The sequence below is a fragment of the Bos javanicus genome, chromosome 9 (genome assembly GCF_032452875.1).
Source record: "Bos javanicus breed banteng chromosome 9, ARS-OSU_banteng_1.0, whole genome shotgun sequence".
Taxonomy (NCBI): Eukaryota; Metazoa; Chordata; class Mammalia; order Artiodactyla; family Bovidae; genus Bos; species Bos javanicus.
Genome location: NC_083876.1, coordinates 22,214,767 through 22,286,855, shown reverse-complemented (window position 1 = coordinate 22,286,855; position 72,089 = coordinate 22,214,767). Strand labels below are relative to the sequence as shown.

At 39.5% G+C, this 72,089-nt stretch overlaps 1 protein-coding gene and 1 long non-coding RNA gene across 6 annotated transcripts; one reads left to right on the top strand and one right to left on the bottom strand.

Annotated features, from left to right (window-relative positions):
• Nucleotides 1-37,582: 37,582 nt before the first annotated feature.
• TPBG (trophoblast glycoprotein) lies at nucleotides 37,583-40,758 on the bottom strand. Of its 5 annotated transcripts, none has more exons than XM_061427294.1 (3): nucleotides 40,621-40,758; nucleotides 40,244-40,364; nucleotides 37,583-39,889 (listed from the first exon to the last, which is right to left on the bottom strand). In XM_061427294.1, the coding sequence occupies exon 3, from the start codon at nucleotides 39,538-39,540 to the stop codon at nucleotides 38,278-38,280; it is 1,263 nt and encodes a 420-aa protein (XP_061283278.1). In that variant the 5' UTR covers nucleotides 39,541-39,889; nucleotides 40,244-40,364; nucleotides 40,621-40,758; the 3' UTR covers nucleotides 37,583-38,277. The 5 variants fall into 5 exon arrangements, with proteins under 5 accessions (XP_061283278.1, XP_061283277.1, XP_061283279.1 ...); XM_061427293.1 differs by having other exon boundaries at nucleotides 40,260-40,364; XM_061427295.1 differs by having other exon boundaries at nucleotides 40,292-40,364.
• Nucleotides 40,759-40,830: 72 nt separating this feature from the next.
• Nucleotides 40,831-66,972, top strand: LOC133253726 (uncharacterized). Its single transcript, XR_009738400.1, has 3 exons — nucleotides 40,831-40,915; nucleotides 63,861-64,007; nucleotides 66,365-66,972. It is a non-coding gene; the product is annotated as an uncharacterized LOC133253726 (long non-coding RNA).
• The last annotated feature ends 5,117 nt before the right edge of the window (nucleotides 66,973-72,089 follow it).

Genomic DNA, 72,089 nt, shown 5'->3' with positions numbered 1-72,089 from the left:
CCTTACATCCAAAATTAATTAGCTGCCATACCTTGCTAGAAGCCTTGGCTATTACTGAGATCCCTGGACATGTCAAGCTTGACTCCCTAGAGACAAAAAGGAAACCACTGTGCTGATATTTATGCCCCAAATGCTGCTTTCAAAGGAATAACCAGATCTCTGTTGTGGTCCCAAAGGACACTGGTTTGATTAAAAAAAAAAAAAAAATATGCAATTGGCTTCTGACTCCTTTGACCCACCGTTGATAAGAGAAGATATACTTCAATATTGCACAGGCCTAACTGCTTGTGTTAAGAATAACTCTGATTCAGTAGAGTAATCTTTTCATACTGTGCTCTCAGGAAATGAAGACCTTAAGCATCACACCTTGCAGGTCGGATTTTCCATTTATTGGAAAAGACAGGCTCCAGGAGGGCTCTCTTCAACCTCACTGGAAAGACCACTATCACGTACTGCTAACCAACCTTCTGGATTCTTACCTGAACTCATATTCTCTGACTTTGCAACCTATAAGCTATAACACAAGAAAACATTTAGTTCCAAACAGTTTAAGATAACAATATCGTTTAATTACTTCACACTTATTCCTGCAATGCCTCGTCCCCAAAAATGTTTTTCATTCCTTCATTTCTTAGTGTGTTCTTATTATATTCACTATTCTAAGATACAGACTTTTATTTATTTTATTAAAGTATTGTTGATTTACAATTTTGTGTTAATTTCTGCTGTACAGCAAAGTGACTCGTTACACATATATACATTCTTTTTATGTTTTTTTATTATGGCTTATCACAGGATATTGAATAAAGTATCTTATGCTATATTGTTCTTCCATTTTATATATAATAAGTTTGCATCTGCTAATCCAAAACTCCCAATTAACCCCTCCCCCACCCCCCTCCTCCTTGGTGGCCATAAGTTTACTGTGTGTGAATCTGTTTCTGTTTCGTAGGTAAGTTCATCTGTGTCATATTTTAGATTGCACATGAAATGATGTCATATGGTATCTGTCTTTCCCTTTCTGACTTCACTAAGTATGATCATCTGTAGGTCCATCCATGTTGCTGCAAATGGCATTATTTCATTCTTTTTATGACTGAGTAATATTCCATTGTATCTGTGTACTACATCTTCCTTATCTATTCATCCATGGATGGACATTTAGGTTGCTTCCTTGTCTCGGCTATTGTAAACAGTGCTGCAGCGAATATTGGGGTCCATGTATCCTTTCAAATTAAAGTTTTATCTGGATATATACCCAGGAGTGGAATTACAGGATCTGGGCTTCCCTGGTGGTTCAGACATAAAGAAGGTGCCTGCAGTGTAGGAGACCCAGATTTGAATCAGTCTCCACACACTCTCCAGCATCTGTTAGTTGTACACTTCTTGATGGTAGCCATTCTGACCAATGTGAGGTGATGCCTCATTCTAGTTTTGGATTTCCCTAATACTTGGCGGCTTTGAGCATCTTTTCATGTGCCTTTTGGCCTCCATATATGTTCTTTGGAGAAATGTCTATTTATGTCTTTTGCCATTTTTCAATTGGGTTGTTCTTTTTGTTGTTGTTACTGAGCTGCATGAGCTGTTTGTATATTTTGGAAATTAAACCCTGTCAGTCACATCATTTGCAAATATTTTTTCCCAATCAATAGGGTGCATTTTTATTTACAATATCCTTTGCTGTACAAAAGCTTTAAGTTTGATTAGGTCCCGTTTGTTTATTTTTGCCTTTATTTCTATGCCTTGGGAGACTGACCTAAGAAAATATTGGTACAATTTATGTTAGAGAATGTTTTGCCTGTATTCTCTTCTAAGAGTTTTATGGTTCCATATAAATTTTAGGATTATTCTAGTTCTGTAAAAAACTGGCATGGGTAGTTTGATAGAGATTGCATTAAATCTGTAGATTGCTTTGGGAAGTATGGCCATTTTAATAGTACTCTTCAATCTAAGTGTACGAGATGTTTCATTTCTTTGAATTGTCTTCAGTTTCCTTTATTGAAGTTTTATAGTTCTCAGCGTGTAAGTCTTTCACCTCCTTGGTCAGATTTATTCTCAAGTATATTTTGATATGACTTTAAAAGGGATTTTTTTTTTTTACATTTCATTTCTAATATTTGTTAGTGTAAAGAAACTCAGTCAATTCTGTTTGTTAATCTTGTAGTTTGCTACCTTGCTGAATTCATTTGTTAGCTTGAGTAATTTTTGTGTAGAGTATTTAGGGTTTTCTATATGTAGTATATCATCTGCATGTAATGACAATTTTACCTCATCCCTTCCAATTTGGATACCTTTTATTTCTTGTCTGATTACTATGGCTAGAACTTCCAATACTATGTTAAGTAATAGTGGTGAGAGTGGTCATTCTTGTCTTGTTTCAGATTTTAGTGGGAAGGCTTTGAGCATTTCATCATTGAGTATTATGTTGGCTGTGGGTTTGTCATAAATAGCTTTGATATATATTACCCTTCTACCCACTTTGGTAAGAGGCTTTATCTTGAATAGATGTTGAATTTTATCAAATGCTTTTTCTTCATCTATTGAGATGACCATGTAGTTTTTGTCTTCCCTTTTATGGATGTGGTCTATCACACTGATTTTGCATATGCTGAACCATCCTTGTGACTGTGGGATGAATAAGATACAGACTTGAGATGAAAGATGTCTAAGACAATTCCCTTCTACCCTTCCTTATTACTCACCCACAGTAGGTTTCCAGTCTGTACACTTTCTCTTTGATGAGGGACATGACATTCAGGAAAGATCCTTCCTGGCACTGAGAGATTAAAAAGCCACTGAATGCTAGTTAAAACAGACTCTTGATCAGTAATGCCTTCAGAGAAAGGTCTTGAAAAGGACAAATGTGAAAATTAATCAAGGCAAATCTCACTAAAACAGAAATGAGAGATCAGAAGGGGGAGCTCTCATGCATATACTACACAGCACCACTACAGATCCTAGAGGTGTGCTTTACATCTCTGGCAGGAGGTGACACTACTTTATTATCACTGGGTGGAGGAAGGAAACTTTTTTTGTCCTTGGCTGGCAACAGCTCAGCCAATGAAAAAAACCACTATACTTTAAACTCACAGTTTCCTTCAGTGGACTTTTTGTTTATAACTTTCCCTTCTCTTCTATAGAAGAGTTTCCTGTCTTGTCTTTGCTGGATTTGCATGTGGTTTGCCATAGTTATGTATCCCAAATTATAATTGTTTGCTGCTCCTGAATAAATCTGTTTTTCTGGTAAAAATAACCTGCTGTATAATTGTTTTAGTTTGTTTCTTACTCTCACACAAATTATATTCAATAAACTAAAATTTGTCTTAGGTTCAGCATACATATGTTAAAATTTCACTCACTCATCAACAGTGTAAGTGATTATCTTGCTGAGTCCGATAATTTTCTAATATTGGACGATTCTTTCCTCAGCCTTTTGTGCTATTCGCAGTGTAAGAACTGCAAACAACAACATGCTTTTAGTTTAATTTGCATTATTATAAACATTATCCTAATCACTGTTTTAAGTCTAAATAAGAGGTGGGCCAATTTCTATCAGGGACCAGAGAATAAATATTTTACACTTTGTAGGCTTCACCGTCTCTTTCCAAATGGTTCATCTCTTCCATTGTAGTGTGAAAGTAGCCATAGACAATACATAAGTGAATGGACAATGCTGTATTCCAATAAAGCTTTATTTATAAAGACACATGATAAGCAGGCCCTAGTTTTCCTACCTCTGGTCTGGACAGTCAAGAAAACAAGAAATCATTAGCCCTGCTGCTTGCCAGTTTCCCTTGTGTTAATATTCTCACTATTGGCTACTTCAGGTTACCAACATGCAGGTACTGAAAGTAAAATCAGAGTTACATAGAAGCATGCTATTTATAGCATCCCGAGCATAGAGACTAGGCAGACATAAACAACCTCAACAGCACAGATAATAATGGAATATAATACAATAATTAGAAGTGGTGAATTTTGAGTACTTAATACCTATGTGTTTAATATCATTAATTTTAATTAAATTTTTGTGAATGAATCTAATTAAAAACTGGCTCACAAAACACCTAAAAATTGAACAACCGGATCTCACAAACCAGTGTCAGCCAGCTGATTCCAGACTCCAGTCTTCTGCCAGTCCCCTCCAAGAAGTAATAACCAATCCATTTCCTGCTCCTTGTACCCTTTCGAGCTTTAAGAAAATGTTCTTTTCTGAAAGAAGTCAGAAACCTGGTCTCTGGGTGTGTATCCTACTCCCCCACAAGCTAGCTTCTATAAAAGCACCTCCTCTTCCAGTTATTATTTATACATCTGCCCCTCAGGTAATTACATTTCTGACCAGACTCGCACTGCCTTAGATCTTACAGAACCAAACCATTTCTCATGTGTTTATATTGTGAGTCACATCTGGTCAGAAAGAATTCCCGTACTCTTCAGAAGTTTCTAAAATTACAGCTTTGCCCAGTCCGGAAACCAGTAACTTAGGGTAGAAAGTGAGAAGGATGTAAGATAGATATGCAAGCAGAATCAGTTGATCCGTATTTTCACTCAGCGCCAGCCTTCACAATGGAATCTTGAACAACTACCGATTTCACTTCAGTCTCTGTTTTCTCCTTTTTACAAACCAAGGGCGGTAATAATGCTTCGTACGCTTAAAGTCTATGAGGGCAGATATTGCTAACGTGATTTGAGAACACTGGCTAAGGGTGTGTCGGAAATGTAGGTCATCATTTATCATCTGGACATGAATGTGAGGCATTGAAGACTGCAATTCCATGAGCATGAATAAACACCTTAAGCTCTGAAAAATGTGCTTAGGTTGTTAGGGCAAATGGAAACCACCAGCTTTGAAATTTGCTTTTTTCATTTTTATTTTCATTTCCTTCAGCGTGCTTTCCCCTTCTCCCTATGTCCTAAGTAGCTGAGAGGTAATGGTTTAATATATTCAGACATTTACCTTTATGTACACTTTGGACCTGGAACAGAAAGTTTATGGAACCAAAATCACCATGTCCATGTCTCTCCTTTCTCTATTCTTCGTTTCCTACTCTATACATCCCATCCTTTTATCCCCTTTCTTCCTTCTTTCACATTTTCTTCTTACTTGCCAGAGTACATGTAAACTCAAACATTCCAACCTATTACCCTTAAATCTGTTTGAGGCATTAACTTACATAATGATGTATGTGCTTCTCCTTTAAATAAGAGGCCATTGAATCCATATTTATTAAGCCATTATATTACATCATCCTTTTTCTGTTTTCCAAGTTACTTCCAGGTTCTGCTTTTCACTTTGCTGTGTGTACATATACCAAAACACAACCATCTAACAAAACAAGCTGAAACACAGGATTTAGGTACTAGAGTTCATTCTAGTAAAGCACGACCTTTGCATGATAACTCTTCACAATACATTACATGTATTTCGTCAAGCCCAGTTGGGTTCGTGCTTTGGTCTCATGAGAATGCCAACTGACCCATGGGCTTTCCAGAGTCCAACCTGTCTCCCTGTTATGAAGACCAGTATGAAAATCTGTACACTTAATGTCTTTGATTGAATCCTTCTTTCCTGGTATTCTATATAAAAGTAAATTTTCAAAACCACATCAAGTTGGGAAATATATTTCTCTTTTTCAGTGGAACATCAGATTTATACTGGGCTTCCCAGGTGGCTCAGATGGTAAAGAATTGCCTGCAATACAGGAGACGCAAGAGATGCATGTTTGGAGTAGGAAGTGGCAACCTGCCCCAGTGTTCTTGGCTGGAAAATCCCATGGACAGAGGAGCCTGGCAGGCTACAGTTCATGTGTTTGCAAAAGAGTTGGACATGACTTTGCAATTAAACAACAACATTCTGCTGAGGAGGGTAGTTGTGAAAGGGCTATCTAGCCCTAGGTTTTCTTTGCCCCTTGTATGTGTACGGATGGGAAAGAGAAAATGTTTGCTTTATATCAGCTATGATTAGCTACAAGTAATTGTAGTGAGCTTTGCTGAAATTCCTCATCCTAATGATGCAAACAGAAATCACGAAGCACAGAGCTTCAGGTTTCCGAGGTGACTCACAGAGTCTAGCAATCCATCTTGAAAGTCTTTGCAGGTCTATTTTGGGCTGTTCTCCACACATGGCAAGGCTGAAGAATCCCAGGTGTTCAGGCTGAGAGCAAAGTGAGAGCGTGAGGATTGCCCTGCGAAGCAAGAACATGCTCATTAAAGCAGGTTTCTGGTGGGAGGTGGGTCACCTGGCAGTTCTACATTTCTTCTTGAGTTGACCCCTTTCCTTGTTAGAGAGGGGGTCTGAGGTCCAAATGCATCTAGGTTTAATGAGTTGCAGTTCACTGGGGACCCAGAGAGGGCAAAGAAGTGCCTCCTTGGTGAACCAAGAAGAGTATACTGTTTATTTCGTGGATACTTTACTGCTTAAATAATGTAAAATTTTTTCTTTTGTGAGATCTTTCTACTTGGAAGTCTGAAATGGCATATGTGAATATAGAAGACCTACAGCTAACAGGCTTATCCAGTTAGTTGGATTAATGATTCTCCATGATAAAACACTAAACTCTTTAAAATGATAAAATCAGAAGGCATTCATCTCTGTATCTCAAATGAGGATAGAATAAACTTAGAGAAATTCTTCTCTGCAGATGTTGGTTGGTTAATTAGGAGAAAAGACCTTTGAATAACAGATTAGGAAATCAGGCCACACCATATTGATTGTTTTAATCTGACAAATACTTGTTAACAGCAAGAATACTTTGTCCTGCAGGACATATTTTAATGAAACAGTGAATAAATGTGCATCATGGTGAAATCAAAAGTGAGAAGCTGTATGTAATAAAATTGAATAGCAAAATGGCAATTTATATATGGCCAAGGCTAGGATTTTATATAAAATATAAAGGATGTGATGTCTGTATAAGACTATGCATGGTGACTACAGCAGTGTCAAAGCCCTCAATAAACATCAAATGTGTATCAGAAGCTAAGCTGAGTGTTAACTTGGCATTAAATACCATGAAAAAAAAAGACTTTTTTTTCCTTTGCCATATTTTGAAAGACTTCCATTATTCAAAAGTACGGGTTCTTTTCTGTCTGTATTTTAGGAATAGATATGAATGCAATTAAAGTGTATGAAAACCTTTTCTACTATTAGCATGAAAATTCAACTGCAAAGGAAAACTCTGTGCTTTCTGAATCAATATGCTAACTATCTTTATGGAATCAATTAGGTTGCTGCTGCTGTTGTTCAGTTGCTAAGTCGTATCCAACTCTGTGACCCCATGGACTGAAGCATGCCAGGCTTCCCTGTCCTTCACCATCTCCCGGAGTTCGCTCAAATTCATGACCATTGAGTCAGTGATGCTATGCTATCTAACCATCTTGTCCTCAGCAGCTTCCTTCTCCTCCTGTCTTCAGTCTTGAATGTGAGTCGGCTCTTCACATCAGGCAGCTAGAGTATTGGAGCTTCAGCTCAGCTTCAGTCCTTCCAATGAATAACCAGGATTGATTTCCTTTAGGATTGACTGGTTTGATCTCCTTGCAGTCCAAGGGACTCTCAAGAGTCTTCTCTAACACCATGATTTGAAAGCATCAATTCTTTGGTGCTCAGCCTTCTTTATAGTCCAACTCTGACATCTGTACATGACTAATGGAAAACCATAGCTTTGACTATACAGACATTTGTTGGCAAATTGATGTCCCTGCTTTTTAATATGCTGTCTAGGTATGTCATAGTTTTCCTTCCAAGGAGCAAGTGTCTTTTAATTTCATGGCTGCAGTCACCTATCCACAGTGATTTTGGAGCCCAGGAAAATAAAATCTGTCAATGTCTCCACTTTTGTATTTGCCATGAAGTGATGGAACTGGATGCCGTAATCTTACTATTTTGAATATTGAGTTTCAAGGCAGTTTTTTCACTCTCTTCTTCTACTTTCATCAAGAGGCTCTTCAGTTCTTCTTCACTTTCTACCATTAAGTGGTATCATCTGCATATATGAAGTTGTTGACCTTTCTCCAGGCACGCTTCATTCCAGCTTGTGATTCATCCAGTCCAGCATTTCACATGATACACTCTGCATATAGGTTATACAATGTAAAATTACACAACTTATTATATAAATTTGCTTTATCCTATTTGAATAAAAGTTCTAAATCTTTGGAATTTTAATATAAATACTTCCTATTTTTTTTATGGATTCTGCTACTCTAATCAATTCACTCAATTTTCTTTGCTTTGACTTCCCCACTGAAAAATGTGGATTGTGAGATAATTCTACCTCCTTATCATACTATGTAAGAATCGGGTTAAACTGAGCACAAGTAAAATTATTATATGATGTAATAAATGTATTACATAAAGGTATTAATAGTCTTAAAATTTTCAATTATCACAGCTGAAATTGCATAATTTTCTAACTAGATGAAATATATGATCCAAATCATCATTGGGCATATCTGGTTGGCTGGGGAGGAAACTGATTCAACAACAAATACCATTTATTGTCTACTGTGTGCCAAGAATTTTGTATGAACTATTTCATTTGAATGTGTTGACACTTTGAGGTAAATACCACTATAAAGGTTTACTTGATAAATGAGAAAATCAGGACTCATGAAAGTCACTTGCTTTCAATAGGAGGTGAGAGAGACCAGGATTTGAACCCTGTCCTCTTTGATTCCATAGTCTAAGTTCTTCCCCATACTTTGTGACTGCCTCTCCAAATTAGGTTCCCTGATCCCAACCTCTGCAATACCGCATAAAGCTCGACATCAGTACACATGGATGCTGCAGTAGTTTGTCAGTACAACACTTCTGAGATCTTCTTTCTTTCCAAAATTCAAATCGAAATGCATGCCCTTTGTCATCTAAATGAAAATAAGCATAGGAGAATCTGTCCCCCGTGAGCTAGTAGGCGGGAGATAGGAAACATTAGGTCTTCTGCTTTGTTAACTGTGTGGGTTTGATAAGAAGAAGATGCATTTTCTTTAGAGACGATCAAATATTTCTCATCTATTCATGAAAGCTTCAAATAGAACAGTTAAGCCAGTATTCATTTGCCACTGCCAGGAAAAAAAATGTAACCATGCATTATTTGGAAGTTTCTTTTTCATCTTTGGAATTGTAATAAATATCTTTTCACCACTTCCAAACAGGAAAATGTTATGATGGTCCAGGAAAATGACAGTAGATGCATAAGTATTATGAATAATCAGTGTGGAATTAAGTAACATAAATAAGTTAGCCACTGACTTCATGTACTCACTTAGTATGCATTTTATCTGAACAAGTATTTAAATTTTGGCAATTTTCCAAAACAATTATTTTAAAAGGTAATATGTAAATTAGTTTAAATTTTAGAAAAAGGGAAACAAATATACTCTAAATATTGGGGGAAATGATATACAATTGTTATTTTTTAATAGTGATTTCTTGAGGATGTACGTCTGCTTATTAAACAGAAAAAATTTTTAAACATTTATGTAGTGTAAATTGCTATGGCTTTCAGCTCAGAAAAGAAAGTTTTCCAAAAACATATTTAATTGTTTGGACGTCCTAGAACAGGCCAGGCTTCCCAGGTAGCACTAGTGATAAAGATCCCAGCTGCCAACACGGAAGACTTAAGAAATAAGGATTCAATCCCTGGGTCAGGAAGATAGCTTCAAGGAGGGTACAGCAACCCACTCTTGTATTCTTGCCTGGAGAATCCCATGGACAGAGGAGCCTGGCGGGCTGCAGCCCATGGGGTTGCAAAGAGTTGGACATGACTGAAGTGACTTAGCATGGGACAGCATAGCACATAACAAGTTAGCTTAGTTTTGCTTTTCTGAATATGCATGTTTTTCTTAATGATATATATTATAAACAATAAGTATCATAGTGAGTTCAGTTCACTTTTTAAAGTGTTAGGAGGGTCCAAAATGAAGAACAACTAAACACCAGGGAGGAATCCAATTATTCAGAAACAACTACCTATGTAAAAGCTTCATCCAAATGAGGATTTTTGTACAATGTCAATGAGCCCCTTTTACTAAACATAGACATTTACCATTGCTAATAACACTTTATCCCCAGGCGGTACAATTTTCCCAATGCTAAGTAGCAACACAAAAATGCACAACAATTATTCCTCCTAGGGAAAAAATCCTGCTGCGTTCAATTTATATTATCAGTTTCCAAAAACACTGGAATATAAAAAATACACCACATAAACATTCACTCTACATAAAACTAATCCTCAGAACTGTTTTCCAACCTGCCAGATGTTTTCCTCCTTTATTATAAATTAACAGTAGTGATATATCAAGGATACAGAGGAATTGACAAATGTTTTAACACTCTTGCTGCCTCGTGTGTAGGCATCTTATTCATTTGCAATAAATACATATCTTTACACAGACATAAATATATATACACACACATTAAAATTTACACTTGGTATCTTCTAACTGAAAAGCTGCTCTAAAAGATACAGAAGTTGTATTTCCATTAAGCTAATTTGTGTTATTCTATTTCACCTCATCCTGTTAACTGACAGGCAAAGAAGATGAAAAGATTCTCAGTTTGCTTTCATGAGAAAATGCCACTGTGAATGTGTTAATGTTACAATAATCCTATCATACTCCAGTTCTTTTTAAGTGACTCCGGAGAAGTAATCCAAGATCAAGAGAAGAGTTGACAGAGTCTAGAAGCACAAGCTGGAACTATCCAGGCAGGAAATGTCACTGCACCAGTGCTGCCCGGTGGTTCAGAGCAGGAGAGTCAGAGGGAAACGTGCTCACACGCACAGACGTCACTGCACACGCATACACAGAATACACCATCAAGCAGAGGCTCCCAGTGTTGTCTGCAACTTCCTTATCAGAGAGCATGCTGTTCACATCAAATAGTGGCTGAATCAGATCTGCTCAGAAAAGCAGAAAGAAATGTCTTTCCAGGAACAGCTCCAGTGTCTGAAGCCTGTTGCAGTTCTGGTATCAGATCAGAGAAGTTTCTCTTTCCACTTCTACCAAGAGCATGGGATCCTTAAACCTTTGCAGCCTATTATTTCTCCCCAAAACCAGGCTAATAGTAGTCCCAGGCCATCACTTTTACACAGCATCTCCAAATGCTTTAGAGTCACCGGGGTGATAACTGGACTGTGGGCTATTATTAGCAGTATTAAAAGCTCACTCAGTGTAGAGAGGACAGGTCAGTATCATACTCAATACAGTCTTGATCTTTTGATCAACAACATAAATCAGTTCAGTCGCTCAATTGTGTCCAACTCTTTGCGATCCCATGAACCGCAGCACACCAGGCCTCCCTGTCCATCACCAACTCCCAGAGTCCACCCAAACCCATGTCCATCAAGTCGGTGAAGCCATCCAACCATCTCATCCTCTGTCGTCCTCTTCTCCTCCTGCCCTCAATCTTTCCCAGCACCAGGGTCTTTTCCAATGAGTCAGCTCTTCATATCAGGTGGCCAAAGTAATGCAGTTTCAGCTTTAGCATCAGTCCTTCCAATGAACACCCAGGACTGATCTCCTTTAGGATGGACTAGTTGGATCTCCTTGTTGTCCAAGGGACTCTCAAGAGTCTTCTCCAACACCATAGTTCAAAAGCATCAATTCTTCGGTGCTCAGCTTTCTTTATAGTCCAACTCTCATATCCATACATGACCACTGAAAAAAAAGGAAAGATATAAGCATCTGAATGCAGACTTCCAAAGAATGGCAAGATGAGAGAAGAAAGCCTTCCTCAGCGATCAATGCAAAGAAATAGAGGAAAACAACAGAATGGGAAAGACTAGAGATCTCTTCAAGAAAATTAGAGATACCAAGGGAACGTTTCATGCAAAGATGGGCACAATAAAGGACAGAAATGGTATGGACCTAACAGAAGCAGAAGATATTAAGAAGACGTGGCAAGAATACACAGAACTGTACAAAAAGATCTTCATGACCAAGATAATCATGATGGTGTGATCACTGACCTAGAGCCAGACATCCTGGAATGTGAAGTCAAATGGGCCTTAGACAGCATCAGTACTAACAAAGCTAGTGGAGGTGATGGAATTCCAGTTGAGCTTTTTCAAATCCTGGAAGATGATGCTATGAAAGTGCTGCACTCAATATGCCAGCAAATTTGGAAAACTCAGCAGTAGCCACAGGACTGGAGAAGGTCAGTTTTCATTCCAATCCCAAAGAAAGGCAATGCCAAAGAATGCTCAAACTACCGCACAATTGCACTCATCTCACATGTTTGTAAAGTAATGCTCAAAATTCTCCAAGCCAGGCTTCTGCAATACGTGAACCGTAAACTTCCAGATGTTCAAGCTGGTTTTAGAAAAGGTAGAGGAATCAGAGATCAAAGTGCCAACATCCAGTGGATCATCAAAAAAGCAAGAGCGTTCCAGAAAAACATCTATTTCTGCTTTATTGACTATGCCAAGGCCTTTGACTGTGTGGATCACAATAAACTGTGGAAAATTCTAAAAGAGATGGGAATACCAGAGCACCTGACCTGCCTCTTGAGAAACCTATATGCAGGTCAGGAAGCAACAGTTAGAACTGGACATGGAACAACAGACTGGTTCCAAATAGGAAAAGGAGTACGTCAAGGCTATATATTGTCACCCTGCTTATTTAACTTCTATGCAGAGTATATCATGAGAAACACTGGGCTGGAAGAAGCACAAGCTGGAATCAAGATTGCCAAGAGAAATATCAATAACCTCAGATATGCAGATGACACCACCCTTATGGCAGAAAGTGAAGAGGAACTCAAAAGCCTCTTGATGAAAGTGAAAGAGGAGAGTGAAAAAGTTGGCTTAAAGTTCAACATTCAGAAAATGAAGATCATGGCAGCTGGTCCCATCACTTCATGGGAAATAGATGGGGAAACAGTGGAAACAGTGTCAGACTTTATTTTTGGGGGCTCTAAAATCACTGCAGATGGTGACTTCAGCCATGAAATTAAAAGACGCTTACTCCTTGGAAGGAAAGTCATTACTTTGACAACAAAGGTCCATCTAGTCAAGGCTATGGTTTTTCCAGTAGTCATGTATGGATGTGAGAGTTGGACTGTGAAGAAGGCTGAGCACCGAAGAATTGATGCTTTTGAACTGTGGTGTTGGAGAAGACTCTTGAGAGTCCCTTGGACTGCAAGGAGATCCAACCAGTCTATTCTGAAGGAGATCAGTCCTGGGATTTCTTTGGAAGGAATGATGCTGAAGCTGAAACTCCAGTACTTTGGCCACCTCATGCGAAGAGTTGACTCACTGGAAAAGACTCTGATGCTGGGAGGGATTGGGGGCAGGAGGAGAAGGGGACGACAGAGGATGAGATGGCTGGATGGCATCACCGACTCGATGGACGTGAGTGTGAGTGAACTCCAGGAGTTGGTGATGGACAGGGAGGCCTGACCTGCTGAAATTCAGGGGTCGCAAAGAGTCAGACACGACTGAGCAACTGAACTGAACTGAACTGACTAGATGGACCTTTGTTGGCAAAGTAATGTCTCTCTTTTGAATATGCTGTCTAGGTTGGTCATAACTTTCCTTCCAAGGAGTAAGCATCTTTTAATTTCATTGCTGCAATCACCATCTGCAGTGATTTTGGAGCCCAGAAAAATAGAGTCTGCCACTGTTTCCACTGTTTCCCCATCTATTTGCCATGAAGTGATGGGACTGGATGCTATGATCTTAGTTTTCTGAATGTTGAGCTTTAAGCCAACTTTTTCACTCTCCTCTTTCACTGAAAGATAAATTGATGTAAAATTAAATCTAGGGCAAAACTGCTTATCTTCTCAATGAGAGAAGTGAAAACTTGTGACAATAATCACAATTTCAACAACACTAATTGCCTTCTGTTTACTCTGCTTCCTCTAGGAGGTTTCGACGCTACCTTAATCATCACTGTAGTTTTATGTGTATTAATTAATGGTTTAAGTTTTGTGCTTTTATCCTGAGGCAGTTTTATAAAGGGAAATATTGTTAACAAACCAAAATGTTACCCTATAATTCTTCATCTTAGCCAGCTGCACAGGTGTAATGGAGCACTTGGCTTGTTTACCATTCCCCCTCTGGCAGGGTGAGAATACTCGTTATGAAGCCTAGTCAGGACCATCAGAGCATCTTAATGGATGTCAGTGATGAAGTTCTCTGGCTAAGACCATCCCTTCATGTTTGGATAACACTGGTCACCAAAAGCTTGCTTGGGACTTCCCGTGATAGAAAGCTATAGACCCTGAAGGGAACAGGGAGGTGCAGGACTCTGTTCTAGAGCAAAGGCCACAATGAAAGGTTAGCTTAGGTGAGATGATATTTTGGAAAATGTCTGCTAGAAAGTAGACACTTATTGAATGCTCAGCTTAGGTTTACCTTAGGTTAAATCACTGTGATGTGGGGAGAAGGGGAAGAGGATGGGAGGGAGAGAGCTTGGGTTCAAAATGCTGTGCACTAGAAAACAAACTTACGTTTACCAAAGGGGAAAGGAGGGGGATGAGTTAGTAGCTTGGGATTAATAGATATACACTGCTATATACAAAATCAACAATAAGGTCCTACTGAACAGCACAGGAAACTATATTTAGTATCCAAATAACCTATAATAGAAAAGAATCTGAAAAAGAACATATATATATACATGTGTGTGTGTGTGTGTGTGTGTGTGTGTGTGTATATGACTGAATCATTTTGCTGTACACCAAAAACCCAGCATTGTAAAGCAACTACAGTTTGATAAAAAGTGATATCCCATGAGTCTATCAATCAAAGACCATCACTGACAGTATTTTAGATATTTTTCTGTGCCTTTTTGTTTATAGTTATCAATTATACAAAATTTACATAGTTTCATATCATGGCATCCAGTCCCACTTCATGGGACTTGCCCACTTCATGGCAAATAGATGGGGTCACAATGGAAACGGTGACAGACTTTATTTTCTTGGGCTCCAAAATCACTGCAGATGGTTACTGCAGCCATGAAATTAAAAAGCTATGACCAACCCAGACAGCATGTTAAAAAGCAGAGACATTACTTTGCCAATAATGGTCCATATAGTCAAAGCTATGGTTTTTTCAGTGGTCATGTATGCACGTGAGAGTTGGATCATAAGGGTAGCTGAGAGCCAAAGAACTGATGCATTTGAACTGTGGTGTTGGAGAAGACTCGTAAGAGTCCCTTGGACTGCAAGGAGATCAAACCAGTCCATCCTAAAGGAAATCAATCCTGAATACTCTTTGGAAAGACTGATGCTGAAGCTCTAATACTTTGGCCACCTGATGAGTAGAGCTAAATATTTAGAAAAGACCCTGATGCTGGAAAGATTGAATACAGGAGAAGAAGGGGACAACAGAGGACAAGATGGTTGGACGGCATCACTGACTCAATGGACATGAGTTTGAGCAAACTCTGGAAGATGGTGAAGGACAGGGATGCCTGCAGTGCTGCAGTCCATGGGGTCACAAAGAGGTGGAGCGATGACTGAGCGATGGAATGACAAAATCCTGGTTTTTGCTGACTTCCCAGGAGACTAAGTGGTAAAGAATCTACTTGCCAATACAGGAGACGCAGGTTTGATCCCTGGATCAGGAAGATCCCCTGGAGGAGGAAATAGCAACCTACTCTAGTATTCTTGCCTGGAGAATCCCATGGACAGAGGAGACTGGTGGGCTATAGTGCGTGGGGTCGCAGAGAGTCAGACACAACTGAATGCACACATATACATCCTGATTTTCCCTCTACTTTAATGTAAAAAAATTTCAAATGCTGTGACTAGAGTATTACTAAATGTTCTGTTATTTAATGAGCAGGCAGTTGTGTATCAGATACCATACATCTTGGGTCACAATATATCTTAAGCCGAGAGGATTATTGTATAATGGCATTTCCACTCTTTTTTTTCTTGGATGTTTCCTTCTTATTCTCATTTTTATTTAGGGAAGTTTTCCTTCCATAGAAACTGAGATCTTCACACTAGTGAGGGAAACAATAACAACTTGGAAATTTCAAGGGAAATGAAAATCTCCTTTAGCTCAGTAACTGACTTATCAGAGTCTGGCATTCTTGTAGCTGATAATAAAGGCATCACTTCCAGTTAAGATTTGTGGTGTTCATTGCTGACCTCAGACTTGATCTTTGAAAAACATGAAATATGACAAATGAACTTTGACAGAAATATATTTACTGATTAGTTTGCTGACATACACAGGGAAGAGAGAGAAAACTGCCGGTTTTCACACACACACACACAAGCTCATTTTCATCCGGCTGTCCATCCTCACTGAGAGCTGTCTGTAGGCCTTAGTTCTGAGCAGCAGCAGGAGTCCTACGGGCTGCACCCAGCATCCACGCCTGTGGACCAGGCACCATCTATCTGGAGCCAACACTACGGGCCAGAAGAGTCTGCACCTTCCTCGTTAAAATGCTCTGTTTGCAGACAGTGAGATAAATATTTACTTCCCGTAACCTTTACTTGTGTAAGATGATTTTACTCAAGGGATGGGGAAAAAAATCAGCTTTCCAGAAATGGAAGGTCTTTCTATAAAATGTCCTGAGTTAAATATATTAAAAAAAAAAAAAACCCTCTATATAATTATATCTCATCTGTTATTAGTTACAGGATTCTGTTTAGTCGGTAAGTCATGTCCGACTCTGAGACCCCATGGACTATAGACCACCAGGCTCCTCTGTCCATGGGATTTCCCAGGCAAGAATTCTAGAGTGAGTTGCCATTTCCTTCTCCAGGGGATCTTCCCAACCCTGGGATTGAACCAGAGTCTTCTAAATTGGCAGAGGGATTCTTTGCTGCTGAGCCACCACAGAAGCCCATAGTTACAGTCTTAGCTCTGCCTAAATTCCTTCCTTTCGTGCTTCGTGAGTGTTTATGAAAAACCATTTAACAAGCCTGAATACCTGCAAAATGGTATCAAACACAAATCCAGCCTCCGAAAGACAGGAGCTGGCATGTAGCTCCAAACAGAGCCTTAATTATTTGCTAAGAGTAATTAATGAAAATGACTGCACTTAAATATATTCAAAAATTTGGAAACCACTCATTCCAAGTGTCCTTCCACACACAAATCCAAAATATGAATTGTATTTGATGTCTGAGGTCTACAGCCTAGACCAGTTTTAACCCATTGTGGAAGAATGCCAGGGCCATTGAGTGATTAAGGGCACAAAAGAAAAAATATTTCAGCAAATGTAACGGAGTTAAAATTTCATGCATTTTTGCAGTTGCAAGTAGTTGAGTATTAAATGATGGCCTTCTTGATCAGAGCATTTCATGACCAATTTACATGTGATTAAACTGATCTGTCAGATGGTTTGCAGAACACATTTTTCTGGTTTGATAACAGGAGCGATTCTTCTTTCTGTTCCTCTAAAACCAAGATATTCAAAATGTAGCTGGTGGACCAGCAGCCTTGACATTGAGCTGGTGAGAAATGCAGGATCTCAGCTGCACTCCAGATCTTCTGAACCAGCCGCTCTCTACGTAACTTACTCACTGTGGTTTGAGAAGCACTGATCTAAAACAAGTCTGCACATCTTACGAAGGAGAGATGGGCTCTTTCATTTTCAGAACTAATTATTAAAATTAAGTCAAAAAATTTTTTTTAATTCTAAATTTTAAACTTTTACATATTTAAGTCAACTCAATGAGTAAAACATTAGCATGGCTTTAATTTTTTTTCTAGAAATTCTCTCATACAATTGGTGATTTGTTAAAATGTTCCCAATGTGTAAGTAAATTATGTTATAGAATAAGAGGATAATTCTTGATTCAAGAAAAAAAAATTATCAATGACAGATCTAACAGCTAGTTTTGTCTACTGTAATATTTTTTAATGGACCAAGTTTATTATTTTGCCCTTATTTATCAAATAATTTGTGCCTTGTATGCAACATTTTCAGAATTTATGAAAACAGAATTACGCTGTAAATTATACAGAAAAAATCTAAAAAGCTTTGTTCAGAGCAAGACTAACCTCTACTGGATTGTGGTTGTCTTTCTAGAAATCCAAAAAAGTTGAGGTTTGCTCAGTCTTTACTAAGGAAGAGCAATTGCTCTGTTTACTCTTGACATAATCTGCCTTCACTTTCTGAAATAAACTGAAACTCCTAATGAATAATATGCATGTTTCCTGAAGAACATATTATCTAAATAATAATTTAGAGCTATAACATTTTACTGCCAAATCATGAGGTCAGATTTAATTGGTTCACTTACATAAGCCAATTACATATTTTCTCCTTAAGTTTAAATATTATAATACATCATCTTCAATCCTTTAAAAATAAATTCATTTCAGGAAAAAAAAAAACTTAAAGGGCAAATAGTGTGGTATAAGGGTAAAGTAACTTAGCTTGATTAAATTCCTTCAACTCTTCGTGAGATGTGCATTGAAACAGAATGAGCATCTCTGATAAGAGTTCTTCTCATCTGCAAACTGTCCATAAAAATCACATCTTTTCATTTTATAGATGCTTAAATGAGCATCAGTTAATTAAAGGGAAACTACCTTATGCAATTAAAATTGTTAATCAGTTATGCAAAATTAACCAACAGTGGTATAAAAATGCATAAAAGTCTGTCCCTCTTTTTAACTCTGTAAGTGATATGTTCTTGAAGATAGGATGGAGAAAATGCAAAAGGAGAAAAGGGTAACCATGAGAAAGTGTGTGTGTGTGTGTGTGTGTGTGTGTGTGTGTATGAGACTTTCTTCCCCAAAAAGCACAGTTTTGATTACAGTTCTTTCCACTCAAAAACTTTCAACTGCTCACTGTCTAAGTTCTCAACTCTAATGGCTAAAATTCTTCCATGATTTTGTCCCAAACTATGTTACCAGTTGAAGGTGAAAGTGTCAGTCGCTCAGTCAGACTCTTTGCGACCCCATAGACTGTAGCCCCCCAGGCTCCTCTGTCCATGGGATTCTCCAGGCAAGAATACTGGAGTGGGTTGCCATTCCCTTCTCCAGGGGATCTTCCCGACCCAGGGACTGAACCCATTTCACACACTGAAGGCAGATCCTTTACCATCTGAGTTACCTCCCACTAATCTCCATCTTTCCTTCTTGCTCCAGTCAAACCAAACCACTTGTTGTTTGCCTTATATAACCTGATTTTTTCCTTTCCACGCTTTTGTTCACTGTTTTTATTGACTAGACTATTCTCTCTCTAACACCATTTCACTGTACCCTCCCCACTATCATAACCCCAAACTGGGAAAATCCTACTCTTTGTTAAGATGCTTAGAGCTTCCTACAACAGAGTACTCAACTAACTGCTTTAAACAATACAGATATTTACTATATACATACCAAGAAATTCTGAGATAGAAAAGAGCCATGTGCTTGCTTTCAGTCTACTTTGCTATCTTTTAGCATGTTGGCCACTGTCTTGAGGCTTGTTTCCTTATAGTCACAAGAGAGTTGCCACTGCTCCAGGCATCCCTTTCTATGTCAATAGAGAGGAATTGAGAAATTCCTCTGTACTTAGCAAACTTCTGCTAAGGTGCTAATTGAAATGAATCATCCGTGCTCATTCTCTAGCTTCAAAGACAGCAAGAAATATAGGCATCTACAGTAGTACTTTCAACCTCAAAAATGGGCGATGGGCTGTACTATCCAGGAGGAGGATGGGACAGATGGGACTGGTGAACAACAATTGCCTCTAGTCCTCCAAAGTCCAGATCTAATAACTCTGACACCATGAAGCCCTCTCCGAGTCATCCACTAAGTTACCTCTCCTTTGGTTTTGCACAACACTGTGTAGCTTTTATATTCACATTTTACCTTGTATTATCTGTATGCTTGCCTCATTTCCACTGTGAGAATGCATCAATCCTATCTTGTTCATCTTTTATTCCCATATCCTCTGGCATAGTCCTTGACCCTTAGAAAGTGTTAAATAAATACTTCCTGAAAACCTCACTGATTTGAACCACAGTTAGATGATTTACTTTAGCTACAGGGGGAAATAAAAATGACCTATCATAACCTCTTCCAGGAAAAAAAAAAAAAAACCACCACTTAGAGCTTTCACCACATTTGTAATTAATAGAAATGTTGCTTTTCAATAAGCCAAGTACCGAAGTAACAGAAATAAAATTAAAAATAGAGAGAGGCTGACCTTATTCTCTCTACCAACAAAATAAAAGCAAGGCTTGGGGCTAGTGCACTGGGACGACCCAGAAGGATGGTATGGAGAGGGAGGAGGGAGGAGGGTTCAGGATGGGGAACACATGTATACCTGTGGCAGATTCATTTTGATATTTGGCAAAACTAATACAATTATGTAAAGTTTAAAAAAGAAAACCAACAAACATCCTGTGCTGTTTTCTCAAGACTGGCCCACTAGCTTCTGGATAAAGGAGACTCCCAAGGGTTCATCCTATAGGGATCCCAGACTCAACCAATTTAGACCAAGAGGATCAGGGCTGCCTACCGGGGACAGAGGAGCAATGAGCTAGGAGTATCCTGAGGGTTTCATAGAGCAAGGCTGGACTATCACTGCTGGACTTGAAATCTAAGAACTTGTAAGAGAGAGAAATTTACTTCTGAGTTTTCTGCCACTCACAACTAAACCCAATCCAAATGAAAGCACCCACTCTACCCTAGAGACTATGGTACTGCGAGAGCCTTTGGAGCTGGTCAGGACATCTAGAAGTCATTGCCAGTAGGAAAGTCCTCTTGAGTTAAGCCTCAATCCAGCTTGGAACTCAGCTCAACTTGAAGACGAACCAACACTAGTTCCATCCAGTCAAGTACCATCAACTCTCTGCACTCAGTTCTCTTGGCAAAATGTTGGTTGCCTATTGAGTTTCTCAAGCAAAACAAAGGACACTAACTAGGATTGTCATCCTAAGGATCAAAATTGCTGATTGTGTTTATTTAAATGCCATTTCTTCTACCACAGAGTCATAGAACTGAATCAGACCTTCCCAGTGGAAAAGCAGCTTACCTCCATCCAAGCAGTAGATGAGACACATGGAAAAACCTGACTTAGTGGTTCCTTGCTTTTTATTTATATTGCTGTATCTTTTACTAAAAATGATCAAACTAACACTGTGGCAACTCGCACAAGCAAAAGAGTCAACAGAACAGGAAGAAAAGTCAGTCTAAAAGTGCATTTTGTATTTTATTCTAAAGATCAGTTTAACTGAAAAGGTGTTTCTTTGGACCGATAGAGTCAGTTAAAACAAGCAGCAGCTGGTTTGTACATGAAGATGCAGGTAGCTTGAAAAATACCCTTTCACAGCACATGTCAGAGTTTATGTAAGCAGCAGAGGAATCTCTGAAGCTGGGCCTTGCTGAGGACAGTGGGATTAATACCCTGGCAGACACACAAGAAGGGCAGGAATGCTTGTTCTCAGTTTCTCCACCCAGAGGGCAACTGTCCAGCCAAGATTAAGCTGAAAAGACATGACAGATTATTCTAAATTCTAACAGGGAGTGTTTCACAACCTATCTGATTCAAATGATAAACGTAGACCTCAGATCATATAATTAAGGTCAAAACATTCAAGAGAAGGCTCGAATTGTCTGATTTATCTAACTGGTCTTATTATACTGTGGTGGTATGTTAGTCACTCAGTCGTGTCCAATTCTTTGTGACTCTATGGACTGTAGCACACGAGGTTCCTCTATCCATAGGATTCTCCAGGCGAGAATACTAGAGTGGTTTGTGATGCCCTATTATACTGATATTCAAAACCAAGTTTCACTTGGTGGAAAACAGTTCCCCAAAATGGGTGCAGCCATTCGCATAAAACTGATCATTAAAAGCCACAAAGGAAATCTATGAACCCATTTGATACTGAAAGTAAAATATTAATACTACCTTTCTTAAAGAAACTACTGGTTTTTTGTGTGTGTGTTTTTTTAACTATTGTGATTCTCTTTCCATTTGAGATTTGCAAATTGAATTCTCATGTTACTGTCTTCTATATACAATATCTTATTCAGGGCCTTATATTTACCATTTCTTCACATACATTAAATACTACTGAAATGTAGTGATTGTGTATTTATACTTTAGAAAATGAAAACCTAAGGACTTTGAACCTGAAATTATTTTGGTGGCTTATATACATAATCCTATATACCATACTTATTAAAGAGAAACCTGTTTTATATGGTGTTAATTTCTCTAAGAATGTATAGCACTGTGGTTATCACGGTATGTGTGGGAAGCAATACAGCACATTGGTTAAGAAGTGGACGCTGGCTGAGTAGTATTCCGTTGTACGTGCACCACATCTTCTTCACCGTGCCTCTGTCAACGGACGTTTAGGTTGTTTCCATGTTTTGCCTACTGTGAACAGTGCTGCTATGAGCGTGTATCTTGTTGAATTATAGTTTTCTCCGAGTATGTTTCCAGGAGTGGGATTGCTGGATCATGATGCAAACTATTACATTTAGAATGGACGAGGTCCAAGATTTAGGATAAACGAGGTTCTAATGTATTGCACAGGGAACTATATTCAGTATCCTGTGATAAGCCATAAGGGAAAAGAATATAAAAAAGAATCATACACGTGTATAACTCAGTCACTGAGTGTACAGCAGAGACTGGCACAACATTGTAAATCAACTAGACTTCAGTAAAAAAGAAATAAATAAAATTTGTAAAAAGTGGACTTTGAATCCAGATTCAAATTCTAGGATCCTGGCTTCAAATCCTAACTCTACAACTTACTAGCTATGTGAACAATGAGCAGGGTATTTTACTTCCAATGTACCTTGGTTTCCTCATCAATTAAATAGTCCCTACCACACCATCCCACTGGGCTTCCCTGGTGGCTCAGCAGTAAAGAATCCACCTGCCAATGCAAGAGACATGGGTTTGACCCCTGGGTTGAGAAGATCCTCTGGAGGAGGAAGTGACAACCCACTTAAGTATTTCTGCCCGAGAAATCCCATGGGCAAAGGAACCTGGTGGGCTACAGCCAATGGGGTTGCCAGAGGAATTGGACATGACTTAGCAACTAAACAACAACAACAACAACACTATCCCATTAAGAGGTCAAGATAATTTATTGTTAATACAGCACTTGGGATGGTGCCAAAGCACTTCCTTATATAATACAAAATATCTCTGTAGTTGTCAGTAAAAAGCTAATTTAAAACTCTATATGCAACCAACTTCCTCTAAGGACTATTAGAACATAATACCACCCAACATTTAACTTGATTAGCCAGAGTTAAATTATTAAGACTGCAGATTTGTTCAAGCAGTCTCTCTGGTGAATTCCTTTCTCATTGATCACAAATCAAAGGATAGAAAAGAAGAAGAAAGGATGGAGTATGAAGTGAGTCAGTCTCCTCCATTCATTCATTCAAAGGTCGAAACCAGCTGGCCCCATGAACTGACCCACTAAGAGTGGCACTGTCTTAAGAATTGACCAGGGAAACTTTTTCTTTTCAATTTGTAAGTTGAAAACCCATATAAAGTACCATCTTAATTACTGAAATAGCCCTGTGTCTCCCATCTCTCCCTACATTATTGCTAGATAAGTCTTCCTAAAGCAAAGAGGTAAGAGTCTGACTCCATTTCTGCTGTTTCATCTCTGAGACTTTCAAGCCCCAATCCCCCCTCTTCCTTTGATGCCTCACATCTGGGAAAACTAGTAAGAAGTGTGTAATGTATATAAATATCAATCTGCTACTAATATAATATTGCATGTCAACTATACCTCTGTTAAAAAAAGCTTAAGGGCCAAAGATGCCATTTCTCCTTTGGATAACTGCAAAATGGACCAACCAGGACTATAGGTTCTATTGAGTGCACAGATTTACCAACATGCCAAAGAGTTATTTCAAAACTGCCTTAAGCCCAGTGTCTCTTCACCCAATAAAGCAACAGTTAACCATGCTGCTACTGCTACTGCTGCTAAATCGCTTCAGTCGTGTCCGACTCTGTGCAACCCCATAGACGGAAGCCCACCAGGCTCCCCTGTCCCTGGGATTCTCCAGGCAAGAACACTGGAGTGGGTTGCCATTTCCTTCTCCAATGCGTGAAAGTGAAAAGTGAAAGGGAAGTCACTCAGTCGTGTCCGACTCTTGGTGACCCCATGGACTGCAGCCCACCAGGCTCCTCCATCCATGGGATTTTCCAGGCAAGAGTACTGGAGTGGGGTGCCATTGCCTTCTCCGACAGTTAACCATGGAAGCCTCTAAACCTGAGTCTGTACTCTCTATAGGAAGAAACATATAAATATGACCAAAGTAAAGAGAACCCTTCAAAGTATATCCAGTAACCACCAAGTAGAGGTGTCGGGGACTTTGTTATGGGGGAAGAATCAGAAATTAAACAGAGTTCTGCAATTTGATCCAACCATAAATCCAAAATATACTAAAATAATTCATAGAACAGAGCACTGATTGTCTTTTGTGCCTCTCCAACATTGCTTCTAAATTAATGTTAACATCAGCTGAGATGTACCCATTGGCCTTTAAAGACTCAGTACTGGTGCCCAAGTTACAATTATAGCTGTAATACATTTAAACAAGGTACTCCCCTAGGAATAAATCTATCTAAGGAGGCAAAAATTTGTTCTTTGAAAATTGTAAGATTTTGATGAAAGAAACTGACAATGATACAGATAGAAAGATGTACCATGTTCTTGGACTGGAAGAATCAATATTGTTAAAATGACCATACTACCCAAGGCAGTTATAATAATAATATAATTGCTAAGTCATGTCTGACTCTTGGAACCCCATGGACTGCAGCCTGCCAGGCTACTCTGTTCATGGGATTCTCCAGGAAAGAATACTGGAGTGGGTTGCCATTCCCTCCTCCAGGGGATCTTCCCAACCCAGGTATCGAACCCAGGTCTCCCACACTGGAAGCAGATTCTTTACCAGCTGAAAGCCACCAGGGAAGGCAGTCTATAGATTCAATGCAAACCCTATCAAATTATCAATGGCATTTTTCACAGAACTGAAACAATTTTTTTTTATTTGTATGAAACACAAAAGACCCTATTCCTTTGAATAGCCCGAGGAATCGCGAGAAAAAAGAACAGAGCCAGAGGAATCACACTCCGTAACTGCAGATTATACTACAAAGCTACATTCATCAAAACAATATGGTACCTGCACAATGAATAGATACCTAGATTAACAGAAAAGGATAGAAAGCCCAGAAATAAACACACATGGTCAATTAATCTACTGCAAAGCAAGAATATACAACAGATAAAAGATAGTCTTTGGGGGACTTCCCTGGTGAGCCAGTGGTTAAGACTTAACCTTCCAGTGCAGGAAGTGTGTGTTTGATTCCTAGTTGCGGAGCTAAGACCCCATATGCCTCGTGGCCAGAAAAACAAAACATAAAACAGAAGCAATATTGTAACAGGTTCAATAAAGACTTTAAAAATGATCCAATCCAAAAAGATGTGTGTGTGTGTTAGCTGCTCAGTCGTGTCTGACTCTTTGCAAACCCACAGACAGTAGCCCGTCAGGCACTTCTGTCCATGGAATTCTTCGGGTAAGAATACTGGAGTGGGTGGCTGTTCCCTTTTCTAGGGGATTTTTCTGACCCAAGGATCAAACCTGGATCTCCCACATTTCAGGCAGATTCTTTACCATCTAAGCCACCAGGGAAGCCCCTCCAAAATGACAGTCTCATCAATAAGGGGGACTGGGAACACTGGACAACTACATGAAAAGGAATGATTTAGAACATTCTCTTACACCGTACACAAAAATAAATTCAAAATGGATTAAAGAACTAACTGTAAGACCAGATTCCATAAAACTTCTAGAGGAAAAAATGGGCAGGACACTCTTGAGACATAAATCGCACCAACATTTTTTTAGATCCATCTCACAGAGTAATGGAAACAAAAACAAATGGTATCTAGTTAAGCTTAAAAGCTTTTTCACAGCAAAGGAAACCATAAACAAAAAGACAACCTACAGAATGGGAGAAGATATTTGCAAATGATGTGACTGACAAGGGATTAATTTCCAAAATATACAAATAGTTCAAAATATTAATAGCGCAATATTAAAAAAACAAACAACCCAATTGAAAAATGGGCATAAGACCTAAATAGCAATTTCTCCAAAGAAGACATATAGATGGCCAACAGCATATGAAAAGATGCTCAGCATCACTAATTATTAGAGAAATGAAAATCAAAACCAAAAAGATAACACCTCACACCAGGTGAGATATCCCACACCTGTCAGAATGGTCATCATCAAAAAATCTACAAATAATAAATTCTGGAGAGGGTGTGGAGAAAAAGGACCTTCCTGCACTGTTCATGGGAATGTAAACTGACTCAGCTACTATGGAGAATGGGATGGAGGGCTTAGAAAACAAAAATGGAGCTACCATATGATTCTGCAATCCCATTCCTGGGCATGTATCTGGAGAAAACTTTTAATTTGAACGGATACATGCATTCCAATGTTCAATGCAGCACTATTTACAAGAGCCAAGACATGAATGTAACCTAAATGTCTGTCGACTGGTAAATGGATAAAGAAATGTGGTACATATATACAATGGAATATTCACCATTAAAAAGAAGGAAATAATGCCATTTGCAGCAACACAGATGGACCTGGAAATCATCATATAAGTGAAGAAGTCAGACAAAGACAAATACTATTTGATATCACTTATATGTGGAATCTAAAAAAAAAAACTGATACAAATGAAATTATTTACAAAACAGAAATGGACTCACAGACAGAAAACAAACCTATGGTTACCAAATTGCAGAGTGGGGAGATCCACTGGCCACCTGGACAGAGAGAGACAGTGTATGTGTGTGTGTGTGTGTGTGTGATCACTCAGGATGAACTGGGAAAAAGGAATTCACTTATTTATCCATGATAAGGTCACCATAAAACCTGATGGAGCCTTCTAGCAAGCTGCTGCTATCCACTCCCTAACCAAGTCAACCTATACCAAGGATGAGACTCAAGGATTAACGGAACTGGCCAAACTACATGCAGTGATGAAAAATCCTTGATCAATAATTGGTTCTGTGTGCATGTTTTTTTTTTTTTTTAACAAAATCTTGAGGCATTACCAATTATCTGTCCATTTAGTCTGACCAGTGGCAACAACTCCTTATCCAGGGTCACCTCCTTTGGGCTAAAGCACTATGGGATTGACTGCCCTGTAGATACCTAAGATAAAAATCAAGGCTTGATTTTTATTAATTTATTTGCCCATATTAGGTCTGTCCATACTAAAGTCAAAATTAAAGGCCTCCTCAAAACATTCCTTATCCCTTTCAGAGTTCCAGACATTATCGATGATGACCATGGCATGCATTTCACTTCTCAAAACACATACCAGAAACTCTAGAATGAGACATTCAGTGAAACGTCCACCTCACCAATGGCCACATGCTCTAAACTTTAGAAAGCCATAACAGCTTTCTTAAACAAGTCCAACATCAATTAAATGAGACACAGCACATCATCAGTCAAACATTAGTGGTGACTTATAATTGAGTCTGACTTCACCTGTGATGTCTGAGTACTGACAGCTTTCAAGCCCATCCCCTCCTCCACTTTCTGCCCCACAGTGGGGCAAACCCATAAGGTGGCCCATGAGCTTCATCCTTTGGCACCTGGTGGGCAGTTAAAATCATGAAAACCCCAACTCACTCTGGTCCTACTGTCTAGTCACAATGAAAAACACAGCCAAGCCTTGCCCTCCCAGAAAATCCTGTATGAGAGTAATAAACCTTTTTTGTTCCTTCCTGATGCACCTGTGGTGTCAGCAGGCTTGATCACCCAAACTTATTTGGGGAGGCAGTGTGGATCACATCCCCGAGGGAACAATCACATCTATGCACATCACTCCCTTGCTCAAAGACCTCTGATACCTCCCCACTGACAACTGAATTAAATGGAAACTATTGACCATAATCGCTTCCCAAGTGGCACTAGTGGTAAAGAACCCGCCTGCCAATGCAGGAGACCTAAGAGATGCAGGTTTGATCCCTGGGTCAGAAAGATCCCCTGGAGGCAGGCATGGCAACCCACTCCAGTATTCTTGCCTGGAAAATCCCATGGACAGAGGAGCCTGGTGGGCTACACTCCATAGGGTCACAGAGAGTCAGATACAACTGAAGCAGGTTAGCATGCATGCACACATGCACTGATAGATCTTTGTAGTGTCACTTTCCACTTTTCTCCTGGATAAACATCATGCTTCAAATGCTATTGCTCCTAGAACATGCTTGGTCCTTAGTCGCCTTCATTCTCTTTGCTTATGCTCTGTCCCGAGTTTTCTCTTCTACCCACTGTCTCCACTGGTCCTTCTTCAAGTTCATCTTAAAAGCCAATCCTCCATGAACACTTCTCTGAATCTTCCAATTATATAAGCTGTCTCCCTGCTTTGAACTTCATATCACATGGTTTGAATCTCTGGCAGTGTTTTATCATATTCTGCCCTATAACAGTCATTCACATCTTATTGCTCCTAAAGGTTAGGCACTGACAGCACATGTCCTGGAAACAGACCAAAAAAATAAAAATCCCACATCTGATTCTTGCTACCTAGTTGTCCTTGGGCAAGTCACCTAGCATGTCCAAGCCTGTTTTCTCTTCCAATGAGAGGAGTAAGATCTTATATGTGAAGGGTTTGCCTAGTATCTGATTCATACTAAGCACCCAATAAAATGTTAGCAATTATCATTATTTATCCTCTCCACTAGATCAGAAACAATTTTGTTTCAGAAATTCATTTTTTACTCTAATGCAACAATGTTTGGTATATGGAAAGCACTGAATAAACATCTATTGAGTGAACTGAATAAATGGTTCATAGAACTTCAATGAAATTTTAAAGCAATTTAACCATAAGATTAGCATAATTAAATCACATGCACAAATCTAAGAAAACACAAATCACCAAAAAAGAGAGAATTCAGGAAAACAGGTTTGTCTTCCAAAAACTGCTTGCTAACTTATAACTAATTTTCCAGACGTTCCTCCACACCCCATACCACCTCTCCCAACCCTGCAACATGCACACACACAAACACATATAAATGAGTTATTTAGTTAGCTATCTTCTAATTCTGATATTTTAACAGAGCAGACATTTTTGGACTAATAACAGTGACAAATTAAATAACAGTTTAAACTTTCTAGCTGTTCAAAATCTTGTCCACAGATCATTCAGCACTCTATAAGAAATCTGATATGAGACTATAAAAATATACAATGAACAATGCTATTCTACATTTAATATTCTCAAATAGACATCAAAAATATTTTTAGAGTTTAAAAAAAAATATTTCCATCTTTTGCAGTCAATCCCATTCAAGGATCTACTTTAAGAGAAAAATGGGAGATGTATCATAATAGAAACACAGGTGAAAATACAGGGAGATGTATTATAATAGAAACACAGGTGGGTTCAACAGTGCTTATTAGAACATTAGCAAGGAACATCCTCTTTGTGTAAAATACCTGATTGTCTGCAGTACTTTAAACTATTAAAATAGTATTTAATGATAGTGAGGAATGCTCATAACATTGTAAATGAAAAGACAAGGTATAACATAATACAAACAGAAGGTGGTTTCATCGATATTAAGGTGCTTTTTCCTTAGTAATAGGACTATTCATGGTGTTTGTCCCCCTGTATTTTTAAATAATCTGCAAGAAACATGGGTTAATTTAAAAATGTCCTTTATATGTTTAATAGCTATGTGTTTGCCATGATCTATAACTACAGAGGGACTTTGCTGGTGGTCCAGTGGTTAAGACTGTACTTCCATTGCAAGGGGCGCGAGTTTAATCCCTACTTGGAGAACTAAGATTCCCTGTGCCACGTGGCGCAGCCAAAAAATAAATAAAAATAACTACAGAATGTGTCTAACTGAAAGAGTGAAGTCGTCCTTGAATACATTTAACTAGCTGTATTGTCATAAACTCAGAAAAGCTGCATTGCACATAGAAAGGTACATCTGTAAACTGAGCGACCTAGTCTTTCAGTCAGTCCAGTTCTCTACTGTGCCAAGTCGTCACCTTGAAATGTTATGTATCGTGGTTCTCTTTGAGGAAAGAAAACATCGTTGTACAAAAATTACTACAGGGGTTCAGGGTTGGGGAGAACTGTAAACTTCCACTTTAAAAAAGCCTCTCTTGGTAACATCTTCAAGCCCTGGGAAACATATTCTCAAATATTTGCTTTTTCACAAAAAGTATTATAGTTGGTCATATATTAAGCTCTGGCTTCCTTAAAAGCAAATGTATCCTTATATTCACCACCTTCAAAAGGGAACCAGCAGTAAATCCTATTATCAGAAAATGTCAGCTAAACATAAATTGCATTTCTGTTTTTATCAACATTTCCATACAGGTTTGTGAGATGGTAATCATGATCTCAAATCTTACACTGTATATTCATTTTCAGTAGTCAAGCAAACCTAATGAACTTCCATGTAACACATTAAAAGGCACCAACAATAAATTTTTCTCAAAATTCGCATAGATGAGGAAGTTTCTGTGATCTGTGACATGCATACTTCTAGGCGCGGATGTAGAGGTTGTCATGAGGTCAGTCCTATATATATAAAGACAATGAACTTGGCCTATCAGCAGCAGGGCTGGCAGGATCTGGCCCGTCAGTCCGCTGGTTTTCCAGGGTGATGATGGATTTGCACTGATTTGGATTCCCTGTTTGGTCTCGGTCCTCAGAGAAAGGGAGACAGCCTGCACCTGGAGCTGGTGTGGGCCTGGAGAGCCGAGCATGCAAAGCTGTCTCACCTGGTGATTGAGTGACTTCACGGCCATGAACTTGGTCGTATTTGTTTGTTGTTCTCACCAGCTGAGCTAACTCATCTTTTAAGATAGAATTACAGAGGCTAGTACAGCTTTCCAGCATTTTCTTTTTCACTTCCCAAGAAATACCACCATTAAATTTCTGAAATACTTCCTATATTATGATGGACTCATGAGCTCAGAGGAGCTTTACAGTAATAAGATTTCCTATGACCAAATTATTTCAAACATATTTAAGCATACTCAGGGGTCTGAATGTCTTTTTCATCATAGGGGACTGGAATCAAATCCCTTATGATTATACAGTAGAAGTGACAAATAGATTCAAGGGATTAGATCTGATAGAGTGCTTGAAGAACTATTTGTGACATTGTACAGGAAGTACATTGTACATTGACCAAAACCATCCCACAGAAATAGAAATGCAAAAAAGGCAAAATGGTTGTCTGAGAAGGCCTTATGAATAGCTGAGAAAAGAAGAGACATGAAAGGCAAAGGAGAAAAGGAAAGATAGACCCATCTGAATGCAGAGTTCCAAAGAACAGCAAGGAGAGATAAGAAAGCCTTCCTTAGTGATCAATGCAAAGAAATAGAGGAAAACAATAGAATGGGAAAGACTAGAGATCTCTTCATGAAAATTAGAGATGCCAAGGGAACATTTCATGCAAAAATGGGCACAATACAGGACAGAAACGGTATGGACCTAACAGAAGCAAAAGATATTAAGAAGAGGTGGCAAGAATACACAGACGAACTATATAAAAGAGAGCTTAATGACCCAGATAACCACAATAGTGTCATCACTCACATAGAACCAGACATCCTGGAGTGAGAAGTCAAGTGGGCCTTAGGAAGCATCACTAAGAACAAAGTTAGTGAAGGTGATGAAACTTCAGCTCAGCTATTTCAAATCCTAAAAGATGATGCTGTGAACGTGCTGCACTCAATATACCACCCAATTTGGAAAACTCAGTGTGGCCACAGGACTGGAACAGGTCAGTTTTCATTCCAATCCCAAAGAAAGGCAATGCCAAAGAATGCTCAAACTACCACACAATTGCACTCATCTAACATGCTAGCAAAGTAATGCTCAAAATTCTCCAAGCTAGGCTTCAACAGTATGTGAACTGAGAACTTCCAGATGTTCAGGCTGGATTTAGAAAAGGCAGAGGAACCAGAGATCAAATTGCCAACATCCTCTGGATCATAAAAAAAAGCAAGAGAATTCCAGAAAACCATCTGCTTCATTGACTACGCTAAAGCCTTTGACTGTGTGGATCACAACAAACTGTGGAAAATTCTTCAAGAAACGGGAATACCAGACCACCTTACCTGCCTCCTGAGAAATCTGTATGCAGGTCAAGAAGCAACAGAACTGGACATGGAACAACAGACTGGTTCAAAATTGGGAAAGGGGTATGTCAAGGCTGTGTACTGTCACCCTGCTTATTTAATTTATATGCAGAGTACATCATGCGAAATGCCGGGCTGGATGAAGCACAGGCCAGAATCAAGACTGAGAAATATCAGTAGTCTCAGATATGGCAGAAAGCGAAGAAGAACTAAAGAGTCTCTTGAAAGTGAAAGAAGAGAGTGAAAAAGCTGGCCTAAAACTCAACATTCAAAAAACTAAGATCACGGCATCCAGTCCCATCACTTCATGGCAAATAGATGGGAGAAAAATAGAAGCAGTGACGAATTTTATCTTCTTGGCCTCCAAAATTGCTGAGGATGGTAACTGCTGCCATGAAATTAAAGGTGCTTGCTCCTTGGAAGGAAAGCTATGACTAGCCTAGATAGTGTGTTAAAAAGCAGAGATGTCACTTTGCCAACAAGGGTTTGTATAGTTAAAGCTATGGATTTTCCTGTAGTCATGTATGGATGCAAGAGTTGGACCAAAAAGAAGGCTGAGCACCAAAGAATTGATGCTTTTGAACTATGGTGTTGGAGAAGACTCTTGAGAGTCCCTTGGAGTCTCAATCCTAAAGGAAATCAACCCTGAATATTCACTGTAAAGACTGATGGTGAAGCTGAAGCTCCAATACTTTGGCCACCTGATCCAAAGAGCTGACTCATCAGTAAAAACCCTGATTCTGGAAAAGACTGAAGGTAGGAGGAGAGGGGGACGACAGAGGAAGAGATGGTTGGATGGTATCGCTGACTCAATGGACATGAGTTTGAGCCAGCTTTGGGAAATGGTGAACAGGGAAGCCTGGCATGCTGCAGTCCATGGGGGCACGAAGAGTTGGACACGACTGAGCGAATGAACAACAACAACAACAGGGGTCTGAAACTCATTTTTTTCTAACACACTGAAAGTTAAATTTAAACAAATATAGTGAATGAGTGCAAAGCAAAAACAATAAAACAAATTCACATCAATTGCCTTTTAAAAAATTAGCCATGAGGATTTCAAAGGTCTCAAGGTAGATAATTAGCAATACCATCATGTGGTCAAAAAAGGACTGGAAGGGGAGGATGGAACCTGAGACCTAGTCCTGGTTGTTGCTGTATAACAACAGATCACAACTATTAGATATTCATTTGTAGGGTAGAATGAGAATCTGGGCTTGACACATTTAAGAGCCCATCCAATTTTAAAATAGTGAGAATTCTGATTCTTGTTAAAAATACATAAATCATATACTAAATATTTTTTAAATCTAGATTTTTTTGTTTAACCGATGGCAAAGTTAGAGCTGCAAAAATGTTTTAAGGTAAGAGATGACCTCTTTTAAGGCAAGAGAGAATAACATGGAAACTTACATTACCATATGTAAAATAGCCAATTTGCTGTATGTCTCAGGAAATTCAAACAGGGGCTTTGTGTCAACCTAGAGTGGGATGGAGAAGGCAATGGCAACCCACTCTGGTGCTCTTGCCTGGCAAACTCCATGGACAGAGGAGCCTGGTAGGCTGCAGTCCATGGGGTCACTAGGAGTCAGACACGACTGAGCGACTTCCCTTTCACTTTTCACTTTCATGCATTGGAGAAGGAAATGGCAACCCACTCCAGTGTTCTTGCCTGGAGAATCCCAGGGACAGGGGAGCCTGGTGGGCTGCCGTCTATGGGGTCACACAGAGCTGGACAGGACTGAAGCGACTTAGCAGCAGCAGCAGGGGAGTGGGATGGGAGGGGGATGGAAGCAAGGTTCAAAAGAGAGGGGATATGTGTATACCTATGGCTGATTCATGTTGAGGTCTGACAGAAAACAACAAAATTCTTAAAGCAATTATCCTTCAATAAAAATAAATTTTAAAAAAACAACTGAAAAAAAAAAAGGTAAAACAACATAAAACCAGCCTGTGTTTTTAAACAAACATTTCTAGGAATGAAAAATACCTGTACAAAACACCCTGAAGGAGCTGTTTTTCTCCTTCTATAACACAAGATCACCTGGACAATACAAAATATATTTTCTTAAACTATTTCAAGCACAGCACTGCAGAATTACTGAAAGATTTTTAAAAGACATCACTGAGGTCTTTTGCATATACAATCTAGAAATCTCATTTGCTTCTTCCCTCTCCTTTACTATGAAAAATCCTTGCACAAGTGTAAAAGTGAAACTTGAATCTCATCTGAAAAATGTCTGTCTTCACTTTAGTTATGCTGCTGTCTGACGGATGGATGACTAAATGGATTTTGGAGCAGGAAGAAAGCACGGGCCAAATTGGTTTTAACCTTGCACAGATGATAGCAAAGCTTCCCAAACTAGAGCTGCAAAGCCTCTGATGTCGTCAAGTAAGCAAGCCCCATATTTGGAACACAAGTCTAAGATGATGAGATGGTTGGATGGCATCACCAACTCGATGGACATGAGTTTGAGCAAGCTCCGGGAGTTGGTGAAAGACAGGGAAGCCTGGCGTGCTGCAGTCCATGGGATCACAAAGAGTTGGACACAACCAAGCAACTGAAATGAATGACAGACAGAATCCCTAAGGGAACAATGACAGTTCATTTGGGATCTTTTTTTTTTCTTACCCACTTTAGTTAAGACAGAAAACAAAGCTATAACTTATTTCTGATTATATATTGAGGTGACCATAATCCACATTTGCTCCCAATTAAGGTAATTATAAAGGATTTACCCTTTATTTCAACTAATCTTTTCTCTACCTCTGGGGAGGGGGAAACTTATCTATTATCAGTCTTTCAATTTAAGCAGCTCTTCTGTCTTTAAATTTTTTATTTAATGTGCTTCAAAGACTCCTCACTTTGTAAGAAAAATCTGTCAGTTATAAGGTATAAATGTGCCTCATGGGTCACTATTGAATCACATGGGGCAGCAAAATTGATGATAAATGTATTAATGTTGCAAACTGAATTAGTCCATTGAAAGGGGGGAGTTACAATTCAAGGTCAAGGTATATTAGCCTAAATTCTTGCCACTTTAAATCGAAATTTATTGGACATTTTAATAACCTTTTAAATTGAGGGATTTATCAAGTGCTTACATTTTTAAGTATTTTTCTAACTTTCTTCAAATGAAACTGGTAAAGAAAAAAGGGTGTTTTCTGCTGAAATCTTTGCTAGAGTAACAGAATGTATCACCAAGCAAAGCAAATTTCAAAAATGGATTACTTGTAGGTTTCTAGGATCGATAATGCATGATACCAAGAAACAGTGTTTAAAACAAGTGCACTTCAAGTGATGATACTGTCATTTTCTTTTTGCCTATTCTGTTATCCTTATTGGATTTTTGTAGTACCTATCTGCCAAGGAATTCAGAATGCATTAGAAGCTTATGCTGTGTTGTGCTTAGTGGCTCAGCCGTGTCTGACTCTACCCCATGGACTGTAGCCTGCCAGGCTACTCTGTCCATGGGATTCTCCAGGCAAGATTACTGGAGTGGGTTGCCATGCCCTCCTCCAAGGGATCTTCCCAACCCAGGGATCGAACCCAGATCTTCTGCATTGCAGGCATGTTCTTTACCAGCTGTGCTACCAGAGAAGCCCTACAAGCTTATAGACTTAGAGTATTATAACCATACAATAGAATTGTTTTCAAACAGTAATATTTTTTACCTTAAGAATGTGTATTGCCATGGTTTGGGGAATAGCAAGCAGTGATATGCTATTAAATTGGGAAGTTTATACAGAGGAAGAAGCAAGAAATCAAACTTCAAAAAAGCCGTCACTTAACAGGCTAAAACTCAGCTTCACTGTACCACAGATTCTGCTTCAGTGAGTTGATGATGAGAAAATCTAGACTAACCCATCTACTGCTTTCCTGGATCTTAGATAAAGGTCAGTTTTAACTGTTAGACTCTCACATGATGAAATAATTCTTCTGAACAGAGACGCTATAAATATTACAATTTGTTGTTTTGTACAATATCAGCAGACTTACCAATGAAAGTCCATTGGCAGTTTATTCCTAAGATGGTGTGCTTTTATTTATTAGATGTTTTTGATAATTTGGCATCATCCTTAGGAAATAATGGCAGCTGGCCAGTTTATGAATTCCTGGTGAACATTTAAAATGCTTAATGGAATATTAAGTACCATATATTTAACCTTTTCTTAGGTAATTATAGGATCTAAAGTATAACCCCAAAATAATGAATACTATTTCATAAAATGAGCCTTAGAAAACTTAATATAGTTAAAATTAAAATATCATATCTATCTAATCTAAACAAGGAACAAATTCAGATATTTTTAGCTCTATTTTGAAAACTTCTGAGTTTAACTCAAAGAGGGAAAATGTTTCTATTCTAAAAAAAATTTCTACAACTAAAGTACTACCTAATCCTATTTCATTTATAAAAATATGGAACCTTAAATTTTATTTCAAATATAAAACTCTCTAGAATATAATCATTTTAAAGGGAAAGAAGGGCCCTAAGACTTACTGATACAAATTTACCTACACTTTAAATTAAACAATAATAGCTAAATTAAGATCACTTTATAAGAGGTTAGAGATTAATGGAATTTACTCTTAAGCTTAATTGGCAAATAATAAACTGAAAAAAAGAGAAATTCTTGCCTATCGTTGAAAATACCACTTCATTAACCAATTGCTTTTATTTACCATTAAATGTGATTCATTCTTCATAAAGGTGTATATGCTAACTTCGAATTTAACTTAGCAAAATGTCCCCAAATTCTTAAATACTGAATTGAACATAAGAAACTGATTGAGACACTTGTTTATAATTATAGACAGTTAGCTCTGGGTATTTCCTCAAATTCGTATCGTACCATGAGAATTTTTTAAGCACATTAGCAGGGTCTCTGATAATCAAACCATCAACCCTGGTATGTTCCATTTTATGCATTTTAAAAAATACATTCTCAAGAAAATCTAAGTTCCAATTTACATTATGATATTAGGAATTTTTATTTACATTTTAAAATCTTTTATTTTAGAATATTGTCTTAAGACACTTCACTTTCATACATTTATTTGCATTATATTTGTTTCACACCCTGCTCTAAAAATCCACAGAACAATTTTCTATGGAGGGTTTTATTATGTAACTAATTTTGTTCTGTCCTAACTTAATCAGCCTAGGAAGAAACCCAAAATGTGAACTGTTTGTCTTACAGAAATCTTCCTTCTTACCAACTTTATAATGCTTTTACAAAACTGTTTAATAAATAGCATTAACTTTCACATGAATATTCAACTTCTCTATGTAAACTGTGAAAGGATCCACCATCTCAAATCTATCTCCAAAGCCTGTCGGTATAAGACACTGCTCCTGTTTCATTCTCAGCTATAACTAACAGCTTAATTATCAGCAGAACCAAAACCATTCAGTATCACTGCCCCTAATCCTTTTTTCAAATAGCAAACTTGAACACAGCTGTAATTCTTTTAAGAATCTTTATTGAATTTTTTTTAACAATTTAGTTTGTTGGCTCTCGATGCAGTTTATAAAAAAACTTCAGCATAGTTTCATATAAACTGCAATCAAAAAAGTAACTTGTCAAGAAGTTATCTGAAGTTGCAAGTTATTTTTTGAAATATGCAGAACAGTAAAATGTAAGCATGCTCTCGGATGCAGGGGCTCCTGTGGACTATGGAGTTACTCTGAAGAGCTTGCTAAGGTCTGCAGGCAGTTTATGAAATGCAATCATTCTCTCCACAATTTCGGTACATGAGAATAAAACTGATATTTATGAAATAAGTCTTTTTCTCAAAAAAGTTGAGGCAGCTTTTGTTGAATGCTATCAGTGAGAGTACACTTGCTACACCTTGAACTGTACTAAGAGAAAAACAGCCAGGAGGCCATGTTCATGCTGAAACTTGAAAACATCCCTCCACACATGTTGAGTTCCAAGAAGAAGGAAGAGGATAAAACACTACGCACAGTTGTTCATCGTCCCACAGTAACAGAACACACCAAGAAACTTTACAGAAGAAGGGAGCAAATTCCTTTCGCTGCTTTCAGTCAAGGTCACTGGCGGCTACAGTGGAGGGTGGAGGTGAAGCAAGCCTAGGATGGGATAAAGCTGAAGTCTACATCTCATGCAGAGTTGTCCTGGTTCTGTCCTCACGCGCTTCTCAGACATCCGAATTCGAGCTGAGGTTTGTTAACCTGGGGTCCGCATTGATTTCGTATCTGTAATGATACCCTTCCATGTGATCCCTACAGGCATCTCTGATGTTATGCATCCACTTCTTTATCCCTTTGCGGTTCAAATACAAAACCAGGAGGAAGATGGCGCCTATCAGGGCTAAAACAATACCCAGGAACACATAAGACGTCTGCAGGGATGGCGGGAGGATAGGGTCACAGTCCAGATCGGAGCTGTTGAGTTCCAAGAGGACCCGATGCCTCATTTTCTCCGGGAACGCACAGGTGAGCCTGCCTTTGCCCTGCACTACCTCGGTCTCCTTGAGCCAGGCCACCATGTCCACCATGTGGCAGTCACAGACCCAGGGATTGTCGTCTAGGAAGACCCGGACGTGGGGCAGGCTTTGCAGCTCGGCCAGGGTGCCGTTGCGCAGGACCTTGAGGGCATTGTCCTCCAGGTGCAGGCTTTCGAGGTGCGTCAGGTTCCGGAAGGACACGTGGGTCAGGCCCACCAGCGAGTTGTTGCGCAGGTCCAGGTGCCGGAGGCCGGGCAGATGGGCCAGGACGTCGTGGGGCAGGTAGAGGAGCTGGTTGCTGGCCAGCTCCAGGCGGCGGAGCCCCCGCAGCGCGTGGCCAGCTCGCAGGGCCGCCGCCACCATCCCCTCCAGGCTCAGGTTCTGCCGCTCGGCCGCGGGGAGCTCGAGGCGGTTCAAGATGAGTTCCGCCAGGGGGCTGGGGGTCGCGACACTGGCGTTGCTGCCCGAGAAGGCGAAGGGGCTGAGGTCGGCCAGCGGGTTGTGGCTGAGGTCGAGCTGGCGCAGGCCGGGCAGGTGCTCGAAGGCGCCGGCGTCCACCTCCTTCAGGCGGTTGCCGCTGAGGTTGAGCGCGGCCAGGTCGGCCAGCGGCGGCTGGCGGGCGAAGGCACCGGCGGGCAGCACGGCCAGCTGGTTGCCCGTGAGGAAGAGGTTGCGCACGTAGGGGGGCAGGTCGGCCGGCACCTCGGTCAAGTTGCGGTTCACGCACTTGACGGTGCGCGCCGCTTCGGAGCACTCACACGGCGCTGGGCATCGGCCCGGCAGCGCGGGCTGGCCGGACGCCGCGGGAGCCGGGAGCGACGCCGAGGAGGTGGAGGAGGACGCCGACGAGGGGAGGGAGGTCGAGGAGACCCAGCCCAGGAGGACTAGCGCCAGCCGCGCCAACCGCAGCCGCCCGTCCCCGGCGGCGGGGCCCCGGGAGCACCCCCCAGGCATCGCGGCTCGGGTGTCCCCGGAGCCGGGCTGGGACGCCGCCCGCTCCGAAGGTTCGGGAGACGGGGCTCCGGAGGGCGCGGGCCGGCCGGAAGCTTCTGGAGAAAACTTTCCCCTCGTGGGAGCGGAGGAGGGCCGCCGCCAACGCCGCCGCCGGAACTTGGCCAACCCCCTGGCCACCGGGCGTCCCCCTCCCGGGCCGAGTCCCCCGCCCCGTCCCTCCAGAAAGTACGCACGGCCGGTTGGGACGCTCGGCTCAGCGCTCCTCCTCCCGCTCGTCTTGCGGCCGCCGCCTCCGGGTGGCACCTCCCGCCTCTTTTGTTGGCGCCTCCCGCAGGATCCGCTGCGCGACCTGGGACAAGCGGGAGACAAGCGTGAGGCGTGGTGGCGCCCGCGGCTCCCCGAGGGCAGGAATCGGCCGCCGCGAGCCAAGCCGACCCTACCGGGTACCCGAGACCTCCCTCCGAAAGCCCGTCCGGGCCTCGCCTCCTCCAACGCCACGCACATCCTTACCCTAGCAGAGGGGCAGGCGACCCGAGGGGCGAAGCACATTCTTGCAGCGTCCCGAGCCCTCACTATATATACTCTTCCCAGCTCCCGCCCTCCTCCTTTCCCCGATCTGTCTCTTCCCCCGCGTCTTAAACTTCTTGCTTAATTCCCAGCGCCTCCCGACTAAAACTTCTCCTTCCCAGCTCCTTCCCCCCACCTCCTCCGCGGACGACCTGCTTTCCGGGGTCTCCGCCCCCGCCCGGACCTCTCCTCCACGTCCAGGTTCGGACGCAATGGAAGTTTCAGGTTACAGGAGTCTTTTGATGTCTTTCAGGACCCTGACGGATAAAGTGGAAAGCACTCGGCTGGCGCCCCCAGCCCGCGCCCCCGCCAGCCCCATGAGACCCGAGGGCGTTCAAGTCATCTCCAAAAGGGAGGCGGGGGTGAGGCCGCAAACAAAGCGGCGGTGGGACCCCCGGACCGGCGCTAGTCTCCTGCCTGAGGATGGGGAGGGGCCCCGGAGCCGCCCCCCAGGCCCCTATTCCCCCCCGACCCCCAGGCTCTCGCCTTCTCCGCTTGCTCCCCGGCGCTCACCTCCGCACTCGAGATAACTCCCAGTCTCACCAGAGTCGCAGCGACTTGCCCGTTCCGCGCTGCGGGCGCCGACTCCTCGCACCCCAGCCCCTGGCCCAACCTCCGCAGCTGGGAAAAACCAACCCGGGGGGCGGGGAGGGGGGGTGCGGAGGGCCAGGGCTGCCGGAGAAGCTGCTCCGGCTGCGCGGCGAGCCTGGGCTGCGCTCGGTTGGGGGATGTAAGAAAGGAGACGAGAGGGGGATCTAGACCGCGCGCCTCCTTCTGGTGGAAATTGACAAGGAATGTGCCGGAAAAGGTGAGGGAATCCCTTTTTCTCCCCCTTTCCCTGGCATCCTTTGGTGGTTCCTCATTTTGCATACTGGGTTTTACCTTGGACTGGAACAAAACCGCTCGTGCATCTCGTGAAATTCGCCCTGATCTGGGCACTTAAAGCGGTAACCAGGTAGATTGAGGCATAACAGAGCAGGAGCGTAGGGAAATGAGCTGCAAATGTACAGCGGCAGCACGAAAACGCCCAGCTGCCTGCAAGGGAGTTTCGGAAAGGCTCCCCAGCCAACTGATGCTTTAGACTGCCAACTTCGGATTTAGGTGTAATTAATCCGTCCCCACCTGTCCCGCCCCCCGCACTTCTCGGATAGTTACGGAACTTGTGAAGGGAAGAGAGCCAACTGGAAGAAGAAGGGAGCGGGGGAAAGATGGGTGGAGAAGAGATTCACTCTTGATTCATTAGTTTTCCTGCTCCCCAAATTAAAAGCAGAGGGACGAAAACGGCCGCCAAAGCGTCCTAGAAACAAAAGGCAAATAGCGAGGACGTGAGTCACCGGAAAGCGGACCCGCCCCCCTCCCCAGACGTGGCAGCCGTGTGTCAGTGCAAGTCAGTTAGATGGGAGAGTTCGCAGGGTGGGGGTGGGAGGCCGCCAGGGAGAACAGAAGTTTGGTAACCCAAGTCTGACGCCGCAGGATGCGCCCGGTAGGCAAGGAGCAGAGAGGCTAGGATTGGGGTAGGAGACAGGGAATGATTGATTACAGAGAGGATTTGTTACCCCGGAGAGGTTTGGGGTCCTGAAAGCTCTATTCTTGTTCTCTCAATGAGTGTCTGTCTCTTTTGTCCCGAAAAAATAATTTCCCTAAAAGAGTGAGAAAGTGCTGGTTATTCAAGGTTCTTCATTTCAGAAAACTGAGAAAACAGTTGCAAAAAAGTAAGATCTGGTAATATAAAAAGGATCCAATAAGGAATGCCGAAGTTTGTGCCTATGACATGGGCCTGCCTTTAGTGTGAAGGAAAGGTCCCAATTCTCAAGTCACTTCTTGATTACTTTTGTGGGAAGAAATAGACTGCACCGCCAACAGCAAGAAGGGCCCAGGTGAGACCTAGAGGGCGTGAAAACTGCAAAAAATTTGTGCAAAAAGCCAGTTTTGTTCATTTGCATCCTCAGCACTTTTATCTCAATCTTTTTCCTGTTTTTAAAAGTGCTTTGTAATACGAATGTGAAACATTTTCAAAAAAAGAATCTCAAAAGCTGGAGTCATGTTCTGTATCCTGATGGTGGTGGTGGTTACATAAGTCTAGACATGCGTTAAAATTTACAGAACCTTGTACACTGAATCAGTTTTACTGTATGATAATTTTTAAACAAAATTAGTTATTCATGGGAAAAAAAATACTAATGCTCTGCCTTGGTATTCTGGTTCTGCTCTATTGAGGAGAGTAAGAAGATTCTAAGTATCTTTAGAATTTAGAAAGATATATTCTCATCTGATCTCACATCAGCTCGGCAATATAGATACCAGTAGTTATTCGTATAATTATTCTGTTTTACAAATGAAAAAACTGGGGCTCTGAGCTGAGACTAATTCACATTGACAGTGTCTTTTACTTGCCAAACCTCCTGCTGATCACTTTACAGAAATCATCTCATTTGTTCTTCCCATCAGTCCTCAGGTAGATTCTCTCACTCCAGTTTTAAAGAGGAGAAAACTGAAGCCAAAATAAATTATATAACTTGTTCTAATGTGTGGTGGAGGTAAGGACTGGGCCCAGATTTGTCTGCTTTTCATGTGTATCTCACATTCCACCTCTAGGCAAAATTGAGGCACTTGTGCAAAGTCCTACACTGCATCCCTTAGGCAGAACCAAAGCCTCTCCCCTGGTTCGCTTTCTCCTTATTTTCTTCTACCTGCCTGCAGCTGGCAGTTAGTTGGTTATGGCTGCTGAATCAGGACTCAGAAATGTGGGGTCATTTTTAGCTCCACCACTTACTGTGTGGCTTCAGTATACTTCTGTTTCTTCACCTGTAAAATAGGACCACTAATAAAACATTATGATATTTCCATGAGAATTGAGATAAGATATCTAACATGCTTGGCAAAATTGCCTGTTATTATTGTGTTAATCTTCATTACTCTCCCGCTCGCCATTTGTTCTGTACCCACCAACTCACTGTAACTATGTTAGTTATAGGAGTCCAAGGATGGATAGTCTAAGGTCTCCTTCAAGTAGAATTGCCAGATTTAGCAAATAAAAATACAGGACACTCAGTTAAAATTGAATTCCAGGTATACAATGAATGATTTTTTAGTATGAATATGCTCCGTGCAATATTTGGGATGTACCTGTGTTTAAAAAAAATCACTTTTTACCTGAAACTCTAATTTAACTGGGCATCCTATATTTGGTCTGGTAACAAAAGAGTTCATAACCTGGTGGAAGAAACAGACAGAAATAAAAGCTTTCATTGCAGAACACTGAGGGCAGTTTACTGTGTGTATCTTTCCAGTCTCTCTGTTTGTATATATTTTACTTTTGTTTCTAATATTTTTTATATGAATGGGATCATAGTCGATGTATTATATTATTCATGATTTTTAAAATTTTAAAACAACTATGCCTCGTTCTGTGTCCATACTTTCTTTGTTTTAAAGATTGCAAAATGTAGTGTGGACTGTTTTACCACATTTTAAAAACTGCCCTGTTGAAAGACAGTAAGATCAGTAACTACTTTTTGAAGAACTCTCCTTCAAGTGAGAAAAGCTTACTAGGATGAGTTCTATTTTGATTGTCTTAAGCATTTAATTATCCGAAATTATCATACTTGCTTAACTCCTGACAGCTTGAAAATTTTTTGTGTGTGATGCTATTTACATGCTCTAAAGCAGGACAGAGAATTTCAAAGCACATTTTCCTCCATTTATTCTTCCCTTCCAAAATAAAAGAAGGATCTGAATGTCCTAATGGAGAAGAACCAATCTAGTGTATTTCATAGGTCACATTGTAGCCTCCAGGAAAATGTCTCTGCACTATTATTTATGCAACACATTGTTTCTCCAGCAACCATTTTTCTTCTAATGACCCAAAGGAAAGTCATTAGTAAATTTTTGAAATATTGCTGTTAAATTCTGGGAAGGCAAAGAACAATGTAGTATTTAAAAAAAAATAAAAGACGGATGATTATGGTTACCCCAATGGTAACCAGAAGAGAGAAACCATGTGGTCCAGCAGAAACATCAAGATTATTTGAGACTAGTTAATTTTGCAAATTAGCAAAGGAACTGAAAAAGGTGAACACTCTCAAATCTGAAGAATTTCTAAAACAAAATTAAACATTGGTGAACATCAACCACACATGCTGTAAAACCATGAATCAACACTTAAAACCAGAACAATCAACTTGACAGTTTGTGTGAAAAAAGTTAAACATTCATGAAAAATATTTTTAATTGTTAATGACTAAAAAGAAAACTCATGTGCTGATTTCAAATCATTTGAGAAAGAAAGAAGCTTCTTATCTGAGATATATACACTAAATTAAGTAAAAATATCAACTTCGGAATGGGTTGAAAGGACATATTTGTTTCATGAGTCAATACAATGGGAGTTGAAGCTGGTAAAAGAAAAAGCGAAGCCATTTCAGGATTTATCAGAAATTAAATAATTACAAAAAATAGAACAAGCTAAAAGGCTGTAATATTAGAAAGACTGAACTGGATGGAAATATATGTTTCTTTAAGAATGGGAAAATATTGAAAGGTAAAAAAAATAATAATTCTATAGCAATCTGCAGAACTTTCCAAATAACATTATAGGATTATTCAACTTTAAATGTGTTTAACTGTCTAAGACCTTACTGTATACTTCTACCTATATGATGTTCTTAAAATATAAAGGTAGATAGATAGGATAAAAATCTCTGCCTTCAGACATCTCACAGTCTAGTGATGAACACTGGCTACCTACCAGTTACAAAACAGGGTGAGTGCAAAGGGCAGGGTGGACTAGGGAGATTGAAGAAGACTTCTTTGGGGAAGTAATACCTGAATTGCATTTTGAATTATTAGTAGGAACTTGCCAGACAGAAGATCGCCAAGTTGGTGGAAAGACTCAGAAAACTTGTTCATTTCTAAAGACCACATGGGGAAGACCACAGCAGAGCACACATTGGAGAGTGGTAGTAGCATGGGTTTACCTCATGCATAGAGTTGACTCATTGGAAAAGACTCTGATGCTGGGAGGGATTGGGGGCAGGAGGAGAAGGGGACAACAGAGGATGAGATGGCTGGATGGCATCACTGACTCGATGGACGTGAGCCTGAGTGAACTCTGGGAGTTGGTGATGGACAGGGAGGCCTGGCGTGCTGCGATTCATGGGGTCGCAAAGAGTCGGACACGACTGAGCGACTGAACTGAACTGAACTGGGATAGGATTACTGCCCTCTATTCGAAAAAGTTTGATTTCATCCTGTAGAGCTGGGAAGCCTCCAAAGATACTCAGCAGGAAAATGACGTGATTAGGTGTGTATTTTACAAAGATCACCTTCGCGATCTATTTGAAGGATAAATTCACAGGCAGAGAGACTAGGGACACAGAGAAATTGGGAGAGCCAAGTGATAGATGTTGAAGAACTATAAACCAAAGCAGTGTTAAAAAGATTGACAAGGCAGGAACAGTTATGTAGACCAGTGGTTCTCCAGGGTGACACTGCCCCTAGTGGGCATTTTGGATATTTGTTGGAAGCATTTTCTGGTTGTTTCAGTCAACGGGGAGAACTACTGGCATTTAGCCTGCAGAGGCCAGGGATGTTAGACATCCTGCAATTAAAGGGACAGTGTCATACAATGAAAAATTATCCTGCTTCCCACATGACGTTCAAGTATCCATCTAGGCATTCTTGTAGGTGAAAAACCTAAACAACCATCCTACATTTAAATTGCAAATACTTATAGAATGGTTTTAGTATACGCTGAATTTTCCAGAAGGCAGCTACTGTGTTCATCAAAGGAAAAATATATATTGTTTTATTTGGGACGCGACCAAAATTGTGTCTCTGACAGCTGTGTTGCTCATGGTATTTGAATCACTAATACAAATCAACCGTATCTATGTGCATTTATATTTATTGCATTTACAGTAATTCTTATTTCAAAATGTCTAATGTAAAGACAAACTGTTTTCACTGTTAATTTGAATCTTAGTCTAATTTCTCAAGTCCTAGCCTGTTTATAAGTGTGTGTGTGTGAGTCACTCAATCGTGTCTGACTCTGCGACCCTGTAGCTCACCACGCTCCTCTGTCCATGGGATTCTCCAGGCAAAGATACTGGAGTGGGTTGCCATTCCCTTCTCCAGGGGATCTTCCTGACCCAGGGATAAAACCCTGGTCTCCTACATGGCAGGCAGATTCTTTACCACTATGCCACCTGGGCAATGTGTGACATAAAGAGAGACTTGAACCCACAAAGTACTGGTGTGATGACATTTGCATTTCATTAGGTCTTCTGGTATAGACATAGGAGAAGGAAATGGCACCCCACTCCAGTATTCTTGCCTGGAGAATCCCAGGGACAGAGGAGCCTGGTGGGCTGCCATGTATGGGGTCGCACAGAGTCAGACATGACTGATGCGACTTAGCAGCAGCAGTATAGTCATTTATATATTATACTACCTGTTATTTATTATTTAATTATGCTCTTATTTCTCTTTATATTATAGTTAGTATAATATGTATTTTTAAAATTTACATGAAGGTATGCTTTATATAAAGGCTTTATAAAATGCTTGTTTTTAAAAAGGTTGAAAATAGCCCATATAAATACTTGAGGTAGAATCTATAAATCGTGTTGATTTATTCAGCATGGAGGGGAGAATACAGGCATTTATAATTCTAAAACATGTGATATAACAGATAACTTCTATATTTTAAATGATGTCCAAGAGAAATCCTAATAATTCTAGATGGAAGAGTCAAATTTACTGTAAGGAAGCTGGAAAATACCTAGAGGAAAGGATAGAACAGTGAACTTATTCACTTAGAAGACCTAGCTTATTTGTTTGTAATTATTGTCTTTTCAAAAGAAATTGTAATAAATATTTAATTCAGTAGTGTTACCTAATACTCTTTTTCTAATGTAAATTAATTCAACTTTGAAGTTGACATTGAAGATTTTCCATTTATCTAGTCCTTGCCTAAACTGGGTTCTAAACCAAAACTGGAATTCAGCCCAGCAATGGGAGCAGTTGCAGTTGTAGCTACCATCCAAATTTAATTAATTTCAATTAAATTTAATACAGTTCAATAAATGTTTACTAATGTGCCTTTTTGTATGGAATTCACTTTGTCTTCCAAATAGAGCCATCTCCAAAGCCAGAAATTTTTCTTAAAAATTTTCTAATTCTGGCACATTGATAGGCAGTCTAGTGCATGTCCATGGCAGAGGTTCAGCAGATAGACTTGGGCCAAAGCTTAGATATGTGACCCAGGTGTCTTTAGTCTATTTTCCAAGTCCTATCCGGTGAGCTAAAGGACATAGGTCAATAAGTTGCCTGTAGCACTGCGTGAGATATTTAAAGCCAAAAAGCAAATATTTACAGATTTGGTTTAGCTCCCCCATACAAAAATCCAGAAGAGAAGACTGAAAATATTGTAATTTTTGGAATAGAAATTTATCACATTACCTTGGCAGTGCAAAAAAATGTTTAGGGAAACAAAATCAAGCTAACATCAAATCTTATGGCCTGAACAATGAGTGGATGTTATGTGTCTTCTGTAGGTAATAACAAATATTTTAATTCATTTAAAATGTTAGAATAAAGGAGTTGGGTACAAAATGCATGTCAAAGGATACCTATTTTGAACTTGAACAAAAGCCTGCAGGATAAATGTGTGACATAAAGAGAGACTTGAACCCAGAAAGTACTGGTGTGATGACATTTGCAAAGGGGTGATATTCAAAATAGTTTACAACTAGTATGGTTCAGTCACTGACCACTAAATGTTTAATAATCAGACCGGATGCCACCTATCAACAAACAGTAGGGCTTTGCTGGTGCAAGCTGCCCAAATACAAGTAATTACCCTGTAAAGGTTTCTGATTCTCTTGGCACCCTCCACAGTACAGGTAATCACTACAATTGTTCCGTAACTTCTAAGCTTTACCATAAGGAATTGGAAATCTTCTTTAAGAAAATAACCAGTAGGGTGAATAAATTGAGTTTATTCATTATGTGTTAGATAAGTAATTTGGAAGGGTGTAAGGGCTTCTAGGCCCTGTCCTGAGAACTGGGGATGAAATGGTGAATTAAACAGATAAAAGCCCTGTTTTCATGGAAATTATTGTTTCCATCAGTTTATTAAATCAGCTCAAGTGAGAGAAATCTAGTTTCCTCCCTGGAGAAGGAAATGGCAACCTACTCCAGTAATCTTACCTCGAAAATCTCATGGATGGAGGAGCCTGGCAAGCTACAGTCCATGGGGTCGCAGAGTTGGACACGAATGAGTGACTTGGCTTTCACTTTTAAAAATTGAATTAAAATATTTTGGTATTAAATGTAGAAAACACATTAGAAATAGAGAATTGTATAACAAAAGTTTGTCAACTATTCAGCTTGACAAATCCTAACATTTGGTTTCTTCTTCAAGTTTCTTTTGTAGATAATTAAAATGACAAATTGGTAAGTTTTGACATATGCAAGCATTCTTGAAACCATCATTCAAGGAAATTAATGAATTCATCACCCTCAAAAGTTTTCTCATGACCTTTTGTAATCTATCTACATGTCACCCCCACCCCAAGCCATGCCCAGGCAACCACTGATTTGATTTCTGTCACTATAGATTCCTTTGAATTTTCTAGAATTTTATATAAATGGAATCATATGGTATGTACTCTTTTTTCATCTGGATTTTTTTCACTCAGCATAATTAATTTATGATTTATACATGTTATGAGTATCAGAAATTCATTTTCATTTCTTTACTAAGTAGTATTCTGTGATATGGATATAGGAAAATTTGTTTATCCCTTTACCTATTGATGGACATTTGGACTTTTTCCAGTTTGTGGCTATCACATATGAAGCTGTGATAAACATTCACATTTGAGTCTCTGGGCATATACTTTCATTTCTCTTGGGCAAATATCAAGAGGTGGAATTAGGTAATATGGTAGATTCTTTTTTAACTTTATCAGGAATGCCAAACTGAGTTTCTAAAGTGATTATACCATTTTACATTACTTCCCATTAGTGAAAAAAGTGTTCGTTCTACGTGAGTGAAGAAGAGTTCCAGTTGCTCCACATCCTTCCAATACTTGATATCATTAGATTTTTAAATCTTAGATATACTAAATTGTGTGTAGTGGTATCTAATTTTGCTTTTAATTTTTCAGTGATGTTGAGCACCTTTTAATGTGTGTGTTTGTTACCTGTATTTTCTTCTTTCATGAAGCGTCTAATCAATTGATTTGTCCATTTTTAAATTGAGTCATTTGTCTTCTTACAGTTGAGTTTTAAGAGTCCTTTACATATGTATTCTAGCTACAAGGAAATAATAATAGAGTTCTACTCCTAGATAAACATCGTTCAAACTCCTAATTTAAGGAAATAATAAAGATTCTGCAGTTATTGAAGCAAAATTGGCCCTTGTCAAGAGAATAAAAAGTTAACTGATTTTAGATTTTTTTTTCTGTTCTATTAGATAATAGAAGAATTTGGAGGTCTATGAATAGACTGAGTTTTAAAAAAATAATTTCTTTTTTTGAATATATAATGCATTTAAGCTGTTGAAAATTCAAAAGTGGAAGAAAGGTTATAAAAGGAAAACCTCCTTTCACTCCTGTTCCTTGACTTTCCATTTAACTTCTCTACAGACAACCAGCTTTTATCAGGTTTCTGTATGTATCTTTCCAGTTAGATCTTATGCAAGTGTATGCAAATTCCATTTCACAAATTTCCATTCACAAAGTGAACACTGCATGTTGTTCTGAACCACATTTAACTGAACCATGAGACTCAGAGATTCTACATTATTTGGGTATTAAAGAATTCTTTAATGGGCAGACAGTATTCACTGGACAGTGTAATTAGCTGCCTCACTTGCTGTGTAATAAACCACTGAAACTCACTGAATAAAAAAAAAAATGAATAAATCACTGAAAACTCAGTGGCTTAAAACAATTCTTTATAAGCATAGCTTATGCATCTGTATGGTGGCTGAGGATTAGATGGTTTGGCTTGGACTTGGTTGGCAAACTTGGCTAAGCTGCGCTGGCTCACACTTCTGCAAATTGATTGGTGGGTTCTATATTACGTTCTTCCCAAGACCAGTGGAATAGCAGCCGAGGCAGTAGAAGCACAAGAGCAAGCAAGCCTAATCCATGCCTTTCAAGATACTGCGTCCATCACATCTGTCACCATGCTGTCAGCCAAGGCACATCACATTCTAAAGCTGATGTACGACAATTTATTTCAACAACCTCCCATTAAGAGATTATTAGCTTTTCGCTATTACAACCAATGCAGCAATGACTAAATACACATATCATCTTTCATATATACTAGTATCTCTTTGAATAAATGCTAAGAAGTGAACTTTGAAATTAAAAGATGAGCTTTTGTAATTTTGATAGGTTTTGAGAAGCACTGTTTAGAGATTATTGTAACTGTATATTCCCATCAACAATATTGGGGCTATGTTATCATTTTTTATTTTTACTAATCTTGCACATGAAAATGTTATTTTTGCATAGCTCTAACTTGTATTTTTTAATTATAAGTGAGGTTGACAATCTTTTTATATGTTTAAAAACAATTTATATTTCCTCCTGTTCATATCTTTTGCTCCTTTAGTTCCAATGGCTTTTTAATTTTTTTCAATTGATTAATATATCTTAAAGAAACTAATACTTAACCTATTAGGGCACTCACACCCCCTAAAAAAGCTCCTATAATTAAAAACAACAAGCAGAACCATAGTCTAACCAGTTCACCAGGGAGTCAGTGACAGAGAGAACTAAGAAAAGCCCTCTTTGTCAAAACAAATCTTAGAGATGTTTTTAAATGAGATGGTGTTAATTTAATATCTTACCTCAGGCTGCCATTGCCATAAAGCCATAGTGAAATGCCATAAGCTGAGTGACTTAAACATTTTTTCTCACAGTTCTAGAGCCTAGAAAAGTCCAAAATCTAGATATTGGCAGGGTGGGTTACAGTCTGAGGCCTCTTATCTTGGCTTGTAGGCAGCCATCACCTTACCTGGTACTCATACAACCTCTGTGTGTATGGCCAAGAAAGGAAGCTCTGGTGTTTCTTCTTCTTCTGGTAAGAATTCTAACCTCATGGGAGCCTCCCATTAATGACTTCATCTAACCCTAATGACCTGCAGGGGCCTCGCCTTTTAACACAAGCACATTGGGCTTCAACATATGAGTTAGGAAGTGGGTGGATGGAGCCACACAATATTCAATCTTTTATTTTAAACTTAGCTTTTTCAATAAACACAATAATTCATTCTAGTTATAAGATGGTATAAATGAATATATCTTCATATTTCTTTTCTTAACTAATTTAAAGTACAATTGTATATTTTGCTTGTAATTGTACTGTCGGACCAGAACATATAGAAATGTAATATATTTGACAAGAACAACATCAAGAAGGTAGATGAGAGCAAAGCTGTGTTGTACTAAGGAAAGGACCCCTGATGGTAACTTGAATCCTTAGAACATACATAGGGAACCAAAATCAGTAATTAGAAAGTTTACTCTAACAAACTCTAATAAACTTGTTCCCATCTTTTCTCAGCCTGTTTAATACATATAAAACTATATAAGATAGTACTATTGGTGGATTAATAGCATATATACATGTGACATGTATAACAATCATAGTGGGAAAGGGGAAAGAGAGACTAACACTGCATGGAAGTAATGTTTCTATATCACACTGTAGTTAAGTATGTTTAAATCTGAAATAGATTCTGATAATATGTACATAGTAACCCCTAGAGCAATCACTAACAATAAGTTTAAAAATAGTGAAAAAGTAATCACAGTAATTAAAGTACTACTCTAGAAAATATTCACTTAATTCAAAATAGAGCAGTAGGGGGAACAGAAACAAAAAGACATTAGTTCAGTTCAGTTCAGTTGCTCAGTCATGTCCGACTCTTTTCGACCCCATGGACTGCAGCATGCCAGACTTCCCTGTCCATCACCAACTCCTGGAGTTTACTCAAACTCATGTCCACTGAGTCAGTGATGCCATCCAACCATCTCATCCTCTGTCATCCCCTTCTCCTCCCACCTTCAATCTTTCCCAGCATCAGGGTCTTTTCAAATGAGTCAGCTCTTCGCATCAGGTGGCCAAAGTATTGGAGTTTCAGCTTCAACATCAGTCTTTCCAATGAATATTCAGGACTGATCTCCTTCAGAATGGACTGGTTGGATCTCCTTGCAGTCCAAGGGACTCTCAAGAGTCTTCTTCAACACCACAGTTCAAAAGCATCAATTCTTCAGTGCTCAACTTTCTTTATAGTCCAACTCTCACATCCAAACATGACTACTGGAAAAACCATAGCTTTGACTAGATGGACCTTTGTTGGCAAAGTAATGTCTCTGCTCTAGATGGACATTAAACAGCCATTACATTAGACAGTAGAAAATAAAAATTTTAATGAAAGACATAAATCCATCTATAATAATAATAATATTAAATGCAAATGGGTTAAATAATCCAATAAATAGGCAGAAATTGTCAAATTGGATAGGAAACATGACCCAACTATTTACTGTCTACAGAAGAAGCTTCTTAGGTTCCAAGATACAAATAGATTGAAAATAAAAGAATGGAAAAAGATAAAATCATGTAAACAGCAACCAAGGAAAGCTAGAGTGACTACAATAATATCAAATATAATAGACTTTAAAATGAAAAGAAAATGGTACTAGAGATAAAGTGGGATATTTATAATGAAAGAGTCAAACTATCAGAATGTTATAATAACTATAGACCTATATGCCCTCAACATCAGAACTCTGAAATACATGAAATAAAAATAAACAGAAATGTAAAGAAAAATAGACAATTTGGCAAAAACAATTCATGAGTTCACTACCTTCCCCCATAAAGGATAGAACATCAAAGTAGACTATCAACAAAGTAAATGGAAATCTTAAACATTATATGCAAAACAGTCTGATGGACATCTATAGAAAATTTCACCCAACAACATCAGAACACACATTTGTCTGAGTATGTGCTCAGGATAGACTATGCTGCTAAGTCATTTCAGTCGTGTCTGACTCTGTGTGATCCCACAGACAGCAGCCACCAGGCTCCCCCATCCCTGGGATTCTCCAGGCAAGAACACTGGAGTGGGTTGCCATTTCCTTTTCCAATGCATGAAAGTGAAAAGTGAAAGGGAAGTGAAAGGGAAGTCACTCAGTCGTGTCCGACTCTTAGCGACCCCATGGACTGCAGCCTACCAGCCTCCTCCATCCATGGGATTTTCCAGGCAAAGTACTGGAGTGGGGTGCCATTGCCTTCTCCGAGGATAGACTATGCTAGGCTATAAAAAAATCCTCAATAAATTTAAATGGATTGAAATTATAGAAAGTACTTATCTGATCACAGTGGAAATTAGAAATTAATAACAAAAAGAAATATGGGATATTAACAAATAATGAGGAATTTAACCAGTACACTACTAAATGACCAATGGGTCAAAGAGGAAGTCAAAAAAAAATTAGAAAATATTTTAGGATGAATGAGTGAAAATGAAAATATAATATACTAAAATGTACAAGATGTAATTTAAGCCATTCTCATATGTATGCATGTTAGTCACTCAGTTCTGTCAAACTCTTTGCAACTCCATGGACTGTAGCCCACCAGGTTTCCCCTGTCTGTGGAATTCTCCAGGCAAGAATACTGGAGTGGGTTGCCATTCCCTTCTCCAGGTATCTCTTCCCAACACAGGGGTTGAACCTATGTCTGCATTGCAGGTGGATTCTTTACCACCTGAGCTACCAGGGAAGCTAAGAAATTCTTAGGGAGAAATTTATAGTTGTAAACACCTACTTGTGATCACATTACTTCATGGTAAATAGATGGAGAAACAATGGAAACAGTGACAGATTTTATTTTCTTGGGCTCCAAAATTACTGTAGATGGTAACTGCAGCCATGAAATTAAAAGACACTTGCTCCTTGGAAGAAAAGCTATGACAAACCTAGGCAGCATATTAAAAAGCAGAGACATCACTTTACCAACAAAGGTCTGTATAGTCAAAGCTATGGTTTTTCTAGTAGTCATGTATGGATGTGAGAGTTGGACCATAAAGAAGGCTGAGCACCGAAGAACTGATGCTTTTGAACTGTGGTGCTGGAAAAGACTCTTAAGAGTCCCAGGTACTGCAAAGAGATCCAACCAGTCAATCCTGAAGGAAATCAACCTTGCATATTCATTGGAAGGACTATTGCCGAAGCTGAAGTTCCAATACATTGGCCACCTGATATAAAGAGCAGATTCACTGGAAAAGACCCTGATGCTGGGAAAGATTGAGGGCAGGAGGAGAAGGGGATGACAGAGGATGAGATGGTTGGGTGGCATCAGTGACTTGGTGGACATGAGTTTGATCAAACTCCAGGAGATAGCGAAGGACAGGGAAGCCTAGCGTGCTGCAGTTCATGGGTTCACAAAGAGTCAGATACAACTTAGCGATTGAACAACAAACACCTGCATAGCAGGGAAAAAAAGAAACAATCTCAAACAATGATTAAACATTTCACTTAAGATACTGGAGAAGGAAATGGCAACCCACTCCAGTGTTCTTGCCTGGAGAATCCCAAGGACAGAGGAGCCTGGTGGGCTTCCATCTATGGGGTCGCACAGAGTCGGACATGACTGAAGTGACTTAGCAGTAGCAGTAAGATACTGGGAGGACTTCTGCAGTGGCCCAGTGGCTAAGACATTGTGCTCCCAATCCAGGGAGCCTCGGTTTGATCCCTGGTCAGGGAACTAACTAGTTCCCACATGCCACAACTAAGACCTGGCACAGCCAATTAAATAAAAATAATTTTTTTTTAAGATACTGGAAAAAGAGGATCAAATTAAACCCAAAGCAAGGATAAAGGAGAAATAATGATTAGAACTGAAATAAATGAAATGGATAAAATAATAAAGAAAATCAACAAAAGCTAGAGTTAGTTCTTCAAGGTCAACAGACTTGATAAAACTTTAAAAAGATTGCAATTACTAAAATCAGAAATGCAAGAGAGCACACTATCACCAACCTTACAAAAATAAAAAGAATCATGAAAGAAGGCTATGAATAAGAGTGTACCAATAAAAAAGGTAATTTAGATGAATTGAAAATTTTCTAAAAAGACACAAGTTACTAAATCTGCCTCAAAAAGAAATAGAAAATCTGAATAGACTTCTAACATGTAAAGAGACTTCGTTAATAATCAAAAAACATTTCACAAGGGAAAGCCAATGACCAGGCAGCATCACAGGTAATTTATACCAAACACTAAAATAAGAGTTATAATTTTTCATAAATTTTTCCAAAAATAGAAAAGAAGGTAACATTTCTTTTTTTATTGCTGCTGCTGCTAAGTCGCTTCAGCCGTGTCCGACTCTGTGTGACCCCATAGACGGCAGTCCACCAGGCTCCCCTGTCCCTGGGATTCTCCAGGCAAGAACACTGGAGTGGGTTGCCATTTCCTTCTCCAATGCATGAAAGTGAGAAGTGAAAGTGAAGCCGCTCAGTCGTGTCCAACTCTTAGAGACCCCATGGACGGCAGCCTCCCAGGCTCCTCCATCCATGGGATTTTCCAGGCAAGAGTACTGGAGTGGGGTGCCACTGCCTTCTTTTTTATTGAAGTGTTGTTGATTTGCAATGCTGTGTTAAGTGCACAGTAAAATGATTCAGTTATATATATATGTACACATACATACACACACACATACTGTTTTTCAGATTCTTTTCCATTATAGATTATAAGATATTGAATATAGTTCCCTGTGCTATACAGAAGGTCCTTGTTGTTTGTTTTCCTTATATATAGTAGTATGTGTAGTTAACCCCATATTCTTAATTTATCTTCCCCTTGCACCTTTCCCCTTTGGTAAGCACAAGTTTGTTTTCTATAACTGTTGGTCTGTTTCTGTTTTGAAAATAATTGCATTTGTATCACTGTTTTTGATTCCACATATAAGTGGTATCATATGATACCCGTCTTTTCCTGTGTGACTTTACTTGGTATGGCGATCTCTAGGTCCATCCATGTTGTGGCAGATAGCATTATTTCCATGGCTGAGTAATATTCTGTTGTATATATACCACATCATCTTTATCCATTTATCTTCTGATGGACACAGGTTGCTTCCATGTCTTGGCTATTGCAAATAGTGCTGCATTGAACATTGGGGTGCTTGTGTTTTTTCAAAGAGTTTTCTTTAGATATATGCCCAGGATTGAGATTGCAGGATCATATGATTAGAGATTATATTTTTATGGAACCTTCATACTATTCTGCAAAGTGGCTGCATCAAGTCACATTCCCACCAACAGTGCAGGAGGAAACCCTTGTACATTGTTAGGTGGGAATGAGAATTGGTGCAGCCATTGTGGAAAACAATATGGAGTTCCCTCAAAAACATTTTTAAATTAAAAAATTTTTAAAGCTTAAAAATTAAAATGATCCCACTATTCTGCTTTTTTGTATATAGTTGAAGAAAATGAAATCAGTATCTCAAAGAGATTTCTACACTCCCATGATCATCGCAGCATAATTCACAAGTAGCCAAGATGTGAACAGTCTAACTGTTCAGCAGCATATAAATAAATAGAATGTGGTATAGGTACACAAGGGACTATTATTTGCCATAAAATAAAAGTAAATTCTGCCATTTGTGACAACATAGATACACCTGGGAGGGCATATGCTAAGTGAAATAAGTGAGACAGAAAAAATAAATACCACATGGTGTTGCTTATATATGGAATAAAAAAGTTTGTATTTCATAGACCCACAGAGTAGAATGTTGGTTGCCAGAGTCTGAGAGTGGTGGAAATGAGATGTTATTCAAAGAGTACAAACTTACTGTTATAAGATGAATACATTATGAGGATCACAGCATGGTGAGTATGTGAATAGATCTTATAGACCACACATAAAAAAGTAATTATGCAAGTTGATGGATGTGTTAATTGATTGTGGTAATGATTTCATGACCTATGTATATAATCATCACATTGTATACTTTAAATATATATAATTTTATACCTCAATTATATCTCAGTAAAGTTAGTGGGGAAATCTACAAAACGTTGCTGAAATAAGGAGATCCAAATAAGTGGATAGAAATCCCTTGCTCATAAAACTTAATAGTAAGATGACAGTATTCTACAGGTTGATCTGCACATTCAAAACAGTCCCTATTAAATTCTCATTCGAGATTTTTACAAACACTGACAAGTTGATCCTAAAAGTATTTTAAAAAATGCAAGAGACCCAGAATAGCCAAAATGATCTTGAGAAAGAACAAAGTTGGAGGACTCAGGCACCTGACAACTTCAAGTCGTATCATGCAACTGCATTAATCAAGAGAGTGTGGTGATGCAGACACAGAAAACAGACCTGTAGTTGCCAAGGAGAGTGGGGAAGGGACAGTGGGAGTTTGGGATTAGCAGATACAAATATATACAGAACGGATGAACAACAAGGGTCCTGCTGTATAGCACCGGGAACTATATTCAATATCCTGTGATAAACCATAATTGAAAAGGACATAAAAAAGAATGTGTGTGTGCATCTGAATCACTTTGCTGTTCAGCAGAAATTAACACAACATTGTAAATCAACTATACTCCAATAAAAAGAAAAAGAGAGAGTGGTGATTTCATGAGGATAGATTTATAGATCAGTGAAATAGAACTGAGAGTCCGTATATAAACCCTCACCTTTAAGTTTGGTTGGTTTTTGACAAGGATGCCAAGACCATTCAAAGGGAAAGAATTGTCTTTCAACAGATGGTATTGGTACAATTAGATATCCACATGCCAATGAGTTGAAGTTGGTTTCCCTCTTTACCTACATACAAAAAAATTTAACTCCAGATGGATCACAGAAGTAAATATAAGAGATTAAACTAAAAAACTCTTAGAAAAAAAATAGGAATAAATCTTTGTATCATTGGGTTAGGGAAAGTCTTTTAGATATGACACCAAAAGCACCAACAGTATTAATAACAAAAAAAAATCTATCAAATTTCATCAAAACTAAACACTTCTATGATTCAAAGAACACTACCAAGAAATTGAGACAATAACTCCCAGAATGGAAGAAAATGTATATAAATCATGTATCTGATAACAGATTTATATCTGGAATATGCAAGGAACTCTTATAACTCAGCAACAAAAAGACAAACCTGCTTTTTAAATGGGCAAAATATCTGAATTGACATTCCTGGCAAGTGAAAAGTAAAAGTGAAGTCACTCAGCCGTGTCCGGCTCTTAGCGACCCCATGGACTGCAGCCTACCAGGCTCCTCCGTCCATGGGATTTTCCAGACAAGAGTACCGGGAGGGGGGTGCCATTGCCTTCTCCGAAAGAAGATATACAGATAGCCAATAAGCCCTTGAGAAGAGGCTCAGTGTCATTGGCTATTAGGAAAATGCAAAATAAAAACACAGTGAGATAATGCTTCCAGCCCACTAGGATGACTGTACTCAGAAAGACAAGTAATGACAAGCGTTGGTGAGGATTTAGAGAAACTGGAGCCCTTGGACACTGCTGGTGGGAACGTTAAATGATGCAGCTGCTGTGCAAAACAGTTTGGCGGCTCCTCAAAATGTTGAGTAAAAGGTTATCACGTGACTCAGCAATTGCACCCTTAGGTAAATATCCAAGAGAAAGGAATACATATGTCCCCATGAAAATTCATAAATGAATGTTCATAGCAGCGTTAGGCATACTAGCCAAAAAGTGTTTTCACATTTTGAACAGTGTTTGGACATTGTTCCCAAATCTTTAACAACTGGTAAATTATAAACAAATATTGTAGGAGTGTGAAAAGTGAAAGTCATATTTCTTTATAATAATGTCAATATTTTCATGGTACATTATTTGACAATAAACATGTCAATAAATGATATATTATTTGACAATAAAAATGAAATACTAACACATGCTATAACATGAATGAATCATAAATATCATGCTATATTAAAAAGGCAGTCAAAAGGGGTCACATACTGTATGATTCCATTTTTATGAAATATCAAGTGTAGGCATATCTATAGAGACAGAAAGTAGATGAGTGGTTGCCAAAGGCTAGAACTGGTAGTCGGGGAAATAGGGAGTGTCTGCTAATGCATACGGATTCCTTTGGGGAAGTGATAGAAATGTTCTAAAATTGATTTGATTGTGGTGATGGCTTCGTAACTCTGTGAGTATCCAAAAAAATTAATTTAGTATTTTAAATAGATTATTTAGTATGTAAATTATATCTCAAAACTGTTAAAATAATAGCAAAAATTTTTAATTAAAAAGAAACACCATTGGGCAAGTAAGTTTCAGACATAATAATGACCATAAATAAGAGAGTCCTGGGAGAAATTTGTGGAAGTGTAAAACTTCCAATCTCACAGATTAAAGAACCTGATGTGAATATAGGTGGATCTGGAAGGACTGAAGACATTTCATAGAGAAAGTAGAAATACATGTACAAAAACCAGTACTTGCAGTCTGTCTGTTTTCTAACTTACCCTTCACACTATCACAGGTGAGGTCTTTCGAAAGGCAAAATTCTGAGCAGTTCATTTCCTGCTCAATGCCCTAATTACTCTGCTCCTTACCTCCAGAGTAAGATAATGGACCTGTAGTATAATACTGAAGCCTCTCACACCATTTGCCTGAAACTACTCCTTGTATTCCATTCTCCTGCAATACCGTTCAGTTTATGGTTCCCTAAACCTGGGATTTCTTTGGAAGGAATGGTGCTAAAGCTGAAACTCCAGTACTTTGGCCACCTCATGCCAAGAGTTGACTCATTGGAAAAGACTCTGATGCTGGGAGGGATTGGGGGCAGGAGGAGAAGGGGATGACAGAGCATGAGATGGTTGGATGGCATCACTGACTCGATGGACATGAGTTTGAGTGAACTCTGGGAGTTGGTGATGGACAGGGAGGCCTGGCATGCTGCGATTCATGGGGTCGCACAGAGTCGGACATGACTGAGTGACTGAACTGAATTGAAAACTGTCATATTTTTTTTTCTTTCTATTTTCTGAGCATTCAACACTCTGCTCAGAGGACTTTCCACACACACATTTTCTACACCTGCCTGGTAAACTCAGATTTATTCTCTCATACTTGGCTTAACACCAGCTTCTTCTTGACACATGTTGGCCTCAAATAGCATGTACTGACCCGTCCTTTGCAATACCCAGCAAGTTATGACTCCTCATGTATGATAATTATTTGTTTACATGGTGGACTTTTACATCAGACTATAGTCCTTCCTTATTTGTATCTTCAGTGTCAAGGAAAGCACTTATTGAAGGGCTGGATGGATGGATGAATTACAAACTAATTACAAGTTCTCAATCATCTACTTTAATCTTAGTGTAGTTTGAAGTACCTAAATGATCAATCTGATAGCTTCCTAACTAATAGGACTTTTAGAATAATTTTTTAAGTTTTCAGAAAAAGCTTTAGAGATTATATAAGATCGCTTTTCATGCAAACTGATCTTTCTCTTACTGTTTTTCCTAAAGGAAAACAAGTACTCCATGGGGGAAAAAAAATGTTAAAAAATAATAATAGACTTCCCATGATATACATTCACTATTGCAATATTCATTGTATCAAACAATGGAATTTAGCTTGATACTTCCATATTTGGGTGTTAGGAGAAGTTTTTTTTAATAATTTTATTTATTTATTTATTTTTGGCTGCACTGGGTCTTCATTGCTTTCTGTGGGCTTTCTCTAGTGGCAGTGAGTGGGGGTGGCTATTCCTCGCTGCAGAGTGCAGGCTTCTCATTGCAATGGCTCCTCTTGAAGCAGAGCACAGGCTCTAAGTACGCAGGCTTCAGGAGCTGTAGCTTACAGGCTCTAGGGAACAGACTCCATATTTGTGGTTCTCTGGACTTAGTTGCTTTGCGGTGTGTGGAATCTGCCCGAACCAGGGATTGAACCCATGTCCTCTGCATTGGCAGGCTGATTCTTATCCACTGCGCCACCAGGAAAGTCACTTATCAGGTTCACATAATGAAATATGAAATTGTAATTATATTTAATTAAATATAACTATGCATGAAAGTAAAAGTGTAAGTCGCTCAGTTGAGTCCAACTCTTTCTGACCCCATAGACTGTAGCCCACCAGGCTCCTCTGTCCATGGAATTCTCCAGACAGGAATACTGGAGTGGGTTGCCATTCCCTTGTCAAGGGGATCTTCCTGACCCAGGGATTGAACCCGGGTCTCCTTCATTGCAGGTGGACTCCTTACCATCTGAGCCGCAAGTTCCTCCCATAACCTTGTATGCTGCTGCTGCTGCTGCTGCTAAGTCGCTTCAGTCGTGTCCGACTCTGTGCAACCCCAGAGACAGCAGCCCACCAGGCTCCACTGTCCCTGGGATTCTCCAGGCAATAACACTAGAGTGGGTTGCCATTTCCTTCTCCAATGCATGAAAGTGAAAACGAAGTTGCACAGTCGTGTCCAACTCTTAGTGACCCCATGACTCCAGCTTACCAGGCTCCTCCGTCCATGGGATTTTCCAGGGAAGAGTACTGGAGTGGGTTGCCATTGCCTTCTCCGATATAATTATATGTAAATACTAATTTGGAGACTGTGACTGAAATGTGTTTTTAAAGACCTAATACATGCTGTATGTGGATAATGTAATGAATAGATGTTATCACAGGCAATTCATTATAACATTTTTTTTTTTAGTCTTTGGACAGAATGAAAAAATATACTTAGTGATCACAAGTTGTACCCAATATGAAAAATACTGAGGTCCTACTTATTTGAGCATGAAATATTATTTACTGTAATTCTCAATAGTTTTGCTGAACTTGGTTTTCTATTAAAATATCTGTTATAGACTCTTTCATGTGCATAATTTCATTAAAAAATTGACTTTTGGTTAAGAAAAAAAACACCTAACAGTTCTATTTTATGATAAAACCTTTGTTGAGAAAAATGTTTTCATGGTCAAGAAAACTCAACAATAGTTTTGTCAATACAAATAATGCACAATTTTTGTTTCCAGTGTTCCTTTTGTATACCTAAAAGTTTGTGGCTTAAAAGCAGACCACATGATGTTAGATTTTTTTATAATTAAGAATTAGAGAAGGACTTTGCTTTTCCTCTTGAGAGCATTTTTAGAGACCAGTGCAGTTATCACTGAGTTAAAGGCCCATCTGGGACCTGTCTGTCTTTTCTAAGCCCAAGTCTGCTTATTATTAAACTCCAACTAGCGGGCTGGCAAGTGGGCCAGCAAATAGGCCACATTTAATGAAATTTCCAGGACATTTGGGCTAGGCTTAGCTATTAATATTACCATAAGAAATAATAGATTGCTTGGTGCAGAAATAATTTTTCTATCTTAGAATTTTCACAGCTCATGGTATTTTTTTTTATGGATCTTATCACTTTCCACCTTGCTTTATGGTTGCTTATATGTAATGTTCACTCCTTCTAATGTATTGTAAGTAAGACACTGACTTTCACTCACCTTTTTATAACTCATACCACTTTTTACAGAGATCTAATCAATGTCATTAGAATGTCAGATTATTCAATTAATTTTTCTTAAATTCAAGTATAGAATTGTGACAATGCCAAAAATGTGTTTAGAGAAAATTTTAGTTTCGCCGTGATTATATACATCAATGACATAATATTGAAACATGTCCTATAGATCAACATATATGTAAATAAGGTATCATCGTCTTCCTCTAGTTCATTTTCTTGAATAGTCAGCAGCTCCCTGCAACACTTTTTGTAAGAGGGCTCCTTGGTGTTTCAGCGCCCTCCAGAGGTCTCCAGAATATTCTGACACTTGTCCTTGAAGAGTATGCAGAAACCCACAGTTTTGCATTGGAAGCACAAAGGCTGCTGGAGCCTGTAACACCTGGCAGGCTCCCAAGAGACAGACGAGATACTCTTCTAAATGTGGAAAGGAAATATTGCATGTGTGCTAAGTAGCTTCAGTCGTGTCCAACTCTTTGCAAACCCATGGACTGCAGACTGCCAGGCTCTTCTGTCCATGGGATTCTCCAGGCAGGAATACTAGAATTGCTGTGCCCTCCTCCAGGGAATCTTCCCAACCCAGGGACTGAACCTGTGTCTCTTTCTGTCTCCTGCATTGCAGGTGGGTTCTTTACCACTAATACCACCTGGGAAGCCCGAAAATGTTAAAGAAATTATACTTTACTGCTAATGTTTAATACATGATTGCCAAAATATGGTACTCAATACATCCTGAGGAAAGAAAGGAAGAAATAGATGCTGGCGCCCTCCTTTCTTAGTTTGCTTCATCAGAGTGTCCTAATCCTGACCTTAATCCTGACCTTCACCAAATGGAGAAGGTTAGGGTTTGGACTTCCCTGGTGGTTCAGAGGGTAAAGCGTCTGCCTACAATGTGGGAGACCTGGGTTCAATCCCTGGGTCAGGAAGATCTCCTGGAGAAGGAAATGGCAACCCACTCCAGTATTCTTGCCTGGAAAACCCATGGACAGAGGAACCTGGTAAGCTACAGTCCACAGGGTCACAAAGAGTCGGACACGACTGAGCAACTTCACTTTTACCAGGTGTAGCAGAGACTGTAGGTACCATGCCCCATACCTGCCAGACCCACCTGAGTTCACCTTAGATGCAGTTGGCAGCCATCTAAAAACTTCCCACCTCTAGCACCACCAATGTCTCTCTTCTTCCTCCCGGTTCTCCAGCACCACAGGAGTTTGCTCTGCCAAAGATAGTGGCAACCCAGGAGTCAAGGGGATGGAAAGCAGCCAGGGACGTCCATCAACCCTCGGGGACTGAAAGTTGGGGTCTAAGTGCCGCAGCCGCACTGCATCCAGGCACGGGATTCTGAGGTATATCTCACCTGGCTTCTCTGAAGGTCACTATTGGGGTTGAGCCCAGAGCGGCATCATTATCACACCCTGTATCTCACTGCGTTGCTCCCTCCCTGTGCTTCCGAGGGTCAGCTCCCCAGAAAATGACTTGCACTTAGTCCTTCCCTTGAGGGAACCCAAGAAGTCAGGGAAATGAATTTATGTACTACATGCTCTAGTTAACGAGCACTCATATAATGGATACCCCTTTTGAAAAGATTTTTCTTTTCTATTGGATGTTATATTTTTATTGGCTGGCTGCAGTAGATTAGTTTCTATTTCTGAAAGATTCCCTTTTAATTTAGTTTTTAATTGGAGTATAATTGCATTACAATGTTGCATTTGTTTCTGCTGTACAACAATGGGAATCGACTGTAAGTATACATATATCCCCTTTCTCTTGAGCCTCCCTTCCACCCCCATTCCACGCCTGTAGGTCATCACAAATCACAGAGCTGAGCTCCCTGTGCTCTACAGCGGCTTCCCACTTGTTGAAAAGATTTTGCAAGGAAATTTCATAATGAAAATACTGCTAATCTATAAAAGCCAGTGAACAAGAAAATGACATTACTGACACTTTCCTGAATCTAAGAAAAAGCTCTCTGTCAGCCAAATTGCAGTATAAAAATAATGACAGTCTAATCAGATCTAACAGGAAGTGGACAAAAAAATCAAAATTGTTAATGGAAAATAATAGGGATCTCAGTCTGATACACAGAAGCAGAACAAAGGGAAGCATAAGAAAGTACAATGGGCTTCCCTGGTGGCTCAGTGGTAAAGAATCCACCTGCCAAGCAGGAGACTTGGATTCAATCCCTGGGTTGGGAAATCCCCTGGAGTAGGAACTATGAACCCACTCCAGTGTTCTTGCCTGGGAAATCCCATGGACAGAGGAGCCTGGTGTCTACAGTTCATGAAGTCACAAAAGAGTTGGACATGACTTAGCAACTAAAACAACAAGGAAGAACAATGGCTAACAGCATGAATTTGAAGCCAGACTGTGATCTTACTCCAGCTCTGCCATTTATTAGCTGTATAAACTTGAGCAAGTCAGTTCCTCTCTCTGTTTCCACATCTATAAAACAGGCATAATAATTGTACCTACTTCAGAATAAATTTGTGAAGATTAGCTAAGGTAATACAGCTAAAGTATTTAGAATCATGTCTGATGAAAGCAAGTTCTATGTAAATATTAGACAGTAGAATAATCTTCATGAAATGTTAAGTGTTGAATAGATATTCATCTATCCCTGGTGGCTCAGACGGTAAAGCGTCTGCCTGCAATGCGGGAGACCCAGGTTTCATCCCCTGGAAGATCTTCCAGGAAGATCCCCTGGAAAGGGAAATGGCAACCCACTCCAGTACTCTTGCCTGGAAAATTCCATAGATGGAAGAGCCTGGTGAGCTACAGTCCATGGGGTTGCAAAGAGTCAGACATGAATGAGCGACTTCACTTTCACTTTTTTTTCACTTTATCACTGAACAAGTGCCTGATAATCTATATCTGTGTACAAAATTGGGCTAGCTATTGTAGGGACTGCTATGAAGTACAACACACAATACTTGACCTCAAAAGGGATAATATAGGGTAAGAGTCTGAGTTAAAGCCGCAGGAATGGTAATGGAAATGAATGGACAAATTTTTAAATTAAAGACTCAGAATACACAGGATATAGTAACCAATTAAATGCAGGCGTGAAAAAGAAATAAATGTAAAAAAAAAAAAGAAAACCTTTCCCCCATTCTTCAGCTTGTGTGTTAGATAATCTATGTTTTAAATGATGGAGGAAATGCAGAGGGAGAAACAGGCTTTAAAGGAAACATAATGAAATTTGACTTGTGTATTTCTAGTACCTGTAAGTACAGATGAACCTGGAGTTCAGGAGAAAGGGACAGTGGAATTTGAACTGAGCTGATCACTGAGAACATAGGAGTCATTGAGATCACCCAAGGGAGACATTGAAAAGAAGAAGGAAAATCCAACATTTTAGAGAGAATGGGAGGACAAATCAGAAAGTCAAATAGTTAGAAACGTAGAAGCAACAATTGTACATTATCATAGAAATGAAGGATGTAGAAAAGTTCAAAGTTCCAACAATGGCACCTGCTGTGGGAAGAAAGAGCAGAATGAAGACTGTACACCCGTGGGTATGATGATTAGGCTATGATTGGTTGCAAGAAGTTGTTAGAGACAGTACACATTGTGCATTGCAACAGTGATGGAGACAGCATCTCCAGGAGGATACTAGAGTTGCTCTGTTGCCACCCACTCTGTTGTCTGAGTGAGCAACACACAAACACCCTCTAAGCCTCTGTCTTCTCGTCTGTATCAACAGGGCTGCTGATGATACCTACTGCATTGGATGCTTGGAAGATTTAAACTGGATAATACATATAAGCTGCACAGTGCCTGGCACACATCATTCACTCAAGGAATATTAGCTATTGTTATTATTAATGATACTATTGCAGTCAGTTAGAGAGAAAATGGGAAGTTAGGACATAAGGGCTTCTCAAGAAGTCTACCATAAAGAAGAGGGACATGAACCATTCACTAGAGTAGGAAATAGCGCCAAGAAGGAATTTTTTTAAATTTTAGGATGGAGAGAGGCTTGTGCATGTTTTTAGGTGGAAGAGAAAGGGCCAGTAACTGAATAAAAATACTACTGTAAGAAGCGGAGAGTTCTTTACTTAGATAAGATTGTTTCATAACGGATAAATTTCACAAAGAGATAATATGACAAGTTCAATAAATCAATAACAGAAAGTAATACTTGAGTTGAAATAACGATGGGTGAATCTAATTTATGAAAGCACCTGCAATTTGTTGGCTGTTCTCAAGCAAAGTAAGTTATTTCCTCCATGGAGCGCTTTCAGTTTTTCAATTTGTAATTCTTTACTGCTTCTGAAATGAACATAAATTCTTGAAAGATGTGGCTGAGAGTCTGGGCAGGTCTACCTAGATCACCTCCTTCCAACAGTTTTTCTAATCATGTGAGACTTGAAAAGAGAGACAGACAAACACCTGTCTATCTCAACGAACCAGGCGGTCAATCCCCAAGTAGATCTCAGGTTTGGAAATTAGCATCAGTAAGACCTGGTGGAAAACAGTGACTACTTTGTTATCCATAAATATTCATCAAGGAAGTCAAATAGCCCCTGGTAGTAGATGGAGACCGGTAGACCCACATGATCAAAGAAGTGGGGAGAAGGGAAAACTGAGCAGAGTACAGAATACTTTCATCTCACTACACAGCTTGGTTCAAAAACAGGCGCTTCCAAAATTATTATGTTTTTAAAAATGTGATGAACCATTCTGACTGCCAGATGCCATTTTGAGCTTTACCAGAATCATCAACTTGTCATGCTGAAACTTTAGAAGAACTTAACAGCTACCTTTTCATGATCCATTTGACCCTGCACGCAAGTGAAGAAGATCCTTGTAACCCAGTTCCCTAGATCTCTCCAATCCCGGTAGTTCCTCTTTACAAAAGAGCTCTAGTCTCCTGGTCAGTGGAGAGAGTGATGGGGGCCGTGTAACTGGCCAGCCTTTTCTCTCTCATGACGACAGCGATAACACAGGACTCAGCTCACTTCAGTGAAAACGTTTTGACTGAATTCTCACTTTCTTCTTGGCCAACTAGTCTTATCAGGAAAAGAATCTAAAAGACCCATTCCCACTGAGTTGCTGATTTCTGATAATGGTTTATTATGATATCCCTTCAGGCTATTTACATTTGAGGAAGAGAAAGCTTTGATGCTGAAGGTAGGAATGTAAGTACTTTGGAATGCTCTAGGGGAGACCTGTGAAGACTTAGGCCTCTTCCCAGCACTTTACCAATTATATCATATAAACAGCCTACTCTTAGCTCCAACGATTCTTGGCAGGTAACATGGCTGAGGATACTAAGAATAATAACCACATTACCAGAGTCCCAATCCTAAACCCTTTCTAGAAAGAAAAGCTTTCATGATTTAGGAAATAAAGGTAAATTACCTCCTTACTTTATGGGGCTCTCTTCATGGATTGGGAGAAGGCAATGGCACCCCACTCCAGTACTCTTGCCTGGAAAATCCCATGGACAGAGGAGCCTGGTAGGCTGCGTTCCATGGGGTCACTAAGAGTCGGACATGACTGAGTGACTTCACTTTCACGTTTCACTTTCATGCATTGGAGAAGGCAATGGCACCCCACTCCAGTGTTCTTGCCTGGAGAATCCCAGGGACGGGAGCCTGGTGGGCTACCATCTATGGGGTCACCCAGAGTCGGACATGACTGAAGCGACTTAGCAGCAGCAGCAGCATGGATTAGCTGTGACAATTAAATGTATCTGGTACTGATTATTTAAAATATGTTGGTTAAAAATATGTATCCCCAACCATTATTCTGTTCTGAGAAAAGAAGAAAGAGGAAGAATGAGGTTCACAGAAACTGTACTCCATAAAAGTAAATCCTCAGGCTGCCTTTAGGAGATAGAGAATTTTCACTGATGAAAAATTTAGCATACGAAAGCACTGGGTAGATACTTATAAGTCAGGTAGTAACATCTGTGGAAAAGACAGTAGGCTAACTATTGTGGCAAATATAAAGGAGACAGTAAGAAACTACTAAATCCATGACGACAAGTGTGAGAAACAGACACTACCCAATGCAGCTGTGTGTGTCTGTGTGTGTGTTAGTGAGGATAGAGTGTGGATGAAGGGCATAATAAAGTAACCAAAGCAGGCAAAAACATGGAAATTCCTGTCTTTATATAGGGCAATTACTCTCATAAGTTTTTTTGTAATTTTCTTCTCATATCTACCTTAAAATATTAAATATTAAATTTTATTTTAAAAATTAAACATTAAAGTACTAAAAACTCAAACAACAAGATTCTACTATAGCTCAGGGATATAGTCAATATCATGTGATAAACCACAATGAAAAAGAATATATAAAAGAATATATATATGTGTGTGTGTGTGAATATACATATAAATCTGAATCACTTTGCAATACAGTAGAAATTAACATGGTGTTGTAAATCAAGCATACAACAATTTAAAAAAAAGAAAAAAAACCCTGAAAATTCAAGTGCAGCAGAGATCCAGAGAAAAGAAAGGAGGCTTGTCTGAAAGGTCACACAGCAGGGGGACAGTTAGGGAGAGAGATGGGGGAGAAGTCAGGACAAAGCTATGCCATTTAGCATCGTTATTGGCTTAAGCACCATTTTATTATACTCTCTGTTTGTGGAAACTTAAGGTTATTCAAGTCATAATAATTTCTTACTTGTTAACGTACAAAACATCTCATTTCAGTTTAAGTATCCACCACTCCTGTGCGTTTATCTCAGGATAGTCTCACATTTGTTTGAAATGACATATATAATTATATATATATATATATATATACACACATACACACATACTATAGTATATGGTGTATATAGTTATATGTTAATATATAGTTATTAACATAACTATACTATACTATCGTGTTGTGAAATTCACTCAGTCGTATCCTACTCTTTGCAACCCCATGGACAGTAGCCCGCCAGGCTCCTCTGTTCATGGAATTCTCCAGGCAAGGAATACTGGAGAGGGTAGCCACTCCCTTCTGCAGGAGATCTTCCAGACCCAGGGATTGAACTCAGGTCTCCTGTCTTGCAGACAGATTCTTTACCATCTGAGCCACCAGGGAAGCTCTATTATACTATAGTATACTATATATATAATATATTATATGTTAATATAGCTGTAAGTTATAATAAGTTATGTTTTATAACTATATTAATATATATATATAGTTATTTGCTTTGTGTTGTTTCTAATGACAAAGTTAAACACTGAAATGTTTGTCAGTAGAGAGCTAAATAAATAAATTCCCTGGCGGTCAAGTGATTAGGACTTGGTGCTTTCATTGCTATGGCCTGGGTTCAATCCCTGGTCAGGAAACTAAGATTCCACAAACCATGCTACATGGCCTAATGAATGAAATAAATGAAATTTAAAAAAAATCATTGTCCAGCCATGCAGTTAAATACTATATACGTGTCAAATAGAATGAAGCATCTCTCCATTGATTTGGAAAGATCTAGGACTGTTGGAAAAAAGAGGTACAAACTGTGGCTTAAAACAATGGAAAGGTATTGTTCACAGTTCTGGATGCTACAAGTTCCAAAATCAAGGTGTTGGCAGGGCCCTGCTCCCTCTGAAACTTAGAAAATGGTGCCTTGCCTGATCTTAGCTTCTGGTGATTATTTGTAGCAAAGCCCTGGCATGCCTCAGCTTGCAGCCACATCACTCCCTTGTCTGCCTCTGATGTCAGTCACCACATCACAGTGTCACCGTGCATGTACGTCCTCCTACTGTAAGGACACCAGTCACATTGGATTAAGGGCTAATCTACTCCACTGTGACCTCATCTTAACTTTATTTACATCTACAATGACTTTATTTCCAAATAAGGTCACTTTCTAAGATACTGGGGGTTAGGAGTTCAGCATGTCTTTTGGGGGACCCAATTCAATCTATAAAAATCTCCAAGATATGTTAGGTTTTTACCTGATTTTCTCAAAACAAGGTACAGAGCAGAGTATAGAACATCTTTGTGTAAAAGAAATGCATACATAGTGCTGCTCTCAGTTGCGTCCGACTCTATGACTCCATGGCCTACAGCCTGCCGGGCTCTTCTGTCCATGGAATCTTTCAGGCAAGAATACTGGAGTGGGTTGCCATGCCTTCCTCCAGGGAATCTTCCCGACCCAGGGATTGAACCTGGGTCTCTTACGCCTCTGCCTTGGCAGGCAGATTCTTTACCGCTAGTGTCACCTGGGAAGCCACCCCACTGTTATCCTCTGTTCATTTCTGCTTTTTCCCCCAATAACTCTTATCAAAGGTTCTCTGACACAGGCTTTATTTCACTCTGCATCATTTAGATCCTGTGGGAAGACAGTCAGTCTGATATTCCAGAGAGTTTCAAGGCGAGGTAATGCTGAGGGATTAAGATCTAGAATAGAGTTGGCATGGGAGGAAAAAAACCTCCTCCTCAGGATGAAAAGGAGGTCTTTTCCAGGTCCAAAATTAGGAAACCCACTGTTGACACATGGGTGGAGGAGCCTGGCAGTCTACAGTCCATGGGGTTGCAAAGAGTCAGACTGAGCAGCTTCACTTTCACTATTGACAAAAAATGTTCTAATCTGTATTTTGATGCAATTTTCTCTGGAAGGAATAAATCGTATGCTGTCTAAATGGGATTGATAAGAAATAAATTTGAGAAATACTTATCATGATCCCCCTCTAAAGGATTCACAATTCATATTAACATAGTTAAGACCCTAAGGAGTCCTTAATGTAAAGAAATTTGTTGAACTTAGAGTTTATAAAATGTTCTTGGCCCCACATGATTTTCTTAAAGTATTCTTGCAAATTTGAGATTCCAAGGAGCATAGTTTGGGAAAACTAACCATAAATATTTCTACATTTCATTCACCAAGAGTTTGGAGAGTCGTTTGGAAAAGGAAGCGTTTAAATAGAAATGAAGTCATCTGAGTGGATGAGATGGACTATTTCTGGGAGCATTTATTTGTTTAACAAACATTTATTGAACACCATCTAGAAGAATAAACTAGACTATTTTTTCATAAAACATAAGGATTTTATAGACTCCTTTATTAATATTTTGTTTTAAAAAATTGTAGACATTTTCTGGTATATTCTCCTTTACAGAATATTCAGTTGATTAATCCACACACTAGCCTCATTTATTGTCTCAGAATGTACCAGATTATGAGAACATGGAAGCATTTATGTTTCAAATGTACAGTATAGCAAATGTTTAGTTTTAGAATGTGTGCATGTGTGCTAAGTCGCTTGAGTCGTGTCGTACCCTTTTCAGCCCTATGGACTGTAGTCCAATAGACTCCTCTGTATATGAAATTCTCCTGGCAAGAATACTGGAGTGGGTTGCCATTTCCTCCTCCAGGAGCTCTTCCCAACCCAGGGATCAAACCCAGGTCTCTTACATCTCCTGCATTGGCAGGCAGGTTCTTTACCACTAGCACCACCTGACTTACTTGA

Bases quoted from the DNA above. Each gene is read 5' to 3' on its own strand.
- TPBG (XM_061427294.1), bottom strand. From the start codon at position 39,540: ATGCCTGGGGGGTGCTCCCGGGGCCCCGCCGCCGGGGACGGGCGGCTG.